The 60,948-nt window shown below is 35.1% G+C and overlaps 4 protein-coding genes and 2 pseudogenes across 4 annotated transcripts; 4 read left to right on the top strand and 2 right to left on the bottom strand.

Annotated features, from left to right (window-relative positions):
- Positions 1-1,247: 1,247 nt before the first annotated feature.
- Positions 1,248-5,453, top strand: LOC132937418 (uncharacterized; annotated as a pseudogene).
- A 725-nt stretch (positions 5,454-6,178) lies between these two features.
- Positions 6,179-7,399, top strand: LOC132937049 (uncharacterized; the record flags this gene model as incomplete). The annotated part of the gene is made up of 1 exon (XM_061003877.1): positions 6,179-7,399. A coding segment is annotated over exon 1 (906 nt), but the record flags the coding sequence as incomplete, so codon positions are not given.
- A 2,906-nt stretch (positions 7,400-10,305) lies between these two features.
- On the top strand, positions 10,306-12,107 carry LOC132932632 (uncharacterized). Its single transcript, XM_060999008.1, has 3 exons — positions 10,306-10,425; positions 11,522-11,744; positions 11,815-12,107. Exons 1-3 carry the CDS (start codon positions 10,306-10,308, stop codon positions 12,027-12,029), a joined length of 558 nt encoding a protein of 185 aa, XP_060854991.1. The 3' UTR covers positions 12,030-12,107.
- A 7,987-nt stretch (positions 12,108-20,094) lies between these two features.
- LOC132932631 (uncharacterized) lies at positions 20,095-24,810 on the bottom strand. Its single transcript, XM_060999007.1, has one exon. The coding sequence runs from the start codon at positions 24,808-24,810 to the stop codon at positions 20,095-20,097; it is 4,716 nt and encodes a 1,571-aa protein (XP_060854990.1).
- A 2,155-nt stretch (positions 24,811-26,965) lies between these two features.
- LOC132932630 (zinc finger BED domain-containing protein 4-like) lies at positions 26,966-28,324 on the bottom strand. The gene is made up of 3 exons (XM_060999006.1): positions 28,288-28,324; positions 27,482-28,219; positions 26,966-27,390 (listed from the first exon to the last, which is right to left on the bottom strand). The coding sequence occupies exons 1-3, from the start codon at positions 28,322-28,324 to the stop codon at positions 26,966-26,968; spliced, it is 1,200 nt and encodes a 399-aa protein (XP_060854989.1).
- Positions 28,325-56,546: 28,222 nt separating this feature from the next.
- On the top strand, positions 56,547-59,775 carry LOC132932629 (uncharacterized; annotated as a pseudogene).
- Positions 59,776-60,948: the final 1,173 nt, after the last annotated feature.

Below are 60,948 nucleotides of genomic sequence, written 5' to 3'. Positions count from 1 at the left end.
AAAATGCAAATATAAACTACCATTGAAAATTTTATGTGTATACGTTCATTTGTTTTAAAGTTACACCAAAAACCAAAATCAATTTTTTCAAAAACTGCAGATTTTGAGTAAAAATTCCCGCTTTTCCTTCTTTTTTTTTTGTTTTTCACGGCGATTTTGAAAATTACTGGGAAATTTTTACTTTTGACCCGCCAAAGTACCAACTAGATTCACTTTCCTATAGAAAAGGATACTGTTAAAGAAAATCCAAGCATTTTTACTGTGATAAAAGGTGATGACAGACACAAAAATAAAAAAACACACATCATTGTAAAATCAATACATTCATCGTTCCACTCAGAATCTAAAATAAAATGACTACCGGAAAGTTGAATTAAATTGTTATGAGTGTTTGAAGCTTACATTTTTACAACATTAGATATTGACTCGAATTTTCATGGAACGTTATTCTTATTTCGTTGTAGTTAAAAAACAAATAACCGTAAATTCTTGAAATTTCCACCAAATGTTTATTTTCTTTACTTGATAAAATTTTCAAAACATTTTGACGCGTGTTTAGAGGTGTTTGCGGAAATTTTTCATTTTCAATTTTTATATTTTTTTCTATAAATATCAATTAAATTTTATTTGTTAGATCAAAAAGCTTGAAAATTTAATACAAGGCTCCTCACAAATTTTTACAATATATCTTTTTAAAAATATTAAAATTCATAGTCCAAATTTTTTTTTATAAGCATTTAAAGTTTAAATGTTGACAAAATAAAAATTTGTTTTTCCTGTAACCAAAAAACCTAAAAAAAAATATAAACACAGTGTATTTTAATAGCAATTTTATGTTCATTTGTGGACAAAATTAGATATTTTAACCAAAATAAAAGATTTTAGTTAATTTGTTGTAACTTAAAAATATTGTTCTTGAGTACTTGAAACTTTTGAAGTATATTATTATATATTATACAGACAATGACACTTTCAAATGCAATTTTTTTGACAAAAATGAATTTTGCCTACTGTAGTACGAATGTCTAAGGCCGCGTGCACATTGGAAAGCGTTGCGCGGTGAGCGGCGAGCGTTGACGAAAATAAATCAAACACGGTAATTTTATCGGAGCTGTGCACACTGACCTAGGGCGTTGAGCGTTAGCGCTGCGCTGTGCGCGTTGCGTTGTTTATTTTTCAAGACGTCTTGAATTATGAGCGTTGTCAACTGTTTATAATCACATAAAATTATTCATTTAAAAAGCACCATGTGTTCAAAAAATAAGTTTACAAATGAGCAACGAGAACTATTAATTTCCGAAGTTCAATCAAAACCTATTTTGTGGAATGATCGGCATCCAGATTATAAAAAAAACGGATAAAACAAAGAAAATGTGGGAAGAAATTGGGAAAGTAGTTGGATTTTCAGGTAAAATAATATATTAATATTACTACAGTTGCGTAATGTCAGTTTTTAATAGAAGAGTTTGCATTTTTACCGTCCAAATAGATTGTAAATTCAATAATTATATGTTTTTTATCCTACACACAAACACCAACTATCATGCACGTGCTCATATCGCGTTTATATGTACATAAAATAATATATTTTTCTGTATGTTTATATATTTATAACAACATAGTTGTTGAGCTATTATAGTATAATACTAAAAGCTATTAATAATAAAAAAAATAATATATTCCAACTTTTGATTAGTAACAGGGCTCGGGACTTGATGTATTTTGCATATTTGTTCGGAAAATACACATATTATACTTGGATATTTTGGTATTTTTTTCTGAAAACGCATATTATTAAGATGTATAGGTTTATACTGCATATTTTATCGATAATGCAGGTATTTCGACATTTTTACGTGCATATCGATGGCTAAGAGGCCAAAAGTTGTATGTCCAATTTTTCTCAAAACCGTTTTATTAGTCCATTGGGTTTATCTGGATCGTCTTTTAGATTTGGTAAAACATTATAAGTCAATATTATAATTAAAACGTGTTTTATTTATACTTTAATTTTTGTGCTTTTAGCGCAAGATAGGTTTTTTTAGTGCACACATATAACAAGTCCTAATTTAATGAGACATACAATAAATATTTTAACATGATCTAAATATTAAGCGGACAAACATAACAAGTTTTGTTACTTAACAAAGTTGTTACTTTTGTCAAAAACAATTCATTCGATTTTGGACGTGTAATGTTTTAGATAATATTGAATTTGCTTATCTATTTATAAAAAATGAATATGTCCGGACGTATTATTTTTTCGAAAAACTATTTTTAATCTATATCGTTTTAATCACTGATGATACGTCGATCCGTCGATACTTCATACATCATAATAATATTATTATCGATAAAATTTTAATATTGATATAATCATTTGTATGACAATCGTGACATAATATTGTGTTGTAGTTGTGTACAGTCTTGTGACTTATAATATGTCCATCAAAACCTTATATGTCCATGGTAAAAATATATTATAATTGCCATTCATAACAAGTCCCATTTAAATTTGAAAGAGACATTATAATTACGTAAAAAAAAATTTTAAGACCTAAAAGTAATAATTTATGTAATCTACAGAATATTTTACAAATAAATCAATTGCAACACCGAAAAACAAAAATCTACAACACAAATTATTTGGTGTAGAATAATTTAAAATCTTAAAACTGCTCTCCTGTAAAATGTTGTGTTTGGGACATACAACTTTTGGCCTCTTAGCCATCGATATGTAAATGCATATTTTCAAGTTTTTAAGTACATTAAGTCCCGAGCCCTGAATATTAAAAAACCAAATTATCATTGTAATTTAATATTTTGGAAAAATTAAAATTGTTTGTAGTGTAACTAACTACGGAAATCAATTTTGGTTAGGTTAATAATCTGTTTTTTTATTTCTAAACAAGTTTTCTTAAAAAATGTGTACATTATATCATGATAACATTTGTATACATATCATTATTTTCATACAGAATTACTTACTGATAAACTAATTAATTAAAGTAAAAATTATTATGTAGTGGCCAGCTTTCTAAGTTTAATGGTCCAAAAAGAAATTTGCAAATTCATTTCGAATTTCTTGCGCTCTTGTTGACCCTCTGCGTGCACCACCGTGATTTCCTGGTTCATGTAGATTATTAATTTGGTTTTCCTGAGCATTACTGTATAACATTTCTTGACAATAATCGAGATCACTATCTCCGTCTTTTTCGCGCACCACATTATGTAAAATACAAGCGCACTTAATAATGTGTACAGCTTTGTCAGAACTAACTTCAATATCTTTTCCTAGTATTCGCCATTTGGCACGCAGTATACCAAATGCACATTCAATGCATTTTCTAGCAGCAGACAAACGTTTATTATAATTTTCTCTAAAGGCATTCAAATTGCGACTTGGAAATGGTCTCATGAGAAACGTTTTTAAAGGATATGCTTCATCGCCAATGAACACGTGAGGTAATTTAATCGTAGTTCCGGGTAATTCCTTATCGGGTGGTAAAAAGGTATTGGATTGTATATGTTGAAAAAGTGTCGATGCTGCGAACGTCCCTCCATCACTCTGCTTACCTCTAGAACCAACTTCCATAAATATAAATTTTTTATCCGCATCTGCTACACCTTGAAGAACTAATGAAAAATACTTCAAATAATTGAAATAGCTTGAACCACTATTTATGGGACATTTGATTTGACAATGCTTGCCATCTATACATCCTATACAGTTAGGAAATTTCCATCGTCTGTAGAAATCATCTGAAATTTTAAGTAACTGGTCTTGATTCGGAACAGGCATAAAGTCTTCAACTAATTCTTCCCAGATTATTTTACAAGTCTCGTGTACAATTTTACCTACTGTCGAAGCTCCCATTCTTAGTGTAACTGCCAAATTTCGAAAAGAAAGGCCAGTAGATAAATATCTAATAAACAAATAGGTAATTGCATTAAATCAAATTAAATAAAAAATGTACATCTCCAGTTGTTTAAAAATAAACAAAATATTCTATGTTTATTTATTAATTTTACAATTTGAAAAAAATGAGCATTGGAAGTAAAAACATTTGTACAAAACTCGTCAAAATATCCGTATTTATAATAGAAAATGAATTACAATTTATAATACATTTTAATAGCAAACAAATTTTAAACTGTTCAATGACTGTCTTTTCACCCTATATTAAAATAGATTTGATTTTGTTCTTCTTAAATGTATTCAACGTGAAAGTTTATTGAAAAATGTATGAACTGAGTCATTGAATTAAATAATATACAATTAATTTAAATAGTTATTTTAATTTAGGTGCAATTGTAAAAGCAAAGTGGAAGAATCTTAAAGACAAATTTAGAGTAGAGCTTCAAAAAATTCCTGTTGTAAGGTCTGGGGCAGAAGGCAGAAGTTACAAGCCAAAATGGCCATATTTCGAATTAATGTTATTTGTGAAAGACACGCTAATTCCAAGTGTAACAAGTGGAAATCTTCCTACTACTATGACTTCTGAGACTTCTGAGACTCGTTCAGAAATAAATGACTCAGAAGATGAGTCTATCGAAATTGGAAATTACGAAGAAAATAGTACTGACGGGCTTCTTCCAGAAACACCTGCCTCTTTTTCTTCAAATGAATTTTCAACACCCGCTCTGAAAAAAAAGTGTAAGAAACGACGTGTTGAAGATATGGACTATGATCATTTTTTGCAAATAGAGCAACAAAAACTAGATCTTATTAGGGAAGAGCAAAAAAGGGACTCAAATATGACGAATAATCCCGATTACCACTTTTTAATGAGTCTGTTGCCTTATTTTGACAAATTAAATGCTTTGGAAAAATTACAACTAAGAACAAATATTAAAAATGAAGTTTTCCAAACATTACAACATAAAGAAATCGAAAAAGAAAGGGCAATGATGTACATTTCACCACAAACGATTTCGTCTCAAGAAAGTTCTCAGAAAGAAACTTACCACCAGTTTCCACAAAACACAGGGCAAGATTTAAGTACTCCAAATATTTATACTCAAAATATTTACAATTAATTTAATAAAGTTAAAATAATCAATTTGTATTATTTATTTTTAAGGCGTATGCTTAAGTTATAATAGTACGTTTTTTCAAGTACCAAAGGAATTGTGGAATTTATTTTTATTTAATTTTTTACCTCAGTTATTTTAATTTCCTTTGTTTTAATTTCTATTTCCATTGAGAAAAAGCTATTGTAAAACTATATTGTTATCAATGTAATAAAACATTCATTCGTAATAAATTATGAGTTATAACTAAGGCAGAGAAGTTATAGGATTTGCATGTTTTATTCTGGGCCTCTATTTTATAGCAAACCAAGATATAAATATAAATCATAGGCCCCCCAGTTGAAATCTAAAATTTTTTTTTGCATATTTTTGCATATTTTAAAGATTTAAAAGAAAGTTGCATATTTCGTTATTTTGTGCATATTTTATGCATATTCTACATAAAAACTTAGAAAATTAAAATCTAGCGGGCCATAGAGAGCAAAAAAATTCTAAACCGTCATTCTATAGTAAGATAAAAAAGGTTCTCGGGCCGGATGCGGGCCGCAAGTTGCCCACCTCTGTACTATAATATAGTAGGTATATACATTGTACACCACCCGATGCCCGTGTAGACTATGTAGTATAGAAGATAACTTATCTTTATTATTATATTTTATTAGTTTCATGTCGAAGTAATTGGCATTTAAGTATCTATATTAAATTTTATATCAACATTATTATGTGTCCAGTGTCCGTCAGTAATATTACGTTAGTATGGTGTTAAGTGTCGATCGATACGAAAGTGCGTGCCGTTTGTTGTGTTTTCCATGCTTACATTTTTCTTTTAACATTTCTGCTAACATTTTGCACAATGCCAAAATTAAATGCAAATATATTTAACAAGTATGTGAAAAAGTTTGGTGAAGATACATTTGCTACCGATGGTACTATGCTTTATTGTAAGATTTGCGAAGTTAAAGTAAGTGCTGAGAAAAAATTTACAGTAACTCAACATATAAAAACAAATAAACACGAACGATTATTAGCTCGTCGAAATAAACCTGCAGAAAATAAACAACAATTTATATCACAGCCGCCAAACAAAAAATCTGTTTTTTCACATGATTTATGCAAGGCTATGATGTGTGCAAACATTCCTTTACATAAAATTTCTAATGTTCAATTCCGATCGTTTCTTGAAAAATATACTCTAAATGACATCCCTAGTGTATCAACGTTGAGGAAAACTTATACAAACGATTGCTATTTAGAAGCTATTGATCAAATTAGAAAAGACGTTGTAGGGAATAAAATATGGGTTTCTATAGATGAAACGACAGATGTGCAAGGGAGATATATTGCAAACGTAATAATCGGAACTCTACTGAAGGATAGACCCGGAAAAATATATTTACTAAATACTGAAGTTTTAGAAAAAGCCAATTTTTCTACAATAACCAAACTTTTTGACAGCTCAATGTTTCTCCTGTGGCCCGACGGTGTTCGTCATGATGACGTCCTCCTATTTTTAAGCGATGCTGCGCCATACATGAAGAAAGCAGGTACAACTATCAAGGCTTTGTACTCCAAGATGATCCATATTACTTGTATAGCACACGGATTACATAGAGTGGCAGAAAATATTCGGAGTCATTTTCCTAGAGTTGATAAATTAGTGGCAAAAGGAAAGCAAGTATTTTTAAAAGCACCTTCACGTGTTTTATTTTTTAAGACAGAAGCTCCCGGAGTCCCTCTTCCTCCCGAACCTGTACTTACACGTTGGGGTTCTTGGATTGAAGCTACTTCTTATTACTGCCAATATTTTAAGCAAGTACGAGATGTTATGCAACATTTTGATTCTAACGATGCTGTATCTATAAAAGAATCTCAAGCCCTTCTAAATGAAATTTCAATGGAACCAAATTTGACTTTTATAGATTCAAATTATGGGTTTTTACCATCAACCATAACTAAATTAGAATCACAAGGTGTATCACTAACTGATTCAGTAACAACAGTAATGTTCACAAAAAATAAATTGGACGAAGTAGCGGGTGACGTTGGAATGAAAGTAAAAACAAAATTTAACCAAGTTTTAGAAAAAAACTCTGGGTTTGCAATAATATTAAAAATTTTAAAAATTTTGAATGGAGAAAAAAGTTCATCGATGGATGGTTTACCAGAAGACCTAACGGGAAATGATTTAACATTTTATAAATATGCACCAGTAACATCAACAGACGTCGAAAGAAGTTTTTCTCGGTATAAAACCATACTGGCCGACAATCGGCGATCATTCGACGTGGAAAATATTAAAAAAACATTAGTTGTGCAATGCAATAATTTATCAGGTGAGAAAAATGTTCTTAAAACTATTTTTGTATTAATATATTTAATATTTATTTTAAGGATAAATCAAAAATAATTCGAGATTGAAGAAAACCATACTAACAATCGGCGATTATTCGACGTAGAAAATATTTAAAACAAAATTAATTGTGCAATACAATGATTTTTATATTTCTTTTATATCTAATTTTTTTATTTTAATATAATATAATTCAATTTTTTTTGTGCATATTATGTTGCATATTTAATGAATTTGAATGCATATTTTCAATTTTTGATGTGCATATTTGCATGCATATTTTTCCAATTTTACCTCCTATAACTTCTCTGCCCTAGTTATGACTTACCTAAGTGTCACATAAAGTCTTTCGGTTGCACAAATTGGTTTTTTAAAATTTGTCGTTTTTTTGGTTAATTTAAATTTTACTTTGGACAAAATAAAGTCAAAAGTCTCTCTTGACATACGTAAAAAATTAAAAAACCTTTCATTATCTCTTCTTAATTCATTATAAATATGATGAAACTCGCCAAATTCATTACGTTTTTTGTTCATTTCATGAACTCCAATCCTTCTATGTTTTTTACTTCGAAAGCGATTTCGTAAAAATGTATTATCGGTAAGTAAAATACGTCGAATTTTTGAGCACAGTACCATGGTGATGACTGCAGGTGACTAAAATATTAAAGACAACGCTGATCGCGTGCTGTTTAGTGTACACACTTCATCGCTCACTGCTCAACGCTCGCCGCTCACCACCCAACGCTCACCGCGCAACGCTTTCCAATGTGCACGCGGCCTAATACTAAAAAAAAACGAATTTGACATCCAGCTTTCAGAAATAATTTATCAGAACTTTTAATGTTAGTTTACGAATGTAACAAATTATTGTAATTTATTGTAGTAGGCTTTTTCACAAACCAATTATTTTTTTATTGTGTAGGTTAAGTTATAGAATTTTTTTATATTTATGATATATTTCATTGAAACTATAAACAAAAATGTCAACAATTATTGAACAGTAATTGCTATTTTACCAAATAAAATATTTTGTCACCATCACATTATCTGTTTATAAGTATACAGTAGAAACTCGATTAATCGTCACTGTCGAGACCAGGACTATGAGGGTTAACCAAATAGACGATTAACAGAAAATCAGCCATAAGCCCATAAACTTACATATTTTACAACGTGTGTACATATATTTTCATTCAAAAATAATACAAACAACTACCGTACAAAATAATCTGTCGAAAAATAAATTACAAAACACCGTTTGTTATTTAATTTAAATAGGTATTTGTTATTCAAAAAATATTATTCATCAAAACTTGAAACAATCCACTGTTACTTAAATCATAGTTTTCAATAGGTGCTCAATGAAATTTTCCAAAGATTTATTAATTTGAACTTAGGTTAGGTATATTATGCTGTTTATATTAATATCAACTACCTATTTAAATCATTACTAATAGATACGTATATAGGAGAACAATCAACTATCGTACGCAAAGTGCTTCAGGTTAAAACGTAAAAGACGCAACATGGTTACTAAAAAATGTATTTACTCATTACGAATATTATTTTATGTGTATTTTAAAAAAGTAATTACCTACTAATTAGGTTACAAATGCATATAAAGCCATCTGGTTAAATTTGTTGTAATTTATGTATTGATACACATATTTAAGTAATCAGTAGCTTTCGTTAAAAAGTAAGTACAGCGAAGATCGAGCGCGCGGCGTAATGGTACGTGCATTAGAAATACACGGGTGACAATTTACGCAATTGTCAATGTCAATATTGTATGGACCCGCTCAACTAGACTGTTCGTGAAATAATAATGCGCCTCTCCTGCGAGAACGCCGCGTGAATCTCGCCACTGTATGTGTATGTAACTTGTGACTACTACTAGCGATTACAACGTTATCCGATCTAACTAGCCAAGCGTCCGCAGTGCCTTGTAGCGGCACCCGATTATTACCACGCCGCCGAAAACACGGCCAGTGAGCAATCTATAGTATTTATAATCAATGGTAATACTATATACAGGCATAAATACGTGCGTCGGAAGATTCGATTTTTTTCGCGAATCTCGCCGTTTCGACATCCGGGGGTGGCGGAGCCGTGGCGAAGCGGTGGGATCGCCGGCTCAAAAGCACTCAGCGGACGCCGGGACGGCGAAACGGCTTAAGAGTCAAAGATTTGACACTAGTTTTCATCTCAGTAGATAGGTATGTAGATAAGGCGTCGGTGCGGATGACGCGGGGGTCGTGGTTTCGATGCCGGGAGTTAATTTGCGGCGGCCGTGTTAAATCGGAATTTTTTTTTTCACATTTTTTTTTTTTGTCATTTTCCTTTCGCTATCATTTTCGCCATATCATATTATATTCGTATTGAACGAAAATTGACCTTTTTTTTCAAAATTCGAGTTTTACCCCTTTTGAAGACGTCGGACCTCCCCCTTGATGACTTAATCGCGTTCTCCGCTAAATGTATTGACCGCCTGCGGCTGTACTTCGTTCGCGAACAGCGAGATCGGACGTCGTCGTTATTATTATATACAGGCATATATATATGCGTCGAAGCGTTCGATTTTATATTTTACTGACTTTTGCCTACTCGGTTTCGGTGACGCCGTGATATATTTGATACACGATATAGCCACAGAAGGTACTGTAGGTACATGTATACTTAATAAATAAACGCCTAAAGGTGTGATTCCTATGCGCGCGGCTGTAGTCGCGTCGCGGCGCGACCGCCGTTTTCAGCCGTGCGGGTACATCTTTTTCTATTTTTAAATGTAGGTAATTCCTAAGACCGCGACTGAGCCGCGCGACCGAAGTGTGCGTCTACAGCCGCGCGGCGATGGCCGCTCCGGGAGCAGTCGAGTCGCGGTCGCGCCCTACGAATTATCATTATTTAAATTAAACACAAAAATGTCTTCCGAGACTTTGCAAATGTGTTTTTCGCCAGAAGATGATGTAAAGCTTGCTGAACTGGTGAGCAAACATCCATCTTTATTTAATGCAGGACATGAACTGTACAACGACCAAGTGGTTAGAGAAAATGTCTGGAACCAAATATCAAATGAATTAAAAAAAAATGGTAAGTTATACTATAATTTATAGTTGGCTAAATTAAAGTTATATTATTTAATATTTGAGCACTAATTCAATTCAGGTACATACTAAAAACTTATTTTATGTATAATTTGTAATCTTATGTAGTTATATAAGCATATGATATTTAATTTATACTACATAATAGCATTGATTATAAATACTATAGATAGCTCACTGCAGTACATAATACGCTGCGCCGTAATTACTCCCAATAGAGAGCGCTAAGGAATTCGGCCTATAATAAAATAAAATAATTATTTCTAATCGCCGTAATCGTCGCCGCGGACAACTGTTGTCGTGCGTCGTCGTCAAACATCGTCGTCAAACATCGTCGGCGGCGGCGTCGCAGACCGCAGTAGCCAGTAGTTCAGCGTTTGCATTTACAGACGTCGTCGCCGCTGGCGGCTAGGAATCAGAATACAAACCGTTCAGCGACGAGTTCAGACCAGCTAATTTCGCCCGAAATTTGCTCACATAAAAAGCTTTTATCTGAAATTCGATTACCTACTCGCTTGTGAACATTTAAAATACTTTTGAAATACGTCGAAACTAATAACACAAAAGTAATAACAAAATGAATAAACTAGAAGGATTTCTTAAACCATGACTAAAATATTTTCATCAACATATTCAAAAATCAAGTGTTTAAAAAATAAAAAAACTAATTAGACTCATTCAAATGTTTTTTGATTTTACGACTAATGCAATTTGTACACTGGAAATAATAAATACATCATTACCCTGCAAAATAAATAATTTTTTTTACTGTTATTGACTTATATTACCACTGTGACACCGTACTTACGCCTGTGACCAGTGACTAAGCGGTGCGAGTCGTTTGGTCGAAGGCCATTTGGTCGGATGTTTAGTTATCGAAAAACAGATGGTCGAATATTTTATTAATATAGTCGAAATATTTTGTGGTCGAATGGGTTTTTTGATCGAAGTAAAGATAATGATTAGCTTTTCGATTACTTTATCTAATAATTGTATAGATGTACCTTGCCCGTATGTAGATATATCGTAGTAGGTATATCGTAGTCTAATAAAGTACTTTGAACATTCATATATAATTGGTAGACAAGTTATGAAAACAAGAGGAAGACCAAGAAGAGAACCAGTTTACACGCCACCACTTTTCCCTCCAGAATTATGGTGTGTAGCTGAAAGGTTATCATCAGGATTGCCCAGGACGACAAATACTGCAGAATGCTGGCATAGAAAATTAAATAGATTAATATCGCCACATCCGGGTTTGTCTGAAATGGATATTATTTTTTATATCATTATTTAAATTATTAATTTTATTATTGTATACCGTAGGACTACATAAATTAATCAAAACCTTACAATCTACTCAAAACGAAACTGAAGCAGTAATTGAGATGCTACTTTATGGGCGCAGTAATAAAAAAATGAAAATTCAAGTCCAATCCCACAATATACGTTTAAAAGAAGTGCAACAAAGATTCTTAGCTGATCCAGGTTATGATTTACTAGAGTATTTAAGAGGAATAGCACAAAATTTAAAATTTTAATTATTCACTATATTATATTGTTTATACTAAACTAATACTTATAAGTTATACTAGTATATTATATACCTACAAATTATTTTAATATTTTATTACAACTTTTTTTTACCTTATAATACCTACTTTAGTTAATTTTATAATATAATTTATGTTTTTTTTAAATAATTAACACAAATATATATTTTTCGACCATAATTTCGATATATTTCGATTACATAACATTTCGATCATTTGCATTTTCGATCGAAAATGTGTTCGACCTGATACCTTTTCGATCACTTTTTTTCGATCACTAGACTTTCAGCCACTTGATTTTCGGTCAGACAACCCCCACCCGTGACTAAGCGTATTTTACAATTTATTGTTTTATTAAAATTTAACTTCTAATAAAATTCAAGCAAAAATATTATATTTTTTTCATAATAAAAATACAAGAAGAATTGTAAATTAACAAAACAATTGAGTTTATCTTCAACTTTATTTACCTATTATTTCAAATCTGTTTATGTAACAATATTATAATAAATTACTTATTTTGTACACTGCATACATAACAAAACATTAATTACAAAATTATAATTTACCTATTTATTTATTTATTTTCAAATATTCGCAATTTGGCTGCATTTTGATAACTTCGCTTTCCAAGGTTTGCATTAATCCACTTACATTCCTTATAAATGCGTGTCCTAAACAGCAGCTGTAAAATAAATTCATAGTGATCTTTACACGAATTTTGTAAAACCAAAAAATGATTATTTATTTGTCTTTCGGCTTTATGCAAAAGTTGTTTTAAAATTTGCTTTGAGCTCTTAATTTTAGGAAATGTATTTTTAAATATATTTAAACATATTGTCACTATTTGTGTTAGCTCATCAGATGGAGCTTTTAAGCCTTGTGATTGTTGCACATAATCGAACACCTTGTGTATAATTAAAAGTTCTTTTTTGTCAGCTAAGTGTTCATTTGGTTTGATTAAATTACAGTTGGCACAATTAAATTTATCAAAACATTTTTTGCTAAATAACCAGAAAAATAAGTTATTGAACACATCTCCAGTGATAAGTCAACATCATTTTCCTTCATTTGACTTTGAACTATTGTCAGAATCGGTTGTTTCGTGAACATAATTTTCATTTGACAATTCATCGTTTTCTGATAAAATTAAGTTTTCTACAGGAACATCCTTCAATACTTCAACAGTTATAAATTCATCGTCATCCGATTCACAATTATTACAACATGTTGTCAAATATTTCATCAAACTATATGTACATATATGCCCAAAACAACAGCGAAACGTGCGGGCTGTGGGGTTTCTGTTGTAGCCATTTTTTTGTCGTATCACTGAAAATAGATTTTCTAATATATCTTGCGTTAGTCGATTTGTCATTAAAAAATTGTCTTTATTTGGCCGATAGATTTTCATGTCTACTTTTTCTTGTTCGTATAGTTCTAAAATAGCAGTTGTCGTCCAAATTATTCCAATAAAACAAGGGGGCGTACTGTTTTTTTTTTGTCTTATGGCATACTTTTACCGCTTCTTTAAATAAAGCTTGTGCTTTTTTCAAGTTGTCGAACACTATTGAATTTTTAGGACTTCAAGGTCTTCTGTTTGGATTTCGGTCATATAAATTTTTGCTGTTTGCCGAATCAAACATATTATTTATGACATTAATAAATTCTGAAGTATGTAGTGCTGTATTCGATTTTAGTTGCCCAGTAGCCACACATGTTTTTATAGCTGCAGATACAGAATTACTCAAGAGTTGGATTGCTAACTTGCAGGACATTTTTTGAAAAGGGTTAGGAGATAGATGAGTTGGTGTTATTTTGGTCATAGCTCTTGCTGTTTTACTTTGGCTGTCAATTTCATACGTTTTTTTAATATCATTTATAGACACAACTTTATTGCCAATTTTAAAATCACCAGATAGTAGATTATTTCTTAAACTCTTGATAAGATGTGGCATATCGTAAATAAGAAATAATTTTTTGCCACATATTTCAGTTGAAGGATTATTTTGAGATGCACCTAGCAACGAAAACATCCGACGATTTTGTGTCCCTTGGTCACATACAATGCAAGTGGGCAATAAACCAATATCCACAATTTTTTTGACGCAATTTTTAACAATTTCGACTAAAGTATCACCTTTAACTCCACTGCCAGTAAAAAAATATGATAAAGGCAATTTCCAATTTTTGTAAAGACCACGAACCATAATTACTAACGCGTGAGAACCAAGTTTTTCAGTACGTCCCATATCACCTAAATCCTCAAACCCTTCTATTTCGTCCAAAATCTTGTTATATTCTAAAGTTTTCATTATAGAAACTTCATCTAATAGAAGAACACATTTCTTTTCATTATAATCCATATTTAAAACTTTTAACCTTATTTGTTCTAAATATTTGGCCGAAAATCCAGTGGAATAGTTAATCGACCGTAGCCAACGTGTCACTGTACTTATAGCCGGCAATACAATTCCAGTCCTTCGCATGTATTTATAAGTCGAAGGTGACTTATAATATAATGATAGCGCAACTTTTTTTTCATTAGCTGACCAAGGTTTACGATTCTTGTGTAACAATTGCATTGATACTAAACTTCTTGAGTTTTTAGATGGAAAATTAAATGTTTTAAATAAATCCTTCACATTAGATTTCTGCTTTTTGTTTGTTTTTTTCTGTTTTAATGCCGAAATAATAGAACGTTTTCTTTTTAAAAGTTTTCGAATCCTAATTAACTCTTGTTGAAGTGCGCTTTTTTTTTGGCTTTTTATTTGTCTCATTTTTGGCATAGGACTGGGAAAATCGATTTGTGCTGAGACCCAAGATTTAGTTGTAGGTGTAGCTATTGAACTCGATGGACTGTTTTCAAAAATTAGTGAACCAGGTGCTCGAATATTTGAGCAAGAATCGGAAACTTCATATTTACGATTTGGTGTCATTACTTTCAACGTTTTTGGTGAAGGTGTCAACCCTTAAACAAAATGATTTACAAATTAAAAATATATACAAGAAATATTACCGAAAACTTTGTAATAATTCTTCCAAAATTAAACCAAACGCTTTAAATTTGTTCACAACATTTAATTGAAAAAGGTGGGCAAGTGGATGTCGCTTTGCTGTACAGTAGGTTACTGAAATGGATGGAACTAAATTTGAATTCAATGATATAATATTATTGTATACGAAAAAATATTCTGAGCGAAGACGGTATGTCAGCCTATAATATTACTATTAATAGGTAGACATAATATTTTATGATATTAAATTTTTCATTTTCCCAAAAAGAATTACATTTGAAAAAGTCATTGTGTGTATAAAATATATATAAATAAATAAATACTCTAAAATTTTCATATATCCACGAATATTTTTAAATTACAACAAAATAACTAATATCCAAATGTTGTAAAATTTAATTTGACTTTCATACAGACATTTTTTTTTTTTTTTTGATAAAGCTAGATGACCTAACAATGAATCTTGTATTCAATTTTAAAATCTTAAATTTTAATGGAAAAATTTTATGAATTTCTAACTCAATATAATTTGCATATTTCGTGATTTTTACGTATTTTGTCAAGTATTGAACTAGAAATGTTTATAAAAAAAAAATTGTGACCAGATTTTTAATTCTTTTCATCTACATTTGATATAATATATAAGTAGCCTTCTATTAAATTTTCAAGCTTTTTTACCTAACAAATACAATTTTATTGATATTTATAGAAAAAACAACTAAAACAAAATGGAAACTGAAAATGTCCGTAAACAGCTCAAAATAAGTCAAAATATTTATTAAATGTTAAGGTATATAGAAAATGCTAATATAAACATTCAGTCAAAATGTCATGTATCTACAGTAATTTGTTTTGGATATACACCAAAATCCAAAAACGATTTTGTCAAAAATTGATTTTGTGTAAAAATTCCCGTTTTTCCTTAATTTTTCTTTTGTTTTTTATGGCGTTTTTGAAAACTACTGGCCACAAAGTATCAACTAGATTTACTTTCCTATCAGAAAAGATACCATTGAAGAAAATCTAAGCATTTTTACTATCCTAAAAGGTGATGACAAACAAAAAACATTTAAAAAATTAAAAAAACACACATCTTTGTAAAATCAATAAATTCATCACTTCACTCTGAATCTAAAATTTACAAATTTTTAAAAATTAAAAATATAAGTATGGTAAAATAGATTTTATCATAATCGTGTTCTTGTCATTCTTTAGTACCAACTAAAAATTAACTATAAATTTAAATTATACTGACCTTCAAACATTTCATCTGTAAATTGTTGACGACGATGTCGTGATTTTTTTGGTGTCGTTATGATTGTTTCATCAACTTGTGTGTATGCACCTAAAAATAAATAAAAGTGTTAAATTTAAATAAATATATTATCATATTATTTATTATATTATTATTTATATTATTCACTAGGTAGTTACAAGAAACCTTGTTTTAAATTTTCTAACCTTAGCTATATAGACTGGAAATTTCATAAATCTTTAACTACAAAATAATTTGCAAATGTTCGATATGTTGATGAATTTTTATCAAAATCCAAACTTTAAATGTTTATAAAAAAAAATTGTGATATTTTTCAACTGCCATTGTTACAGTATATTAGAAGTCTTATATTGAATTTCAAGCTTTTTTACCCAACATATATAATTTTATTGACATCTATAGAAAAAAAAACCGAAAAAAATGAAACAGGTGAAAATGAAAACTGAAACAGGTCAAAACAAATGAAAATATTTTGAAAATTGTATCGATTATTGTTAATGCTAATATTATAAACAGTGAAAATTTCATAAATGTATGGTCATTTGTTTTACAGTTACACCAAAAACCAAAGTTGATTTCGAAAACTCAGTTTCGTTTAAAAATTCCCAGTTTTCCTTGATTTTATTTTTGTTTTTCCCGTCGCTTTTAAAAATTTTGACCTACCCAACGCACCAAATAAATTCACTTTCCCATCGGACAAGATACTGAAGTGGAAAATCGATGCAATATTTCGATTATACTTAACGTGTACACTGTACACATTACACAGACACAAATAAAAATTAATATTAAAAACAATTAAACACGCATTATTGTAAAATCAATATCGCTCTGTTCTACAACTGCACAACATTGTAAAATAAATATATTTAAAATAGGTATATAATAATATGTATACCTACCTTCGGTAGTATTTTGATTTGATACCTGCCATGTCCAATTTATGGGTGATTTTTCAACAGTCGTATTTGTTTCGGGAACATTATCATCTATTAACTCATCTAACATTTTTTAATTTATATTATTTGCATGTGTCAAAAATAAAATACACAAAAATATGATTTTTTCTTACTTATATATTTGTTTGGTACTGCATACGGTTTAGTCGTGATTTTGGGTCTGTGGGATTAGAATAGGCATTTTTTTCGAAATGAGATGAACATACAAACTTCTTTTTTAACTTTTTAGGACTTAGAGATTCTAGTTTAATATTTCCTAAATTAAAAAATGTTTTTCCATATTATTGCAGATTTTATTACCTATATTATAGATAAATTACGAATGTTAATTACCTACTTGGCTACTTACCAGAATTAATTATCCATATTTTGGACCTTTCTTCGTTTGATGGAAAAGGATGAAATATTATATTTGATGTATTTCTACGTGTATTTGTGCAGTTAAAATATGCACATTTGTCACTAGACATTGTAATTATTTGAGAACAACACAGTAGAAATGACGTATAAATGATTTCAAAATAACATAACAAAACATAATTCTATAGTTATTACGAGATACTTAAGTAATAAATATAACAACTAAGTCTTCAAAAAAAATTGAATGATTAACGAGTATCGTTCAATTTGTACGTCCGTAATGCGCATGTTTTCCGCATGTGTACTCAGAATAAATATAATATAATTCCAATATTTTGTACAAGCGTACAAGCACTGATTATAAATAGTAAATAGTTTAATGATACTATTTATAATCAATGGTATAATTTAAAAGAGCCGAAAATACTTCGCATTGCGTGTAACGTGAAGTCTATGCAGGTATAATAATATTTTTATTTATGGAATAATATTGCAATTTAGAAAATATATAATATGATGATTGATGACAATGACTATAATATAGTAAATATTATGTGTAAATGCGTAATGTACTAATGTGTTTTAACAAACAAATATACTAATATGCATACTATAACCATTGTTGCGCCGTCAGCACTTACGTTAACAGCAGTTTACTGACGACTCGCGGATGTGTGGGAGCAAGTGATAAAGATCCAAAAATAATGTTTCACAATATAATATATATAATTATTTGATACGTACAAGTACAACACACTAAATACAATAAAGGGACAATGCCGAAGACGTCTCTTCAAACAAATGCCATATAATAATTATAATAAATAACGGACGCACACAGGTGCACAATATACAAATAAATAAGAATACAATAATAATATAATATATATATTAACGATACCGCTGGTCACCGTTTGTGGACATCGGGATCCCACGACGATTGGCGAAATATCTTCGGAATGACGGCCCTGGTGTAAACAGCCGGGCAGGGGTTAGGTCACTGACCTCTCGCAAGATGCGTAACCACGACGCGACGTAGAATGAACGATCGGCGCAGGTATATAATAATAATTATATTAAAATGATTAACGACCACGGGCACGGCGACCAATACCGGACGGCGGTGCGAAAGATGGCAACACGCGTGCGAAGAACACGACACGTTTTACGGGCGGCACAGAAGGGTACGCACACGAAAAGACTCAACCACGAGGTTTTGTGGTCGGCACACCCGAACAAAACGTGCACAAGTCGGAACGGAACGAACGGTCCGACCGCAGGAAAAAGACAGCGACGGCCGGGCCGCGGACAACCGGTGGTCAGCGAAGCCGATCGCCAAAAGTTCGCGCAAGCGCACTTCGGCGTCGGAACGTCAGCGGGGTGACAACAAGTGTCAAACGGACACACTGTTCGTAATAGGCACGAAAAGGCTCAAGTTCGAACATCCTCCCCCTATGGGAGGCCTGGCCTCACATATCGTGGAGTAACAGTAGTCGACAGCGCAGGAACCGTGGTGCATATCCCAACATTGAATCCGATCTTCGTGACGGCGGTTATCGTTAATACAAAAAAAAATTCATCACATATGGTGAACATATAGTTATTATAATAATGAACATAAGACCAGGAGAAATACATATGATATAAAATATAAAACAAAATATTAGGTAACAATATATGTACAATGTACATATATGTATAATAAATAGAAAAAATACAAAGTATAATATAAATAAAAAATAATTAATAATCAAAAAAAAATGTTTTTTTTTTTGTTTTATATATCTACCAATGGGTCATTGAGCATTTGCCCAACACTAAGCGATTGACAACATCTTTGGTAATCGCGCGTAGCATAAAAAATTAAACGGGTGAGCTGAAGCAATGTGCTGAAACGTCGGCACGCATGGTACCCACAAGGTCCCTGTACCTAACGCGACAAGAAGAACATTACTTGGTGGGTAACAGCACGAGTTTAACCACTGGTCGTACGACGCTACCTGCTTGCGTTATAACTCGAGCGACACGGACATGACCATCAGTACCTGGAAACAACTCTACTATACGACCGAGTCGCCACCTTAGGGGGGGGCTTTGGTTGTCTACTACCACGACCATATCGTCCACCTTCACATTGGGGACACCCTTGGTCCACTTGGACCTCTCCTGTAGCGTAGTCAGATACTCAGAGGACCAACGGCGCCAAAAAGACTGATGGCACTGATCCATCAACTTCCACCGATCGGTTAAACTACGGGCGGGCTCTGGACCCGATCTAGGCGGAACGGTAAGAAGCGGTTGACCTATTAAAAAATGACTAGGCGTCAAACACTCGAGATCATGCGGATCCGTCGAGGCGGGCGTGAGCGGACGCGAGTTTAAAACGGCCTCTACGCGCGCTAATATGGTCGTAAACTCTTCGTACGTGAAGATGTGTGTCCCTATGACTCGTAAAGGCGTTTCGTCGATCGCACCGCCGCTTCCCATAAGCCTCCGAAATGGGGGGCGCTAGGCGGATTGAAGTGCCACTCGCAGATAGCACGCGAATTGGCGATAGCGGCCCGGCCCTCCGGGCTGTGGATAAGCGCGCGTAATTTCTTATCAGCCCCGACGAAATTAGTGCCGCAGTCCGAGAACACGTCGCTTGGTAAACCTCGACGGGCAATAAAACGATCGAACGCAGCTAGAAAGGCGTCGGTCGACAGGTCGGTCACCACTTCGAGGTGGACAGCTTTCGTAGTGAAACAAATAAAAACCGCAATATAAATTTTGAAAATGCGGGATCTGCGTAGTCTAGTTTCGCGCATTTGTAGGGGGCCCGCATAATCAACGCCTACACGTTCGAAGGGTCGTCGCTGTTGGACACGAGTGTCGGGCAAGTCTGCCATTAACGGCTGTACGCGTTTAGCATCAAACCGCACACAAACCGAACAGTTTGTAATAATACTATGCAACACCGATCGAAGCGATATGATCCAAAATCGACGTGAAATAAGCGCGGTAAGAACTCGCGGGCCCGCATGACAAGTCACCAGGTGCCAACGATGGCACAATAAATATGCGTAATGCGAACGCTTGGCCAACAAAATCGGATGCTTGCAATCATAAGTTAATAATGAATGCCGCAGGCGTCCGCCAACGCGGATGACACCGTCCGGGTCTATAAAGGGTGCTAAACGAGCAAGCGGCTTGGACGAAACATGTTTACCTGTCGACAATTCATGTAACAGCACGGCGAAATGTACGCGCTGTGACTCAGCCTCTAATATACGAGCGGCGTTATCTAGTTCCGACTTTTGCAAATATGCGGGCGCGATGTGGTCCGGTTGTCGACGTACTCGACGAATACCGGCGGCAATAAACCGGCGCATATACGCCACCACTCGTAACATACGGTCGTAACTAGAAAAACGATTAAACCATTCGACTTTAATTTCGTCAACACGGGCGGCGCAGGACACTGGACGAAGTTCGGGCAGGTCACATAACGGTAGCGGCGAACGAGCATCATCCCATTCCGATGGGTCGCCGTACGCTAGTTGTGGGCCGTGCCAATACAATTTGTGCTGCGCTAGAGCAGCCGGCATGATGCCACGCGACGCGCAGTCGGCGGGGTTATTGACCGAGTCAACATGCCGCCATCGACAATCCGGCAGTAAATTGCGAACTTGGTGCACTCGATTCGACACATAAATTTTAAATGCTTCGTGCGGGGCACTTAACCATGATAACACTATCGTGGAATCTGACCACGCATTTATACCGACAATATTAAGTTGCGGGGCCAAAATGTCGCGGACGCGACTTAACCATCGAGCCAATAACAACGCGGCGTTTAATTCTAATCGGGGGATGGTTAATGATTTTATGGGCGCTAATTTAGTTTTTGTACCAATTAAAAATACGGACGCGTTAACATCGACGTCAGCCATGCGCACATACACGACCGCCGCGTAGCCGAGTTGCGAGGCGTCACAAAATCCAATTAAATAGCACGGCGCGCCGCGACTCGAGTTCAAATGACGCGGAACCCGAATATTTAATAACGACGGTAAGTCGGAGACGAACGCGATCCATTCGTCGTGAATATTGTTTGGTAAAGGCTCATCCCAAGTCATGCCAAGTTGCCAGGTACGCTGCATTATAGACTTAGCTAAAAATACCGCGGGAGCGAACACACCTAGCGGGTCGAATATACGCGCTACTAAAGAAAGAATGCCACGTTTAGTGCATACGGGTGCTGAGTCGAGACTTAACGCGCAACAGAAAAAATCCCCCTCGGGATGCCATTGTAAGCCGAGCACCTTGGTACCGTAGCCGTCGACCGATTCGAATGGCATAGGCGCACACACGCGATCTGCGGCTGATACCGCGTCTAAAACGCGTGGCGTATTTGACGCCCACTTTTTCAGTTCTAATCCCGATTTGTTCATAACAGAGATTAAATCGGACTGCAATTTTAATACGTTCGAAATTGTATCTGCCCCGTCGCAAATGTCGTCGACATAGGTTTGACGTGTCAACGCATTACCCACAAACTCGAAATTATCGCAATCATCGGATGCGATAGTTTGTAACACGCGTAGAGCGAGATAAGGCGCGCAATTAACGCCGTACGTGACGGTATTTAGCTCATATTCTACAAGTGCGTCGTGTGGCGACGGTCGCCATAAAATATGTTGGAATTGACGATATTCCGGTAAAATTAATATTTGTCTATACATTTTGCAGATGTCGGTCGTAAAAACGTACTTGGGGACCCGAAATCTAGTCAAAATGTCGACTATGTCCTGTTGTAATTTAGGACCGGTAAACAAACAATTATTCAATGACGGTCCGCGACTACTTTGCGCGGAAGCGTCGAATACAACGCGTATTTTATTTTCGTCGATCGCCGGACGATACACCGCATGGTGCGGAATAAAATAACGTCCCGGGGACGTTGCGACGGACATATGACCTAGCGAAATGTATTCCGACATGAATTGGACATATAAAGATTTTAATTGAGGGCTTGTAGCCAATTTACGTTCGAGTGCGTCAAAACGGCGCACCGCGAGTTCGCGGGACCCGACAAATGTATCAGCTGACGGCGGAGCACGAAAGGGCAACGGTACCGAAAAACGGCCACACGGCAAACGTATAGACTGTTCACAAAATAATTTTTCACAACGCCCCTCGTCCGTGAACGTCGCGGGCGCAGCCGCTGGCTCCTCAACCTGCCAGAACCGTTCCATTAACCCTTCAATGGAAACAGTCATAGCGACCGGCACCGATTGATACGGGTGAGCCTCTCGGGCGTCCACTGGACCGATTAAGATCCAACCAAAGACCGAACTAAACGCCGTAGGTAAAGCTTTGTCCACCGAAAATTTTCGACCGTCCATTATTGACGCATATACGTCGCCGCCTAATAATATGTCAATAGGTGAAGTGATATCGAATGACGGGTCGGCGAGCGCGAGGTTAGAGTACCTCTCTTTAATGCTCGAGTGTAGCGTTGTTCGAGGCAAGTCACTCGTTATGGCGGGCAACACCCACGCATTTATGGAAAGCACAGGTTCGGACGCAAACCGCGGCTGTACGTTACATTCAACGCGACCTTGGACATTTACTACGGGAACTCCGGATAAACCGCTTATCGGGGCAGTCCAACGGGAACGCTTAAGGCCTAACCGATCGGCACACGCACTCGTAACGGCGCTTATCTGCGACGCGCAATCAATTAATGCGCGCATTGTTTGCCACGACCCGGAACGATCGCGCATATGCACTAGCGCGGTACCTAAAATTATAGACGACGCCTGGTGTGGAGGGGGACGCGGCAAGGACGCGCATAACGACGCCTCGGCAGCCGGTGACTCGTTTCGAACATCGTGATCTCTACTGGACGATATACTATGATGAAGAAGCGAGTGGTGTTTACGCGTGCAGTTCTGACAACTCGATTTAGCATTACATTTGGGAGCCCAGTGCTCGTCACTAAAGCAATTAAAGCATAATTTTTTATCGCGCGTCCATCGAGCGCGCTCGTCGGGACCCCAATTTTTAAACCGCGCACACGATGTTAGTGCGTGCGTACCCGCACAACATGGGCACGTACTATTTGACTTGGACGTGACTAAAGACGTCAACCGAGGCTTCCCTGCGTAATCTCCCCCCTTTCGGAACTGACCTGTCGACTTTGACGGCGCATTATTAGTACTACTTTTGTGGGATTCGCCCACAACTTCGAGAATGGCCACTCGGGACCGGAGAAAGTCTAATAATTGTCCTATCGACGGGTAATCGACTGTACTATTCGCTTCAAATAATTTGCGGGTAGAAACTGGTAAACGTCGAAACGCTATAGAAAATAAAATAAAAGACCCAGAGTCTGGTATTTTTAGCGCGTCTAATAATGAGATGGATTCACTGAACGTGCCTACAAATGTGTTCAAGTCGTTAAGCGACTCTTGTGTCATGGCCGACGATTGCAGTAGCTTGTCGACGAGTGACGTGGCGACCAAACGCGGTCGATTAAATTTGTCAGATAAGGTGCTCATTACTAACTCGTAATTGTCCGCCGACACCGGTATGCCTCGGACAGCGTCGGCTGCGGCACCTTTTAGACAACCTATTAGATAGTACATCTTATCGATGTTTGATAAATTAGATCGCTTATGGACAAGCGCGGAAAATCTATCGCGAAAATTGGGCCACGATCGGTAATCACCCTCGAACGAGGGTAGAGGTATATCAGGTAAGCGGGAGAGTGACTTAACCGGATCCTCGCGCGATTTCTGGACACTTAATGTCCCCTCTCGGAGATACGACAAGTCGACGGCGTCGGCACCTGTCGGGATTAACCGCTGGGCGATATTTTTAGCCGAGTTAATTAGTTGGCGTACCTCCGCTATCATGTCGGGTGAATAGTCGGCGAGCTTATCGGACGCCGCTAAAAGGTCTAATACGGAATCGTCATCCGTCCGAAATTGAAACCATAGCGCGTCTAAATCAGCCGCGTTTAACGCAAACTCTGAGGCTAGATCAGGCTCTGATTGTACGCGCAACGCCATAGTATGTATAGCTCGAATCTGCGATATAATGGTAGTACGCTTTACTTTAGCACGCGCGAGCAGGCGCGAAGTACGCTCAATGTCTTTCTCGTCTGTCATTACGAGCGAAGTGTATTATAATATAAATATATAAATAGAATATATAATCCAAATACAAATAAAAAATAAAAATAAATTATGTCGCCTATAAGCACCGTAGGAAACACTATGTGGATACCAGCCCACCAAAATCCAGCACACCGCTACCGAACCCCCACAAAGGTCGGAAAACCACGCTCTGCTACCAAAAATGTTGCGCCGTCAGCACTTACGTTAACAGCAGTTTACTGACGACTCGCGGATGTGTGGGAGCAAGTGATAAAGATCCAAAAATAATGTTTCACAATATAATATATATAATTATTTGATACGTACAAGTACAACACACTAAATACAATAAAGGGACAATGCCGAAGACGTCTCTTCAAACAAATGCCATATAATAATTATAATAAATAACGGACGCACACAGGTGCACAATATACAAATAAATAAGAATACAATAATAATATAATATATATATTAACGATACCGCTGGTCACCGTTTGTGGACATCGGGATCCCACGACGATTGGCGAAATATCTTCGGAATGACGGCCCTGGTGTAAACAGCCGGGCAGGGGTTAGGTCACTGACCTCTCGCAAGATGCGTAACCACGACGCGACGTAGAATGAACGATCGGCGCAGGTATATAATAATAATTATATTAAAATGATTAACGACCACGGGCACGGCGACCAATACCGGACGGCGGTGCGAAAGATGGCAACACGCGTGCGAAGAACACGACACGTTTTACGGGCGGCACAGAAGGGTACGCACACGAAAAGACTTAACCACGAGGTTTTGTGGTCGGCACACCCGAACAAAACGTGCACAAGTCGGAACGGAACGAACGGTCCGACCGCAGGAAAAAGACAGCGACGGCCGGGCCGCGGACAACCGGTGGTCAGCGAAGCCGATCGCCAAAAGTTCGCGCAAGCGCACTTCGGCGTCGGAACGTCAGCGGGGTGACAACAAGTGTCAAACGGACACACTGTTCGTAATAGGCACGAAAAGGCTCAAGTTCGAACAACCATAAATATGACTATACAATAACTAATTAATATATTTTAATAATTAGGGACTAATTTAAAAATAAATATTCAACCTATTTAATGGGGTGGAGGGGGGAGGGGGGTGCCACCGTTTAACTTACAGCTTACATTGAAAAGTGAAGACTATAAACAAACATTAATTTTTACTTTGACAATTACTTTGGTAATAATAATACTAATATTTAGTATCAATGTTAATAATCATAAGTTAAATCATTTTATTTTATTATTTTTTCAAGCAGTTGTAGGTAATGATTTTCATCAATGAATCACATTTCTGGATACAACCATATTTAATTAAATTGTTAAGTTCTATTGTTATAATTGTAAATTGTAAAGAAAACTGTACTACTAGCTGAAATGGAAAGGGTACATTTTGGCCAAAAAGGAGGCCACCCATCTAGGATTATATTATTATGGATAGGTATTTAATATTTATTATTTTGTAATCGTTGGTAGTGCGCCAGTGTAACGACAAGTTAGGTACCAAGTTTACATTATAGTATTATACGAGTATTGTCTATTGTCTTTGTAGACTAGTGATGAGATAAAATAGCAGTAGCAGTGATTTTTCACTAGTGATTTTAAAGTAGCAGTCACAGTTGCTACTCCAGATATTTTGATACCAGTGATTGCTACTTTTTGTTAATTTGGGTAGAGATAACCGATAATATGATATTTGACTTTTTTTTAGAGAATTGCTACTGCTACCCAATATATACAATAATTATTGTACAAATCTGTGGCTGCTACAATAAATTGAAATATCAAAATATAATAATATAACAATTTCTGATAATCATGGTAAAGTGTGATATTATGATGTAATAGGTACCACTGGTGGTGGTGTAATATAATATGGAAATATTTTGATAACATCTAAACATGGATCTTACCTTATCAATTTTAAATTTAATAATCAACTCTTTATTCTATGATAAATGATAATTAATAATTTATTATTACTTAATACTTACAAAAATGTATAGATTTTAAAATGTAAGATGCATATCTTTTGCATGAAAATTAATTAAAATTAATCTTATTATTAAAATATAAGCTGATGTCTGATAATTTATAACAATCAAGTATAGGTGTCATTGTTAAGTACATTAGTCTAGTCATTATGATTTAAAAATAACAACATCTGTGCTTTTTTAGAATTTAAGCGACATCTTCGATCAGATAAAATTAAGCCTGCTTTTGAAAACACACGCTCGCATGGTACCGATGAACTTAAACAGCACAACATTCTTCTTGCCAAAATGCTAAGAAAAGGAAAATTATATTTTTGTTCTTGCCACCAGACTAAAGGACTACATTGTCTTGGAATTAACAATTCTTCCATATAACGCTGAACTTCTATAATTGCTCGTGCGGTTGAGGTTCTTTCAGAAGGTTGGTTGCTAGTTACTTGTGTATCAATTGATTGCCAAATAGAAAATGCCCTTTCATTTGGCCCTGATGTTATTTCTGCTGAAGTTGTTTCTACGTTTGATCTTATTTCAGATCTGGTTAATGAAATTAAATGACTTGTTGATTCTATGATGTCATTTTTTTATGGAATTCAGCATACCTTGGTTGTTTTCAAATGGAACAGTTTTAAAACGTGGATCCAGGAATGTACATTTACCTAATGTATTGCTTTTTTGTATGTTACCCCAACTTTGTCTCTCATTCATACCTTTAACTAAATTATTAATTAAATTAATTGTTCTTGGTGTGTAATTAGATCTTTTTAATTGTTCACAGACATTTTGTAGACCTTGAACTATAACAATAGTCAATGAAGCAGTCATGTACTGTTCTCCACTGATAGCTTTTGTTGCTTCTTCAAATGGACTTAAAACTTGACAAAAGTGTTTTACAGTTAACCATTCTTCTGGGCTCAAGGTATTGGGAGCTTTGTCTAAAAGACCTATTGTTCCTCTGATTGCTACTTCCAAATCAACAAAGCGTTGTAGCATATAAAATGTTGAGTTCCAACGTGTTGCAACATCTTGGAGCATTTTTTTTGGTTGTTTTTCTCCTAAATTAATTTGGTAAGTCATTAACTTATGGTGAGCAGTGGTACTTTTTCTAAAATGTGTGGAAATATCTTTAACTTTATCAATAAGACCAGATTCTTCTTTTAATGCAGATTGTACAATCAAATTAAGGGTGTGAGCAAAACAGCCAAGATTTTTTAATTTTAAAATGTTTAACGCATTTTTTATATTAGGTGCATTATCAGACACAGCAAACACAATTTTCTTTTCCACACCCCATTGTTGTAAAACATTCTTGATTTCCTTACTAAGATTTTCACTTGTATGGCTTGCACTATAAGGATGGCAACTCAATAAAATTGACTTGAGTACAAAATTTTGATCTATAAAATGTAATGTTATAGTCTTAAACCTTCTGTGTTTCTGGAAGTCCAACAGTCGGTTGTAATACAAGCGGTTTCCAAGTCCTTTTCAATTACATCTTTCATTGCATTCAAACATTTTTCATACTCTGCAGGGATCAATACTTTGGATATGGAATGGCGGTTAGGAATTTTATAAGCAGGATTAAGCAAATGTACAAATTCTTTGAAACCAATTTCCCCGTCCAATACGTTTCCCCGTACGACATTTCCCCGTCCATATTATATTATTTATAAAATCTTGAAAGAATAATATAAAAATTCCGATTTCGTACTATCTATACATCACGTATACATATCGATATATACCCGTCCATTAATCTAAATGAAATCGGCTTCAAATTGTATAGATATTTTTCGCTATCGGTGCAAACCTAAATAATACGCAGATAAACTAATAGTCAACACACATTATAGATTGTCTGTAATATTATCTACGATTTATACGGTGACGACGAATCTGATGACGGGCCTACAGTTCAGTCGTCAATCCGCTTTTGATGTTCAATTAATTTTGTTTTACGCCGTCCGTGTTTGTCCGTTGTTTTGCTTATTGTTATAGTGCGTTATTTTAATTCACTTCATTAACAATTTTTACAATATCTTTAAATTACGTGAAAAGTTCAAAAGGAAAAGACTTACTAGTGTACTCAGGATATATTTTTGAAAAAGATTATATAAAAAAACAAAAAACTTATTGGAAATGTATAAAATACAATACTGATAAATGCCGTGGAAGGGCACATACTAAAAATAGTGAGGTTTCTTTTCATAAAGACGATCTGCATAATCATACGCCAAATAATAAGGACATTGGTGTTAAAAAATGTATTGCACAAATAAAAGAAATGTCGAATCAAATTGAGTCAACTCCACAACAAATTGTTGCTAAAATGTCATGTTCTTCTCAAGCAGTATCTGCCGCCTTACCAACAGTTAATGCAATGAAAAAAACCATTCAACGAATAAGGCATCGAAAAAATGCACCTCCAGCAAACCCGAGTATGTTATCAGAGTTAATTATTTTTGAACCATATAATATTACCTTAGACAACGAGAAATTTCTTCTATACGATAGTGGCGTGGATGACAATAATAGATTATTATTATTTTCGACAAAAAATAATTTAAAGATTTTAGCGTCTGAGCAAAGTCATTGGTTTATAGATGGCACGTTTAAATCAACACCACATTTGTTTACTCAAATTCTATCCATACATGCGATAAAATATAATGCGGTATTGCCATTAGTTTTTGTACTTTTACCTAACAAATCAAAAGAGAGTTATACTCGAGTTGCCCGTGAACTTTAACATACAATTTAACTTTATATTAATGATTACCAGTTCTCACTCACCTAAAAACTGCAATATAGTATGTACCTACTACATAGTAAAGAGCATAAAATCAAATTAATAAACAGTTAATTTAAAGGTAAATAACAAATTGATATACACAGCTATTGCTTTTATTGTCTACCTTTATTGAGCAATATTTATTGCGCTCGATTATGTGGTTAAATATTAAATATGTAATACCTATACTATGCAGTGGGTACTTAATATATTACAGTTTTTAGGTGAGTCAGATTTGGTAATATACTGCAACAGATTCTAAATAATATTAATATAATAACAAAATAGAACTTATGGAATATATGGGACGGTTCTTTTATACATGAATTAGACAATAGTAATATAATTTACCTACATTGTATACTATGTAGGTAGTACTAAATATATTACGGTTTTTATTACAATTTTATGTATGATACAAAGCTGCTGTAGATACTATATAATACAATAATTATTATGAACTAATAGATCTAAATGTATTTAATTAAATTCTGGCAGTTAAATTGTATAAAGATATGGCTATACTATTTGATATTACTTATGTAGGTAGGTTTAGTTATGAGTATTAAGTGATCAATTAAACTATTTGATAAATAATTAGCTACATTTATTAAGCATCGTTTGATAGGTTCAATCATTAGCATAAAATTAAATTAATAAAATATAACAAATATACACAGCTAATGCTTTTATTATCTTATAATAATTAAACTAAATGTAAACTATATAGTACCCACTTCATTCATTACAGATTTTTGGTGAGTCAAATTTGTTGTAGCATACAAATGATGATACAGATTTTAAATAATACAATATTAATAAAGAAAATAAAAATGTATGTATTTAATTAAAGTCTGGAAATTAAATTGTATGATTATATGACTATATACTATTTGAAACAACTTATATAGGTAGGTTTAATTATGAGTATTATATGAAATCAACTATTTAATACATAATAAATTAATTTCTCGAATAGACAATAGTAACATAAATAATGTACATGTATACTATGTTGTGCTAAATATATAACAGTTCAAGTGAGTTTATTTACCCCGTAAAGAGCATAAAATCAAATAATTAAACAGTTAATTTAAAGGTAAATAACAAATTGATATACACAGCTATTGCTTTTATTGTCTACCTTTATTGAGCAATATTTATTGAACACGATTATGTGGTTAAATGTTAATTATTAAATACTTAATATATTACAGTTTTTAGGTGAGTCAAATTTGGTAATCATAAATTTAGTGTAGCATACAAAATATACTGCAACAGATTCTAAATAATACAATAACAAAATAGAACTTATGGAATATATGGGACGGTTCTTTTATACTTGAATTAGACACGAGACTCCCGGGTTTGATGCCTTGCGGCTACAACCGTGGACCTCACATTAGCGCTGTGCGCTAGTCGAGGGCCACGGAGGTTCATGGTCGACGTACAGTAGTTTTCCCCACCGGCCGGTTAGGTTAGGTGCTACTTTTACCCACCGGCCACGCGTCGTCTATGGACCACGAGCACCGAACGCACCTACGTTCCCACCGAAGTCGGGAGAGAGTGCGCCCGTACCGTTGGCTGAGGCGTGCACGTGCCCTTCGCCACCCAGGTCGGGTCGCAAGCTATCCTCATTGCTTCCCGTTTTTGGTTACGGACAACCTCCAGTGCATATAGCCCCACTGGTATGCTGGGTGAGCGCTAAGGAGATACTCACTCGGCAGCCTTCCCCTAGACCGAGCTTGGTCTTTTTACCACATAGTTAGCTCCCACTAACAGCCACTCCGAAACCAATCCGCCGTCGACCACGCTCCGACCAGGCCGTAGCGCGACCGCCGTGTGAGGGCACGTTGTCAATTGCTCGACTCCGCGGGGCTCCCCCACATCCCGAAGTACCATTCTCGCCCCGGTTAGGAAGGCCCATCAATGGTTGGATGGTCGGACCGAGCTTCGTCGGCTTTTGAAGCCTCTGCTGTGATCCTACCGAGATTTTGGGCCGTGTACCGCGGGCTCACGGTTTGCCCTCACCGGGCTGCGCTCGCTGCCGGCGCGGTGGCCGCGACCCCCCGAGTTAAAGGCTCGGTAGCCTTTGCCGCGCCTCCCAGAGGCATCACCGAGGTGATCGACTCGCTCTTCACGAGGTCGCAGTCAGAACCTCCGACACCCTAGTCCCCGAAGGTTTCGGCGTGTCCGCGTCCCAGACGCCGGCCCCGGCTGGCCAGTTCCCTTTTAGTCGCCTTTTACGACAATCAGGGAGTACTGTTGCTGAATTCTGGACGGCCCCCAGCAACAGGGCCGTATCTCCACGTCCCTGACGCGTGAGCACGCCCCGGTCAGGACGCGCTCGAGCGAAGCCCGCCGCTTGTGCCACTTACGCCTTACGCGCTCACCCGGGCAACCCCGAGTCTGTGCCATTCACCTCCTGGTAAGGCGGCGTCCTGACCTTAGTAGGTCATACCTATCTGCTCTATTTTTTAGGCTGTTTTTGCTGAACGTTCTTAGTGCTTCGTATGTTTTCCTAGTCTGAAGGAAGGCTCCATTTCTTGGTGGCCACGGTTCCCCTTCTTCTCGCAATGCCTTTTTCAGAATTGTCCTGTGTTCCTCATTCCGGTTGCAGAAAAGCAGCACATGTCGGACTGTTTCCGAACCATTGCCGCACCGGCAGTTTTGGCTTGGAACCAGTTTAAACTGGTGGAGCTTTCCATAGAAGTCTCCGTGTCCCGTCAGAAATTGCGTCGTGTAATGGTCTAGCGTCATTGGTATCCTGTATCTCCAGCTTAGGTCTGGGATCATGATTTTGGTCCATTCTCCTTTATCTAGGGAGTCATATCTATACTGCCATTCTTCAATGAGACCAGTAATTATGGCTTCATAATCTTCCTGGGAGATCGTCCCCTTCCCTAGCTTCTGCTTGCCAACCTGTTTTCTGATCTCTAGGTCTTGGGGGAGTGCGCCAGCAACTGCTGTGAGGCAGTTCGTCGAGGAGGTTCTGTATGCGCTCGTGATCGCTATCATGGGGTCGCGTTGCATGCTGCCCAATGTCTTTATCGACTTTTTCAGTAGGCATGCGTCTTCCCATATCTCTACCGCGTACGTAATACGCGGGAGGAAAACTGCCTTGTAAATAGCCATGGCTGCCAATCTGCCCATGTCCCAGTTGGCCGAGGTCAAACATCTAAGGCGTTTGTAGAGGTCCTTGCTTTTTCCTTTCATGGACACTATGTGCTCCCAATAGCTCTGTCTGGGGTCAAGTGTTACCCCTAGGTATTTGACCGTTTCGGTAGCTTGAATTTCTGGGTCATTTACATTGGTGCCGAACTTCACTTTATATTGGGGCTTCAGTCCGCCTTTTATGGACATTAGCTGGCTTTATCCCGGGGAGAACTGTAGGGCATATTTCTTAGCCCAGGTCTTTAGTTCTTCGAGATAACTCTCGACCCTTCTGAAAGCTGTTTCTGGCCTGGCTGCGCCAACTATCAGGGCGATGTCATCTGCATACAATATGATGTTTGCCATGGGGTCCGTTTTTATTTCGCAGATGCTCGTCATGGCCACTTTCCATAAAGTTGGGCCAAGTTGGGATCCCTGGGGGCATCCTCGTTCCAGCGTTCTCTGGAAGTTTGTGCCTTCTAGCTCAAAGTTCACCTTTCTGTCGCTTAGGTAGCTTAAGACCAGCCTGATGGTTCTGTGGGAGGCACCCATCTCAATTAGCCTTGTAAGTATTGGAGCCCATTTCACATTGTCGAAAGCACCAGTTATATCCAGGAAGACTCCGAAAGCAAACCGACATCTGGTTGTGTCTACCCAATCATACACTTGCCTTATGGCCGTTATAGTGGATTTGCCTGGTACTAAACCGTGCTGGTTTGCAAAGCCATTCAGGTTCGTTTCCCTCTCGAGGTCCTGTATTATTATTGTTTCTAGGGCTTTAGCTAGGGTTGGCAGCAAACTTATGGGTCGATATGATTTGGGGTTAGACATATCTTTTTTACCGGGTTTTGGTATGACAACCAACTTAGCAGTGCGCCATACCCTTGGGAAGGTGGCTGCTCGTATGCATCTATTAAATAGGAGTGTTATGTCATCACCTATAATGGGCCAGGCTTTCCTTAAGATGGCCGCATTTATGCCGTCAGAGCCGGGTGCCTTTGATGGGCTCATCCTCCAGATGGCAGCTTTTACCCTTTTCCCATCTATTTCATCGTGGTAGTCTTCCAATGGGCCTTCACGTTGGAGTTCACAAGGCTCTGTCTCGCCGGGAAAGAAAGACCCGAGGAGCAGATCAGCTGTCTCGCCTATTGTACTAGTGGAAGTTCCATCTTTTCGTGTCATAGTCGAGGGCACTGTCCTCGCTTTTGAGCCTCGCTTTGCCCAGTTGAAGGCCTTACCCCAAGGGTTGTCATTAATCTGGTCTGTAAAAGCACGCCATGCGGTGTCCTTAGCCTTTCTTATCGCTTTCAGATAGCTGTTACGAACCTCGTTGTATTCTGGTCTGTTTGTACGATGGAGACCTAAGCGCCTATTTCTAGCGAGATCAGCTCGAAGGGATGTTAGATCAGTCGTCCACCAGGGTTGTTTCCCAGTGTAACCACCCGGGCGCTTAAGTCGGGGTATGGATTTTCTTGCCGCTATCTGCAAGGCATTTATGATAGTGCATGCTTGTGCATCAACGGTGGATGCGTCTATGGTCAGTTTTGAGACACAGAGACTTCGAGAGAAGGTCTCCCAGTCCGCTTTCCGGGTGTTGAACTGGTAGGCTTCTGGGCCACGCTGAGCTCTGCCCCTGAGATTTAGTTTGAACGACACCACGTTATGATCGCTATCCGTTACATCACAGACCTTCCACTCGCCGGCTAGGTTGCGAGTTTGAGGTGCGAGTAGTGTGACGTCGATGTTTGACGTACCCATGCCTTCACGATCGTACGTGGGGATGTGTCCTGGCATGTTCGCCACTGTTAGGTCATAGTCCTCTGCCAGCTCTTCAACCATGAGGCCTCTGCTGTTGCTGTTGGGACAGTGCCATAACCGGGAGTGACCGTTCACGTCTGCACCGATTACTGTGCGAGTTTCCCGATCTAGAATTAGTCTGAGTTTCTCAATGAACATGTGGGTCGGTATGTTGTATTAAAAATATGCCGACACCACTGTTATATCATCTGCCTGGCCTCCTCTGCAGATTTTTATTGCAACTACGTGCTTTGATGAAAGGTCTGTTAGTACGATGACCCGCAGTACTGGGTTTAAAATTACGATTATCGCACCAGGGCTTGCCCCTCCAGCTGCATGTCTACACCCTTCAAAGGCGTACGCCACGCCGTTACTCTCTACTGGTTCCTGGATGAGTACCAGGTCCGCCTTTGTCTCATCGCAGTGATGCCTGAGCTGGAGACTAGCTATTTTCTGTCTGTTGACATTATGCTGGACTATGTTTATTGACTCAGTCATTGCTGGCCAAAGTCAGTGCGCCTGAGCAGGTTTTTTGTCGCCTGGCTCCTTGTTTTGCAAGCCGCGTTTGACGCTCTGTGAGGTCCCTTACAGTTGGCACACTTCACACTTTCCTCTTTGCAGGTCCGTGAGTCGTGTGCCCCCGCACAGTGCCTGCATGTGGGTGCCTTCTGCTCACACCTCGTGGCCGTGTGCCCGTATTGCTGGCAATTAAAGCATTGTGGTAGCGAGCTGTGCACCTTACACCTGCATCTAGTCATTCCGATATACAGGGACTTGTTTTCTATTTTGGCGAGAACGCCCGGGGGAACTTCCACTACCCAGTGTACCACGTCGCTGTTACGCGGGCCAAGCTTGTGGAGGGGCGTTGTTTTGTCCATATCTTCAGCCATGATACCGAGCTCAGCGTTTTGTCACTCGGTCAATTCTTCCTTCGTTACGCCACCGTCGACATCATATATAATGACGCGGGGCTTTTTCGGGCCTAGTTCAATTACATTATTAATGCCCCTCATCACCTCCAACGTATGATCATCATCTGGGATGATGACTAGGGTTTTACCACTAACTATAGTTTTAGCTTTCGGGTTTTTACATTTCGCCCTAACTGTCTGCCAGACATCCGCTTTTGCCTTAGCAACAGTAATGTCCTGTGGTATTTCGATCAGGAAGCGTGATGTCGCCTTGACCCTCCTACTTTTATTGATTTGGTCCCTTTCGGCCTCCTTTTTAGACTTAACCGGGGGTACGCTTACGGTTATTGGCGCCGTTGCTGGCCTAGAACCTATCTTCGCCGTCTTGGCGGCATAAGTTGGCCGGTGGGTTGGACCCGGGTGAGGTGCTTCCCTAGATACTTTCAGCGCTTCCAACTCCGCTTTAAGGCCGCTGGTTTCAGTGTTTTTAGTGTCGAGTTTTTCGATGAATACGCTGAGGCTTTGTTGGAGAGCTTCATCTTTGCCCTTCAGCTCACCTACAAGTCTACTGTTTTCGTGTGTAAGTTCCTGAGCCACTGTTCTCAGCCTTTTAAGTTTATCGAGCATTTTCTCCGCCACATGTACGCCTAGTTTCTTTTTCTCCTTTTCTAGGAGAACAGTCTGTTCAATCCATCCAATAAGGTCTTTTAATTCTCCTGCCTGCTTGATGCGAGGTTGCTTTGTTGGTCGCCACCTGGCGAGGAAGGACCACGTTTCTGGCTGCCACCAGCGCCCATGTCACCACTTGCACTATTGGGTTCTGTGATATCCATTGTATCTTCATCGTCGCACTCTCCCCTAAGCCTAAGGGGGACGGGGTAGCAATGTCCGTTAGTTATCAAGTCCAAGTCATCTTTATCAATATTATTCCGGGCCATGTTCAATTGCGTATTATCCGAGCTAACGATGACGACCTGTGTGGCGAGCTCACCCACACCTGCCGGATCTGAGGTTTCCGAGGCCTCTGTATCAGTAACATCTTTTTTCATTTTTTGTGTGTTCATTGTTGTTAGTGTGTTGGGGGGCTGCCCCAGGTAGCCCTACACACTCTGGCCGCCAGCGGGCTAGATCGGCGGTTGCATATCCATGCCACGGGTTTGAAGTCCGGAGTCGGCCTGCTCCGGACAGTTGCAAGCCTCTTAGCGCCAGACAGATGTCCGCTCGGGCGGGGTCACCACGACAAGGTGGACTTTCATCGACCCCGACTTGAATTAGACAATGGTAATATAATTTACCTACATGTATACTATGAAAATAGTACTAAATATATTACAGTTTTTAGGGCAGTTGATTCTTTGAGGTAATATGATTTGCTAATTATAAATTTTATGTATGATACAAAGCTGCTGCAGATACTATATAATACAATAATTATTATAAACTAATAGATCTACATGTATTTAATTAAATTCTGGCAGTTAAATTGTATAATGATATGGCTAAACTATTCGATATTACTTATGTAGGTAGGTTTAGTTATGAGTATTAAGTGATCAATTAAATTATTTGATAAATAGTTAGCTACATTTATTAAGCATCGTTTGATAGGTTCAATCATTAGCATAAAATCAAATTAATAAAAAACAAATATACACAGCTATTGCTTTTACTATCTACGTTTATAAAGCAACACTCCCATATCGTTTGATATGGGCTCGAATATTAAATATTAAAAATATAATATACTATGTAGTGGGTACTACAGTTTTTAGGTGAGTCAAATTTGGTGTAAAATACTAACGATGCTACAGATTTTAAATAATACAATATAAATAAACATAGGTAGTAAAAATGTATGTATTTAATTAAGGTCTGGACATTAAATTGTATGACTATATGACTATATACTATTTGAAACAATTTATAAAGGTAGGTTTAATTATGTGTATTATATGAAATAAACTATTTAATACATAATAAATTAATTACTTGAATAGACAATAGTAACATAACTAACGTATAGTATGTTGTGCTTAATATATTACAGTTCAAGTGAGTTAATTGGTTGAGGTAATGTATTATGATATGACCATACTATATGGGTAGGTTATGAGCCCATGTCAAACGATTATGTGGTTAAATATTAAATATATAATAAAATATTTCAGTTTTTAGGTGAGTCAAATTATGTATATTAATAGACAAAAAATAACATATTATGTATTTAATTGAATTCTGGCAGTTAAATTGTATTATGATATGACTATACTATATGGGTGGGTTTTGAGCCCATGTCAAACAATTATGTGGTTAAATATTAAATATATAATAAAATATTTCAGTTTTTAGGTGAGTCAAATTATGTATATTAATAGACTAAATATAACTTATTATGTATTTAATTAAATTCTGGCAGTTAAATTGTATTGTGATATGACTATACTATTAAACTATTTAATAATTAATATTCAATTAATACTATTTTATTATCTACACATTTATTGAGCGACCCACCTATATTATTTAACAAGGGCTGCATTATATGGTTCTTTACTTGAATAGACAATAGTACAATATAACTATATAGTACTCACTTAATTCATTACAGTTTTTAGGTGACTTGAATGGTTGAGGAAATTAAAAATTATAATGCTGCAGATACCATGTAATACAATATTAATAAACAAATAGATCTTCATATATTTCAGTAAAATCCGGTAGTTAAATTGTATAATGATATGCCTATACTGTTTGATATTGCTTATGTATAGGTACGTTTAGTAAATAAACAACAAGATAGATGTATAGGCCGCTCGCGTCCGCGCTTCGTTCGCGACGATTCCCGGGGGCTGATTGACATCGCCGAGAGCTCCGCCGTCGTGTCGCTATTACTATCTTATACAGGCTTGAATATATGGGAAAGAACATAAGAAATGTTTTGAATTTATTACTTAATTTTGCATTTTCGGCGACAGTACTGAACGCTGTCCGCGATTCGACGCAGTCGGATTGCATACCTGACGACGTGATCCGGCCGTCGCACATTGTCCGTTATCCGACGAAGTCGGATTGCCTACTCGGACCACTGAGGTGACTGACCTGCTAGACACCCTTAAAAGACGGTGGCTATATGATTTGCATAGAAGCCCGAAATGTTTTGAATTTTTTTTCACGTAATTTATTACTTAATTTTGCGTTTCGGCGAAAGTAATGAACGCTGTCCGCGATTCGACGAAGTCGGATTGCCTACTCGGACCACTGAGGTGACTGACCTGCTAGACACCCTACCCTTATTATTACGGTAAACGTCATTCGAGGTGACTGACCACCTAGACACTAAAAAAATGATGTTGGCTATATGATTTGCATAGAAGCCCGAAATGTTTTGAATTTTTTTTCACGTAATTAATTTTTCCGTTTTCGGTGACAGTGATGAACGTTGTCCCCGATTCGAAGCAGTCGGATTGCATGCCTGACGAAGTTACCCAGCCGTCGCACATTGTCCGCTATCCGACGAATTCAGATTGCCTACCCGCGCCACTGGGGTGACTGACTTGCTAGACACCCTAAAAAGACGGTGACTATATGATTTGCATAGAAGCCCGAAATGTTTTGAATTTTTTTTCACGAAATTTATGACTTAATTTCGTGTTTTCGGCGACAGTAATGAACGCTGTCCGCGATTCGACGCAGTCGGATTGCATACCTGACGACGTGACCCGGCCGTCCCACATTGTCCGTTATCCGACGAAGTCGGATTGCCTACTCGGACCACTGAGGTGACTGACCTGCTAGACACCCTTAAAAGACGGTGGCTATATGATTTGCATAGAAGCCCGAAATGTTTTAAATTTTTTTTCACGTAATTAATTGTTCCGTTTTCGGTGACAGTAATGACCGTTGTCCGCGATTCGAAGCAGTCGGATTGCATACCTGAGGTATGACACCCTAAATACCCTAAAAAGACGGCTGCTATATGATTTGCATGGACGCCCGAAATGTTTTACAATCTTTTTACGTAATTTATTACCTAATTTTGCGTTCTCGGCGACATTTATGAACGCTGTCCGTGATTCGACGCAGTCGGATTGCATACCTGACGAAGTTACCCAGCCATCGCACATTGTCCACCATTCACAATCCACTATTCTTATCATTAATCCAGAATCCTTATCAGTAATCCAAAATCCTTTTCACTAATCCACCATCCTTATCATAAATCCAAAATCCTTATCACTAATTTTCATAAAAAATCCATAATCCTTATCTACAAATCCACTTTTCTTATCAAAATCTAAAATCTTCATCACTTAATTTTTTCACAGATCCCTATCACTAGACCTCTGTATCACCCATACACCGCGTCGGCTTCGGTGACGACCAGACCACAAGATCACTGCGGCATCCGACATCGACAACACTCCTCACCAATCACTGGGGGTTTGGGGGTCTCCCCCAGCGACGCTCGGAGAGCTAGTCTTATAGTATAAAAAAGAAACCCGAGGGTGCAGCCTGTGTTGATTTTTCGTACTGACTTAGTGAACCGCCAATGAAAATATTCGACGGGCGGTCTCCCGGCGGCGGCGGAGCCGTCGCCGCGTTATCACTCCTTCTTATCACTTTTCACGATTTTTTTTAAAATTTTCAAAATTTCTTCAGATTTTCGAGTTACTCCACCGGGGGTTCCCGGGCGGCCCCGTTCGGACCTTATTCGCGTTCCCCGTCAAGATAAGAGGCCGCGCGCGGCCACGCTTTTTTCCCGGCGGGCCCTCCGCGGCCGAGACGACGCGCTTTACGTACGCCGGCGTCGCGCGCGTTTTTCGTCTTTTTTTTCAAGAATTCGAGTTTTAGCCCTCTTCGAGGCGTCCGTCCTCCCCGTTCGACCCTTATTCGCGTTCCCCACTAAATCTATAGGCCGCACGCATTCGAGGTGACTGACCACCTAGACACTCAAAAAAGATGTTGGCTATATGATTTATAACGGAATTTATTACTTAATTTGCGGTTTCTGCAGCAGTAATGAACGTTGCATACCTGTTGCCGAGACAAATAAGTCCAACGTCGAGGTAGGTGACTGACCTGCTAGACCCCAAATAAATCGGGGTGGCTATATGATTATCCTAAATATTTGAATTCTATTACTTGATTTGGCGTTTTTGAAGGCAGTAAAAAACTTACAGCTGTCCGGTTAACTAATCCACTACCCTTATCACAAATCTACCATTATTATCATTAATCCAACATCCTTATCAGCAATCCAAAATCGTTATCAATATCCACCGTTCTTATCATAAATCCAAAATCCTTATCACTAATTCACTTTACTTATCACTATTTGACCATTCTTATCACTAATCCACAAATCTTATCATAAACCCACAATCCTTATCACTAATTTTTTTCACAGATACTTATCACCAGACCTCCGCGGGGGGTTTGGGGTCTCCCAAATTTATAGGCCGCGCGCCACCGTAATTTCTCCGGTACGAGTCCAGGGGCCGCGGGACGACGCCGAGAGCCGAGTGCCCATATCGCCGCCGTCGAGTAGGTATTACTATATACAGGCATAAATACGTGAGTCGGAGGGTTCGATTTTTTTTCGCGAATATCGCGTTTTCGACGTCCGAGTGTGGCGGAGCCGGTCGTCCCCTTTCCGACGCGATCGCGTCCCTCTTTACGACGCGCTTTGGAGCACGTCGAGACCGCGTTCGTAATACGCCGGGACGTTGAAACGGCTTAAGAGTCATAGATTCGATACCAGTTTTCAACTCAGTATGTAGGTAGGTAGGTAACACGGATAATATACTAAACGGTCGAAGCCAAGCGCTGTTAGCCAATCAAAAACAATTACTGATTATGACGTCACAATAGACCCATCATTCCCGCGATGTATTCTGTGATGTACAAAATATATTACAAATAACAATATAAACAGTAAAGTCAGTAAACACATTAATTATCGAAATTATTCTCAATATTAATTGATATTTAAACAGATATTATATATTATATTATACTGATCACCGTCTACTAGAAAAAATTTAATATTTAAATCTATTCATTACAAGGTCTTATAATTAAATGTGTATTTCTTTAATTTTTTTGAAACATAATTTAAATTGCCCAATTCCAATGTAATTTAGTCCACACAAATAATGATCCTATTCTGTAGAATCAAACACATTTTTTTTTAACTAATAAAGGGTAATATTCTACAGAACACATTGAACTCTGTTTTTCAATATTTTAATCTCAAACTTTATATATTATGTCTTCAAAAATAACAGAATTTTTAGCTTTTTTTAAAAAATTATATTAAACAATATACTTACCTAATGTAACTAATTGGTTTGATAATAGTTGGGAAAAGAATAACACTTTGATTATACTAAGTTCAAGCTAAAAAGGAAAAATATTCTATGTATATAACCGTGCAAAATATTTATTAAGTCAAACCATAAAATACAAATAAATAATTATTATAAATACATTTAAATCCATTATAAAAATAATAATACAATGTTGTCAAAAATATATTAAAGTATTTATCTAAGTAGCAGTAGCTCTGGATAGAGACCTCATTGGTCAATAAAAACTGAAGAGAAGAAGAAGATTTAACTAAGTAGTAATTTTTTTCATTTTTTTTTTTGACTTCCTATCTGTATCACTGTAAGGTCTTTTTTGTGTAGCAATTAAATTATTATTAAGTTGTTTTATTCTAATGTAAGTTCTTTGAAGGACAAATGATTTAATCAAATCTTCAGGCATGTCATAACATTTTTTCTTTATCAGCTTCGTTAGCCTTTTGACAATATTAGCATCAGGATTAATTTTGTCTTTGTGAAACTTTTTGAACATATTTTCAAAAACCTTAGCTTTTTCAACCCAAGTCGCAGTGGGTTCTGTTAAACCTCCATATGATAAATGTTGTAGCCAACTTGGTGCACTATAGGAATGATCAGGTTTGTTGTCCTTAGTATAATTTCCTAAATGAGGATATTTGTTTTTGAATTTCCTAGCGAGCCAACCGCAAAGATAAATAAAACCATCTTCTTCATTTGGTGTTTCAGAATTATTTTGAGATGATTCACATGATGATAAACTACTATCTGATAATTCATCATCATTTTCATTATTATTTATTTTAATATCTGCAGTTGCTATAACATTAGCTACTAAGTACTCTTCTACATTTGTGTTATTATGTTCCATTTCAATATTAAGTTTTTCTTGTACAACTCCAGGATTTTTGCCGAGAACGATTATTCTTATTCTATACATTGCATTCAATGGCGTAGGATGATCATGAAGTCCTCCTCGGCTTCGAATAGTAGAAAAAAAACTTTCAAGGCAATCTTGGTTCAACCTATGTGTAAGGATATAATCTATGTTATATTTCTGTTTCAGATCTTCAAATAATAATTTAGTAGATGTTATAGATATCAAAATTCCTTTTTGGAAAGTTTGTAGAGTGTTTTTTCCATTACATCTCATTGAAAATATTAATTCATGCATTTTATCCAAACATTTATTTTGTTCTGAAAGATTTAAGCCATACGCCTTCTTTGTACATAGTGTTTCAGTAGATGTATATGAGTTCATAATGTCATACCAATTACTTATTACTTCAATAAATTTTCCTGTATTTTCAGATAATATTTTATTATATCCAGGCTTGTAATGGCATAAAGCTGTTGCGACACTATGTGATAGTAGTTGGGCTGCTAATCCCACATTTTGCCTTTCAGCCTTTACACATTCTATATGTTTTTCAGATAATTTATGACAAGTAGAAATTTCTGACTTGGTTATTTTTAATAACTCTTTTAACGGTGTTGAATTTACATTTGAACCATCTGAAAGAACAAACCCTGTGTCTATTAGCCAATTGCGAGTGAGTTTCAAAAGATGAGGTGCATCTGCAAAGTAATAAATTTTATCATTTGTGGTAGGATGTAAAAAATAAGTATTTTCAATAGATATATTTAATTTTTTCCACAAGCCTATATTAGCACCTCCACAATCGGATACACATGCAACAACTTTATATGAATTATCATGTAATATAGATATAATTTCATAAAGGATTTCTGGTGTTACGATTTGATCAAAGTTTACATAAACAGGTTGTTTCCAATTTTTAAATAAGCCTCTAACCATAATTACTTGCATTTGGCGATATGGCCCAATTAACTGATCATTTTTTTTGTCATATTCAAAAGCGGTTTGTATTTTCATTTCATCGAATTGAATGACACATATTTTTTCTAACTCATTGAAGTTAAGTGCTGCTATTTTCATTATTCTAATGACATCCGATAAAATGCCTTGACGAAAGCTTAATCTTGAAGCCCATTTGACTAATGTGGAAACATGTGGAAGAGGATAATGTAATTTATTTCTAAGATAAATATAACACCTTTTGCTTAGATATCTTATTGTAAAAGCCTTTGATATATCATCTGTGCCCCAAATAACTTTTTTTCGTTGTTTTGTAATAAGGCTTAATTGAGTCTTACTAAAAATTGATTTTAAAGCTTCTTCTAAGCAATGTGTTTGGCTAGTTTGTTCTCCAAATTTTTGGGAAAGTAAATTGATTTTTTTGTTTAACATGATTATACGGTTTTTTTGGTTTCTTTTTAGTTCTGATAAATGTTTATATTTTGTTTTTAATTTTTCATGTTCATTGAATAATTTTTCATACTTATCTTCAATAACGGGATGTACATCTTCAGGTGATTCATCTTCAATTTTTTGAGTTGGTAGGATTAAATTTTTTACAATATTTTCGTTTGTGCGTTTATTCGCACGTTGTTGTCTTGATGTCACTTGTGTGGAAATATCTGAAGAACATTCTTTCAAACATTGTGTAGGAATAGCTGTAAAATATATACATATAATATAATTAATAATGATGTGTACCTTATAATATATTATAATATTATAAGGAAACTAGATTGCTGGGTGAAGAGTGTATTACATCAGGAAATATGAGCTTAATGTATGGAGGTATTACAAATAACAAGCATGAAAATGGAGTAGGATTCCTAATCAACAAAAAACTATTACCTTGGGTCAAGAAATTTAGAGCAATCAACGATAGAATATGCTATATACAAATTAATATGAAACATAGAAATTTAGCGGTGATATGCACATATAAACACTAACATATTAACACAACATTTATTAGCTTAGACCATATATGTTATTATTAAATTTGAGGTAAAATTACAAAAAAAAAATTGTATGTTAAAACAAAATGTTAATATCAAAAATTATCCATACCTTGAGGTTTTAATTTTCTTTTAGTTTTAATGTTCATCAATTGACTGCGGAGATCTACTTCAAAATCATCATCTATAAAATGAATGCTACAAACTGTACTAGTTTTTGGATTCCATGTATCTTTTCGTCGACAAGCATTAACCCAAAGATTACACAATTTTTTATCCTTAGGAAATGTATGATATGAAATGTTAAGGTCCTTTTTCTTAGTCACTTGCAAACTGTTGGAACACAAAGCTACAGCACACCTAGTACCTGGCATCTATATCATAAATTAATAAAAGTTTTTAATGACATAATAATAATACTATTATGATATACTATATTCCTAACAAGTTGAGTTGACCCTATGTGACATATTCGATGCTTGAATAAGTATTCCTTAAATTAATTTTAATAATTAAAAAATACAAAATGTATAATAGTAACTAAAACCAATGCAAGGTAGTTTAAGCAATACTTTTTTTTTTCTTTTCTTTAGCCATAGTCTCGTTTATGGATAACATCTGAGTCATAAGTATAGCTTATGTGATACCTACTTATTCTTAAGTATTGACTATGTATACGCCATACGGCCCATAATAGTTTGTGACACGTCACATTTATGTCACACAATAATATATTAATTAAAAATTAAATATTTACGAATTAGGAACTTACTTTGCTTGAAAACTGAAAACTGAAAACTGGCAACTACTTGTCTGCTTGAAAACATAAAACAAACTTAACAAACACATAAGACATTACATTATGATACTGAATAATATTGATATCAGTATATTACAGACAACAGAGGTCTATTATGACGTCACGGTATTAGAAACCACGCCCCCTTCGTGGTACAATGCTTTGACCGTTTAGTATATTATCCGTGGGTAGGTAAGGCGTTTGTGCGGTTGGCCCGGGGTCGTGGTTTCGATGCCGTCTTCCTCCGGATTGCAGTTAATTTGCGGTGGCCTTGGATATTCGGATTTTTTTTTCCGCGTTTTTTTTTTTCGTAATTTTCATTTTTCTATCACTTTCGCCTTATCATATTATTCGTCTTTAACCAACATTTTACGTTTTTTTTTCAAAATTCGAGTTTTACGCCTATTGAAAACGTCGGACCTCCCCGTTGATGACTTGATCTTGTTCCCTGTCAGATTTTGAGGCCGCGCGCGGCCGTACATTTTTCTCGGCGGGCCCTCCGCGGCCGAGACGACGGGCTTTACGTCCGCCGCCGTCGCGCCCATTTTTTGCCTTTTTTTTCAAAAATTCGAGTTTTAGCCCTCTTCGTGGCGTCCGCCCCTTATTCGCGTTCCCCGTTAAATTTATAGGCCGCGCGCCACCGTACTTTCTCCGGTACGAGTCCCGGGGCCGTTGGACGACGCCGAGAGCCGAGTGCCGATATCGCCGCCGTCGAGTAGGTATTACTATATACAGGCATAAATACGTGCGTCGGAGGGTTCGATTTTTTTTCCGCGAATATTGCGTTATCGACGTCCGAGGGTGGCGGAGCCGATCGTCCGTTTCCCGACGCGATCGCGTCCTCCTTTACGACGCTCTTTGAAGGACGTCGAAACCGCGTTCGTAATTCGCAGAGACGGCAAAACGGCTTAAGAGCCAGGCTTTATTGTAAGGTGCAGTAGGACACTAATTGTGCATTAGAAAATATAAAATGTGCAGTTGGCTTGGGAATATGTGCACTTGAGAAATACAACAAAAATTACTTTGCCAAAATTATTTAAATTATGCATGACGTATTATTGTGTTGTTTTGTAACGTAGTACGTGAAATCAGTCACGCCAGACAACGAATGACGACTACGGGCTCGCTATCGGCGTCGAACGTGTTAAAAATAGATACTGACAGCAGGCGCTTCCAGTTTTCCCATAACATCGCATTATCGCCATTATCACCGATCGTTGCCGATTATCTACGACCTAACATTTTGTTTCTTGAAACTGTACGTGACACTTGTGTATACCATACATGCTTTAATTTTTTTCATTTACTTTGCATTATTCATAGGCTTCTCATCGTCGGATCGTCATCAAGGTAAAATTATTAATTAATATTAATAAGTAGATAGGTACTCTTATATCGATGGCTTAATGCACACTTGTTGTAAGTCCATTTTTTCTGAAAAACACTTTTTGATACTAATCGATAGAAAATTGAATAATTGTGTTCTAATATATTAAGTTCTCGACTCTTAGTTCATTTAGGATAAGTCCTTAAATGTTGTGCTTGTACTGTTATTTAAATGCACACGTAAATATAGATAATAAATACACAGATAATATTATAAACAAATTAATTAAATAAAAAATAAAAAATATTTTAATACAGAAATATTGGTATCGAATTTACCAAGGTCTAAAAAGGGATTTACAAGATATTGAAAATAATAAAGCGGAAAAGCATTCCAAAAACAGACAATTTTAAAAAATAATTTCATCCATAAATGTTTAAAAATATTATTATTATTATGTTTAATAACCAATTGTTTACTCAATAATTCATAATAAAATTAGTTTGACAATTTTTCGTGTAAAGTTTTTTTATATAATTTAAATACCTAGTGTATTTAGTGTGGAGTCCCCCACTTATTACTGTAATATATATTTTATTTGTGCAGTTGGAAAAAATCCTTACAATAAAGCCTGTTAAGAGGACGCCACACCCGTCTTTCTGCATCAAAAATAATGCATTCTTATTTCAAATGCTACGAAGTCAATAATGGTCGTAGACCCATAAGTAATACACTGTTTGAAAGGTGATAGTTTTTACAATAGCAAATAAAATTGTTCCATACGAAGACACGAAAAAGACACAGTCCAAACAGAAATTTGAAAAGCAGAAATATAGATGTAAGAATAAAAATTACAAATCAAATTCGACAAAACGAAAACAAGCAAGATAATATTCAAATACTTACCTTATGAAATACAAGAAGAGAAGAAGAATTAACTACCACAGAATCAAAGAATGAAATACCATAGAAAAACAACGAAAATTTATTGCTATTTGTCGAAATAAAAATATTATACTTCAAACTGTGAACAATCTCTAAGAAAAAAATTTTCCACAAAAGGACCAATCAATACATTTTTATAACCTTATATTCATATTTATTTTTTTTTTTTAGGCAAGCATTATATAATTAACTATTAAAGTAGTAGGATTAAACTATCATTTAAGCATAATTTTGTAGTCAACGACGCGAATAAGCCGAGACAGTAACCTAGTAATAATATAAGTTTAGTATTTAATTTAGTAATAAGACATTTTTATGTAGCAATAGCATTAAAAAATGAGGGCATTTTTTCCAAAAAACAACGGGGACTGTCGTATATTGCAGACAGTCGTCAAAATAATATTATTTAATATATATGTAATATAGGTGGGAATATTTCAAATTGTAAATTATTGACATAGGTCAGGCCAGCGAAGCAATATGTGCTGAGGCGACAATAATATTTTCTATATAACACCGCCGTACGCGCAGGCACGGCCCCCCCCGTTGTCGCTGAGTGATTCGGCGAGGACGTAACTACGACGTGCGTGTGAAACGCCGATCGTAGTACGGTCTAGGCGATCTGAATTTGCTAAGTGTTTTATTTATGTTTGTTTTTAATACAATAAAAGTGTTTCCGACCTGAAAACCCGAGTTAAACATTATTTTAGTCATTCTTACGTTCTTACCTTTTATAGGAACAGCGCCGGGATATACGTACTATGTGTCAATGAAGTTTTATTAAACTGAATAGAGCCAAGGTATATGTAATCTTTGAGTCATTTCAACTAGATAGGAACGAACTAAGAATTGACAAGCGCCTACCATCGTACCTCAACGAGTTAACAGTGCCATTCTAATTAACTTTAGAGAGTGTCATTAACTAGAGAATACGAGGGTAAGGCGATGTTGGTTTACCGCGTATTGTCTAATACGGGTGATACCACAAAGGATATAGTTTTATCGAGAGTTAAGGCATATAATGCAATTGCATTAATTGATTTCGCTTGTACAGTTTTGGAAGAATATTACTGTCGCAGATTCAGAGAATTTGCAAACTCCAGAAATTGTAAGGCTAGACTTTTTCTTCAGTCACAATCAAAAAAAGCTAGTACAATTAAACCTGAAGATGTAATCCAAATTTCAGATATTGAGCATAAAGTTGTAACTTCTGATGATAAGACTTATGACATAAATACAAGTGTAGGAATTTGCTCATGTGATAAGGGACAATTTGGATCATTTTGTGCTCACCAATGTGCTGTTTATTCATATTATGATGTTGTATCGAAAAATTTCCCTCCAGTCACACCAGAAGATAAACATACCATTTCGGTTCTTGCCCAAGGTGATACATCTCTACCAATTTCATTCTTTGAATCTTTTTTACCAAATTCTTCTGCACATTCCACTTCTAATAACTATACAGAGTCGAATATTGAAATCCAATCTGAAACTGTGAAAGAACTATTAACAGTAATAAAAAAATGTGATGTACCAGAAACATCACAAACAGATGAAAGTGTATCAATGAAAAATATTATTTCTTGAATGACAAATTTAGATGAGAAATATAATTCTTCTACGTCGGGTCTAAAGATGATTGAATGTCGTTTAAAAAAAATTACATCAGAAGGAATGTGGGAATCATTTTTACACACTGCTGGAGGGGCATCTGTACCACTTCGTAGAAGATCTGGAACTACAATTAAAGTTCAACCTACCACAATTGCTAGGCGTTCATTAACATTAACAAGAGGTAGTAAACGTTTTCCAGTTGGGCGGCTAGCAAAACAGGAAAAATTAATAAATAAAAGAAAGAGAAATCTAGGACACAATATTAAAAATAACCTCCCAAATGCAAAGTCACATGGACGTGGACATTAATATAATTAAGATACAAATTATCTACTTTAATGTTTTTTTATTTACTTAAACTATTAAAATGAAATATTTTCTCAGTGAAAATTATTAATTGTAATATTGTATATTAAGTAAAATTAAATTCAGAACAGTTTCAGTTACAAATTATGATATATAATAGTACTAACTACTAATGACTAATAGTAATAGTTTTTATGTACTAACCTTATACATTTTTTATAATAATTACCATCACTATGAAAAGTTATTAATTTTTGTAGGATAGTTTTTTTGTTTTTTATATTATCTTAAAAATTAGTAGTAGACAATTTCATTTTAAAAATAAATGTATAAAGTATTATGAACTGAAACTAATATAATATATATAATAATAATAATAATATAAAAAAGTGTAACTACTAAGTACTAATATTATTGAGTACTAATATTTATTCGAGTATTTACTCTATACTTATTTATCTTTATTGCTTAATATCATCTACAGAGTTTAAATTACTTTCGTCTCTTTTTTGGTTAGTTTAAATAGTTTTTAAGTTGTAGGTGATGTCTATTTTTCTATTTTGTATTTTATTTATTGATATGATAATATTTTAATTAATTGATTGATTGATATAATATGATATGATTATATTTTAATGAGATAAAGATAAAAACGGCGGGTGATTTAAATCTAGCCAATCAGGAGAGCCCGGTTGTGAAACAATGTATGGTATGGTAATATGCTTACCGGGGTGGAGTGACTGTACGCATGCGCGAATATATGTGTTGTAAACGTATCGGATTGGAGTGTGTGGAGGATCAGAGGGGGTCATATGATCAGAAGGATCATAAGGATCATATGATCACAATGATCAGATGGATCAGTGTTTTCGAATCGGCTATTATACCCTACTGATGCTCAATAAATGTAGCTTATTATTTATCAAATAGTATAGCCATATAATTATACAATTTTTACTGCCAGAATTTAATTAAATACATGAAGATCTATTAGTTTATAATTATTGTACTATATAGTATCTGCAGCAGTTTTGCATCATAAATTACATTACCTCAAACAATCAACTGCCCTAAAAACTGTAATATATTTAGTAATACCTACATAGTATATGATAGCTCGCGTTTGGCTTTTTAAAATCTTGTTAAAATTTGCCTTCACGGCTTAGAGGATAGGCAACACAATGTGGCGCTATCAGTACTACTCATTAATTATTTGAGTATTATTAATCAAAATATAATTGTGTTGGCATTGTCATTTATTTTACAATAGTATAAAGAAACTTACATCGGTTATTTTACCTTCAAAAAGTATATAGGCCCGTCGGCCTTAATACACAAAACACAACTCACCTATGGTAAGCTAAGTGGTGGATTTCATCCCACGCGAGCCATGGGGACGTAGGTAAGAACAATATAATTACAACCCGCACACGTGCGACCACCTAGTTGTACCACAACGAAGAAATCACAAAATACATTGATTGCCGCTGCGTGCAGAACAAAACATAAAACCACACTGTTCACAGTGACGCTGATGAGGAATAACACCCTAGAAACAGGAAAACAATTAAATGAAGGGCAACAAAGGTTGCGCGAACGATACTCACCAGAGTCAAATCACAACACAATACACTAACAATATGGTTTTAGCAGCAGCCGAACGTAGCCGAAAACATGAAAAATAAAACAAAACAGAAGGACGATTGGAAACAACCGTCCTGGGCAACAGCCGCAAACGAAAAAAAATAAATAATTTTTAGATGGCCGATTTTAACGGTAACACACTAACACATTACAACACGGAATAACAGTGTCACCTGTACAACAAAACAAAAGTATAAAAAAAAAACCAGAACTTTAGGTGACACACAACCTTGAAAATGAGTTTTAATAGAACGGCTTTTTTGCAATCACTTGAAAACAACAAAACATTGATAACGTGGTGGCCTTACACACGCACTGGGCGGTCAGCACACAACAGCTGACGCCACTGTCGACCGCGCGGCAGTGACGCGTGATAAGAACCACCACGGAACACAGGAACATAATATAAAACAAATACAATTAATTTGAATTGCCATATTGGCGCGAACAGTATACATGTAGGTAAATTATATTACTATTGTCTAATTCAAGTATAAAAGAACCGTCACATATAGTCCAGCCTATGTTAAATAGTTTATTTCATATAATACTCTAACCTAGCTATACAAGTTATTTCAAATAGTATATGGTCATATCTTTATACAATGTAATTGCTAGACTTCAATTAAGTACATGAAATTCTATTTTGTTATTTTTTTTTTTTTTTTTTTATTAGGAAAATAAGGCTTCGACATCACAGGTCATTAGCCTAGCTTGAATTAAGAGTACAAGACAAAAAAAAAAAATTGTATAGCTTAATGACTACGGAAAGGGTTTTTACATTGTTAAAGTTTGTTTATTAGGTGGATTTGAGTAAGAAAAGAGATAATTTTAAAAATATTATTTTCGTTTAGTGCTTCATCCATATTCGGTGGTATAGCTAGATTGTTTCTTGCGTCCCTGTACTTTGAGCAATCCTGGATGATATGTTGTATTGAGAGGTCGGCATGGCATTCGTCGCAGGTGGGAGGTGGGTTTTTGTTGATGAGAAAAGCGTGGGTTGTGAAGGAATGTCCGATTCTGCATCTTGTGATGGCAACTTCTTGGCGTCTGTTGAGGAAGTACGGTGGGTTCCACTTTTTTGTGTCTTTCTTGACTGATTTCAGCTTGTTGGTAGGCGGAATAGCATCCCAATGATTTTGCCATCTAGCATGTATTTTGCGTTTGATGGATGATTTAATGTCATTAGTCGGTAGGTCGGAAATTGTTGGGTGGAGGATAATTTTGGTTGCAAGGTCAGCTGCCTTGTCAGCCATTTCATTGCCAGTAATACCAATGTGTGATGGAACCCACATAAATTCGATGTTTTTGGTGGTCGATTTAAATATTATTTGGATATTTTGGGTAGTTTCGTTTGAGGGTAGTGGGTTTTGAAGGGCAAGTAAAGCACTGAGTGAATCACTTAAAATTAGAATGTGGTTTGAGTTGATAGTATTGGCTAATATGATAGCTTCATTAATGGCTTGAGATTCAGCCGAGAATATACAAGTTTCCGGTGGGAGCTTGTGAAGGAGTGTGATATTTTTTTGGATTATTGAAAATCCAACACCTTGAGTGGATTTAGAAGCATCAGTGTATATTTTTTCGAAGTGTGAATATTTGTCTTGGATAATTTCATAAAATTGCGAGGTGATAATATTGGGATTTGTGTCGTGTTTGTTAAGTTGTAGAAGCTCAGTATTGACTTTGATTTTCCAAAACCAAGTGGGATGGTTTGGGTATGTGATTTTGTTTTTGACAGATGTGTGTATGGTGTGTTTATTGATTAGTTGGAAGAAGATGTCATGTATAGATAATACGGGGTTTTTTATTGGAAAAATTAAATTTGTGGTTTTGTCGTTAAAAAAGTTATTGTATTATTTAGAATCTGTTGCAGTATATTTTGTATGCAACACTAAATTTATGATTACCAAATTTGACTCACCTAAAAACTGTAATATATTAAGTACCTACTACATAGTATAGGTATTACATATTTAATATTTAACCACATAATCGAGCCCAATAAATAATGCTTAATAAATGTAGACAATAAAAGCAATAGTTGTGTATATCAATTTGTTATTTACCTTTTAATTATCTATTTATTAATTTCATTTTATGCTCTTTATTATGTAGTAGGTACATAATATATTACAGTTTTTAGGTGAGTCAAATTTGGTAAACAAAAATTTCGTGTAGCATACAAAATATACCTACCCGTAGTATAGTCATATCGACCAATCGATTAATAATAATATATTGTAATACACTCTGCGTTGATGTATTCGAACGTTTCCGTCACATCCATTGTCGACTCGAGCTAGGATATTATTATATAATTTAACTAACCCAACCACCGTATCAACTCTTAACATTTAGACATTTATTTATTAAATATGCAAGTACCTACAGTACCTTCTCTGGCTATATCGTGAATCAAATAAATAAATACCGATATGAGTAGCTCACCGAGACCGAGTAGGCAAAAGTCTGTAAAATATAAAATCGAAATCCTCGAAGCATATATATATATATGCCCGTATATAGTTATAACGATGCCGTCCGCGAACGAAGTACGGTCGCAGGCGTTCAATAAATTAAGCGGGGAATGCGAATAAGTCATCAACGGGGAGGTCCGACCGCGACGTCTTCAATAGTGGTTATAGTCGATATTAATCTTCTATAGTCGCATATTATATACATACATACACACATTCATCAGGTATCACAAAAACCCAAACATATTATAAAATTAAAGTCTTATTAAAATATATGTATATGCAGTATTCATATATATTTAGTTTATGTACATATTATATTCATACATACAACATCACAAACACACACACACACAACCAAACATATTATACAGCTTAGGTACATATCAATATATTAAGACACAAAAGTCATACTTACAAAATACATAGTCGCAACTACGTAGATGCATTTAAACATTCCAATTCATCTACTCTAAAAAGTATTTTCACCCCCGCTATCCCTCGTCAATTACTACTACAAAATTGTAATTTCTATTAAAATACATAGATCTAACTATTTTATACAGCTCAAAGGATTACTCGACAACATACACAAAATTATATATTTATGACACACAAAATTATGAATTTGTGTAACTAGTAGGTATACTGACTAAGGAGAATAGAGGATATAGACTCTGAGGGTCTTAGACGTCGTCTTTGAGTATATAGTTTGGTCACTAAATGCAAAAATTATACTATCTTATTTCGACTTCACCGTTTATATACCTACTACATTTATTTTAATGTTTGAAATAATACAACATTCAATCTAATATATTTGAATTAAACACAAATATGCTTTTACTTACACAGAGCGGAAAACCATTGGTAAAATTAACAAAGTCTTCTGTTCAACTTTCAACCATGAAATATGTACTCAAATAACAAGAATATTATTGATCTGAACATTTATTTGTTCATTTTATCAAAATAGTTTTAGTAAACTAACAAAGATTTTGTTGATCTGTGAAAATAATACAAGCGCAATTTAATATAGTATGCGGTTGCCCAACGAACCATGATAAAGTGTCTACTGAAATCACTATTAAAATCAGCTGAAAAATTGAACACTAGCGCTTGAATGTAATTTATAGTGGCTATAATATATTATAATACTTAAAAAAAAATAATAAGCTCGTAAATTATGGCTTATGCCTATATACACATCATGTCGCAATCAATATTCCAGCTGTCATAGGTCGTCGCCCGTCGGGCAACCACCATTGATAATATTTATTGCCAAAAAAATATTATTATCAATTGATAATTGTAGTAACTTATATTCTCTTCGGTCACCGTGTTTATTACTTATTAGATACATCTCGATGATTAGATATAATAAATGATATAAATGTTTCCCGTTACAGATCCACCCCCCGCCGGCCCGATAATTGATAAGCTTTCAATCGTGAATACAAGATATGACGTTCGGATTTTCCGTGATATGATATATAAAAATAGATACAAATATTATTGACTATTGTAAATTAACAGGGAAGTTATTCAATTTTTGTAAAATTAACAATTTATTTTTTTGATAAAACGAATAGTGTATTGGTGTGTGCGTTGTGCGCGTTGTATTATGAATTTATGTGCATTCATTTCTTTTTTGACTTTCGTCGTGACACTTTCTTAGTTTCTTATATACCTAATATCTTTACTGAATAGAGCTAATAGAAGTTAAACACGTAAGTACCTACTATAATAAATATTTAGAATGATAATTAACTATAATTTTTCCAAAATAAAAAGCAATTTGAAAACTAATTATTAGTCTATATAAGACCTTTGGTCTTGACGTTTTCAGTTTTGTCCTCTTGAAGTCTTGTACTGTATCATTGTATCTTCGATTTCATACTCTGTGTTTCTACTCTCTGTTGAACATATTACAAATTGAAATTTATTGTAAGTACTAACCATGTTATAATATTGTATTTAGCTTTACATTTCAGTATACATTTTGGGAACTATTACCCCATTACCATTTTGTATTGACAATTTTACACTCCATATCTCTGTTATATATTTGAACTTAAATGTTTTATAAGTAGGTTCTTACACTGTTAAGTAGGTACCTACTTAGGTTTAGATTTATGTAGGTATTTATTCATAGGTATACAATTAAACAACTAATTAGTCTGCAGTTATTTTTAAAGTAAATTAAATTTTTAAATTAACCAAGTTTCAAACAGTTTTTAAATTTAAAATAAAAAATGTTTTGTTATATTTGTGAAGTACATACACCAACAATGGCCTCACTAGTTACTCATTATAAAGTCATGCATTTACTTGGACCTTACAATACTTATGCATGTAAAGAAAACAATTGTTCTCAATCATTCCAAACATTGAGTAGTTTCAAAAAACATGTCTTAAAAAAACACATATATAATTCAAAAATAATGAAACTGAACAATGTCATAATAATAATTCATCTTAGTTGATAATGATGTTATTATGCATGCCATAAATATAGAGAATAATATATCAACTGATGATATTCTAGATGATGTTTCTCTAATACCTAATCAAAATATATTTGATATTAATAAAATTATTCAAATATTTCATTCATTAGCTGTACAATTTTCTCTTAATTTACATAATAATAATAACTTTTGTAAAAGTGATGTTCTTAATGTTCAAAATGATATAGAAGTTAAAATTATAAAACCCATATTTTATTTGTTAGAAAATATTATTCAAAATAGAATTAAAGACCCTTTGACCTTATCTATGTTCTCTAAAGTTACTTCAGCAATTTCTGATCCATTTAAATTTTGTAGAACTGAACATTTCTTAAATAATTGGTTAACTGCTAATGGTTTATTATGTGATAAACTTGAACAATTTACAATTGACAATGAAATAAATCTAGTATTTCATTCTAATGGTAAAACTTTATATGACGAACAAAATGCAAAAGGAATTTTAATGCCATTAAAATTTCAATTTAAAAAATATTTTGAGCAAAATAATAATCTTAATTTAGCACTTAATCGTTACGATAAATTAATACATCTTTCAGTCATAGATGAACACTGTACATTGTCCAACTTCATACAAGGTTCCTTATGGAAAGAAAAAATACTTTCTCATCAAAGTCAAATAGTAATGCCTTTTTTCGTGTACATAGATGATTTTGAAATAAATAACCCATTAGGCTCTTGTTTGGTAGTTACGTAAGCGACACCAACACTGTGATAAGCAGATGCCGCCTACCCGCTACTCTCGGTAACCGGATCAGCAGTTTTTCGTGCCCGCACCTAACCGTCGTCAGTGTGTGCGTTACCGTGAACCGTCTTACCGTTGTTTTTACGTTCTTTTTTACCTACGGCACGGACAAAGTGAAGGAATTAGTTTTGACCACCGGCACCTCCCCGTCACTTCATCTACCATGCACCTCACCGTCAATTCACCGTCACCCACACCTCACCGTCAATTCACCAGCATCCAGACACTTCATCGTCAATTAGCACCGGCATCAACGTCGTACCCGTTACGGTTTTTATTGAATTATATTCTATTATATTATTATTGTAACTTTGAATTATTGTAAAATTAGTTTTAAGAGCCCTACGCCGGCCGGCACATTTGTGTCCTTATATATTCGTAATTCTTTTTAAAAAATAGTAGTCCGCCGCTCGCGGCAAATCAAAATACAGTTGTCACCGTTTTTTTTAATCAAACCATACAGTCCACTAATCCAAGCTGATAGAACACTCTAAATCTATGTGTCATTCTATTTCTGCAGTTTATTACAGTTTCCCATTGAATGAACGTAGTTCAAAACTTGACCATATATTTTTAGCAGCTCTCATAAAATCCAAAGATCTAAAATCATTTGGAAATGAATTATGTTTCAAAAAATTAATCGATGAATTTAACTCTTCAGGGAAAGAAGGAATAATAATTAATACGCCTGATGGACCAAAACAAGTTTATTTTATTCTTGGATTAATAACTAGTGATAATTTAGGGCTAAATAGTGTATGTGATTTTAGTAAATCTTTTTCGACCAACTATTTCTGTAGATTTTGCAAAGCAAATAAAACTTTAACTCATTTTTTAACTGAAGAGGATCCAGCTTTACTGCGTGACAGCGATAACGATACTGCTGATGTAGAAAAAAATGATTTTTCACAAACAGGGATTAAGAAATTAAGTATTTTAAACCAAATAAATTTATTTCATGGGCTGGTGAATTAAGTGGGCAGAAGGGATCTCCACCTAGTTAAAAAAATAATAATAATAAAATTGTATGAATTTGTTTACAGGAAGTATATTTTATTCGAGATTTGGCAAGCAAGTGTCCGAAGGGGAAGTTATACTACAAATACTTTAACAAAATAAGGAACTTAAGAAGTCATGGATTGGTATCTCAAGTACCGAAAGATAACAAAAATGTTGTAAAACAAACAAGGGTTTGCGCAGAACTAGATAGCGAAATAAGTAATTCAATTTTGTTACTTGCTACTAATTTTTTTTTCAAAAACATTTTTATAATTAACAGCAGTCGAAAATGATGCTGAGGTAGCAACTCTTCTGAGCAGTTTAAAGCACGAAGACTTATCATGGCCAAACATAGAGACTATTTGGAAAAAAACTACAGGATACAGATTACAACACCTGAAAGCTACACATTTTTCTGCTGTAGATATTCAGAAAACTTGGCCTCAATATACAAAACCACTTGGATATAAACTTGTAAGTATAACTAATTCTTTAAAGATTAACTATTAGACATTTATGTTGAAAAATTCATTTTTATGCATTATTGTTCAATTTTAACTTCTTTTTTAATTGAATTTAAATCAAAATTATATAATTTTACTAATATGTAATTTTATTTTTCTCTATTTATTTTGTATCAGGATAATTGCACTAATTATTTTCATACATAATTAAATTCAACTTTGACTTGATGATACTTTAACAAAGGCAGTTTAAGCACACAATATTTAGAGCATTGCACAAGCAATATATTATTAAGGTGTGGGTGGCTTGTTGAACATTTACTTAAGTAATAGTATTAATTGCATGGATATTTTTTTACCCAGCCACACAGCCACCACCCACCCACCACTTTGGGTGGTTCAAATGAACCACCTTAAGTGTGTACTTTTCGGCGCCACTGGCACTGTGTGTATAATATTGTGATTGCGCTTTAACATTTTTAATTTTTTAATAATATTATCTCTTGAAGAATAATGATATTAATGTGGAGTAAAACTACTGCTACGTTTTAATTATTATTGTTATTTATTTTTTTAGATCGACATTGATTTTAAACGTTTGTATGGAAACAATGTATCAGACTTACTCACTACATTTGATGCATCATGCAACAAATTACTCCAAATATATTATGACTGAATAAAAGATGTGAACAGTAAAAAGCTACTTGAAGAACTGAAAAATTACATTAATGCATCAGAAAGTATGTACTAAGTACTTTTTAATGATTACTTTTTTATATTAATCACATTATTACTTTGATTTAGGTTCTAAATATTGTGTGATTATATATTTGATGCATGCATTATTTTTACCAACGTCCGAAAAATCTTCAATTGACTCAAATGGCAAAAAATGTTTGATAACATTTTCAATAAAGTACTCCCAAAATAGCTTTATCATGATATCGAACACAGCAATAGGAATGGAAGAAATGCTGAAGTTGAGAAAAAGCAGCAACAACCCCATACAGCCATGTTTATTAATTGCTGGCACAATACTGAATCATACCCAAATTTTAGTATATTTTGATGACGTAAAGTACAAGTTTTTTTCTGTTATTAAAGCTTTAGATATATGTTTTAAAATATACCATGTATTTAATGTTGAATATCCATTGGAATCTCAAAACGTTTGGTTATTTATTCAACGTTGTTTCTATGATTTAAAATTAAAATTTGATAAACCATGTCCTTTAGTTTATCAAATAATTTCAGAACTAAAATAAAAAAAAAGTATATTGTAGTACCTCTACTATTGTTTTATTATTATTATTTTTTTTTATAACTTTATCACTTAATACTTTATTACTTTATAACCTAACTTTCTAATATTGAATCAAAATAAAAATAAAATTTGTCATGCTCATTTTATTTATGTTTTTTCTTCTTCCTGTTTTATACTATTATATATTTGTATGCCTACCTACGTGTTAAAATGTATTATATACTATATATAATTTTAAAAAACCATCTATGCCTAATTTGTGTTGAAGATTTGGAGGGGAGGGGTTATAATTTTCTAAATCAAACACGTAGCTTTACTACTACCTATTTATAATTGCTACCTAATTAAGGGGACTAAGACCCCCTCCCAATTTAGGATTGTGAAAAATTAACCTGGTTTAAAATTTTATAGTTTCAAACAGCTTATTTATTGATTTAAATAAAAAGTATATACATTTAATAAATTTGTTTATTAATATAAAAAATTCCTTTTAAAAATTAAACATTGATTTTGTTAAATTAATTGTTAATATAACATGGTTTAATTGTTAAAACAACAAATTTTAACAACACTGCTGTTTAAAAATGTAATAAACTACTTTGTTTCATTAAACCGCCAATTTAGTGAAACAACAATGTAGTATGTTAATCTACCGATTAACAAAGTTTTAGTTTTGAAATTAACAATGATGCCTGTTGGCCCTATGTTAACAATGGATTTGTTGATTCAATTGGTATTATTATTAATTTGAACGAAGTTTTTCGTTCTGTGTACTTTTCATTTTAATATTTTAATTTTTGTGTAAAATAAAAACAACCGTCATGTTGTAAAGGAATAGCTTTACGTACTAATATAATATATATGTAGATAATCGATTCACGTATTAGTGTATAAGTATTATTCTACTCGGAGAGGCAGTTCTCCTTGAGTTGTTATGATCTCTTAGACGTAACCTCATAGTTGGAAACCACATTCTATTTTGACAAGCTAATCAAGGGGAGCGGCAACAACAAGTTACGAAGCGGCGGTTGCGAGAATAACAACTTATTGAACCAGCTACATCCACCTCAAGGACACCCTGTCCACGCGCAGGATTCATCAAAGGAACCGACATCATATACCTATGAAATATAAGTGTTTAATCAATAAAAACTTTTTATTTGAAATTATTTCC

The sequence above is a fragment of the Metopolophium dirhodum genome, chromosome 1 (assembly GCF_019925205.1).
Source record: "Metopolophium dirhodum isolate CAU chromosome 1, ASM1992520v1, whole genome shotgun sequence".
Taxonomy (NCBI): Eukaryota; Metazoa; Arthropoda; class Insecta; order Hemiptera; family Aphididae; genus Metopolophium; species Metopolophium dirhodum.
The sequence above is the reverse complement of the archived record's forward strand: the minus strand, read 5'-3'. Positions and strand labels throughout refer to the sequence as shown.

Bases quoted from the DNA above. Each gene is read 5' to 3' on its own strand.
- LOC132932632 (XM_060999008.1), top strand. From the start codon at position 10,306: ATGTCTTCCGAGACTTTGCAAATGTGTTTTTCGCCAGAAGATGATGTA. The intron at 10,426-11,521 runs GTTAGAGAAAAT...ATATCGTAGTAG, and splicing joins AACTGTACAACGACCAAGTG to GTATATCGTAGTCTAATAAA. The intron at 11,745-11,814 runs GTTTGTCTGAAA...TGTATACCGTAG, and splicing joins ATTAATATCGCCACATCCGG to GACTACATAAATTAATCAAA.
- LOC132932631 (XM_060999007.1), bottom strand. From the start codon at position 24,810: ATGACAGACGAGAAAGACATTGAGCGTACTTCGCGCCTGCTCGCGCGT.
- LOC132932630 (XM_060999006.1), bottom strand. From the start codon at position 28,324: ATGAAAGATGTAATTGAAAAGGACTTGGAAACCGCTT. The intron at 28,220-28,287 runs GTATTACAACCG...TACATTTTATAG, and splicing joins AAAGGACTTGGAAACCGCTT to ATCAAAATTTTGTACTCAAG. The intron at 27,391-27,481 runs GTAAATGTACAT...ATGACATCATAG, and splicing joins ACAAAAAAGCAATACATTAG to AATCAACAAGTCATTTAATT.